Here is a 70,727-nt window from a genome sequence, read left to right as displayed (position 1 = left end):
GAATGTGGAGGCGGCCCAGGCTAAGGTTGCTAGTAACATGCCGCGCCGAACGCGGAAAACAAAGTCTTCGGCGACGACGGCGTCGACATCAGTTCCACCTCCCATCCCTTCAGTCCAGAAGGAGACGATGGTGATCGTTGACATTACCAATGGGGGAGACTCCGATGCGAAGGGATCTCCCCTTGTCCGTAAGAGGAAAGAGCCTGCTCCTGCCGCTAATGCTTCTGCTGCTACTGCTGATACTGCTGCCGGCAAGGAAATGCGTCCTCCGACCAAGAAGGCCAAGCATGGTACAGATCTATCATGTGGCTCAGACTTAGCTGATTCATTAGGCGTTCTTGATGACAGGCTCTCTGGTATGTCCATGTATGTTGACACGGATGCTTTAATTGAATTTTTTGTAGATCAACCGCTGCCGTCTACCGGTCACACTATTGAACGGCGTGCCGAGAAGAAAAGCTGCGCAGCAAGTGGTCAAGATGCCACCGTTGTCACCTCCTTCCCGAAGCCTACCCCCTCCAGTTAAGTCGGAGGGCCTAAGTTTGACCAGGTTCTTGGCGAAGTGGGCGATACGGCCGTGCTCTTATTGTGGAGCAAGAGAAGACCATTGCTTGACGCCGCCCCACGACTCGAGCGGCTAAGGCTTGAACTCGACGCAGCGAACAAGGAGGCTAAGAGGGCCAAGGCTGAGGCTGAAGAGGCAGTCCGTGCTGAGAGAAAACTCAGGGAGGACGTTGAAAAGGAGGTCCTTGCTGAGAGAGCCAAGACCGAGGCTGCGGCGGCTGAAGCCGCTAAGTCTTTGGAGGGGCGTGACCTTGTTCGAAGCATGCCGACCTTTATATTAAGCGAGGGGACGAATGGAGGGGCATGTTTCGGGCCCGGGGAAGGTGGTTCAGAACAAGGATGCTATCATCGCCCAAAGGGAGGAGGACATTGAGACGCTCCAAACCGTTATCCTCCCTAACATGTGCGCCAAATACCGGGACCTGGCCGAAGAAGCTGCCAGGGAAGTGATTAGGGAGCTCTTCCCTCTTGATGGCTCCTTTCCGTGGGACAAATTTGACGAGCTGTTTGATGACAAGCTCGAAGCTAAGGAGAAAGCCGCGGAGGAGAAGGCCAAGGAGGAGGTAAGGGTGAAGAAGGGGGAAGAGGCGGCCGCGGAGAAGGCGCCCTTCTTGAGAAGACTAAGGCGGCCAAGGAGGAAGCCGAGAGGATGAAGGCAAACAGGCCGCCTTGAGGCCGAGGCGCCAAGAAAGCCGAGGCCGAGGCTGCTGGCCGAGGAGGCCGCCAAGACAGCTTTTCCGGGTCGCCCATCAAAGATGATGCTTTACGCTAACGCTGCTGATGGCAAGCAGCAACAGGCATAGGGAGACGGGCGGTCGTCACCAGGCTCACCCGGCGTCTCGGATAGCTTCAGCTGTTCGGGAGCCAATTATTAAGCCTTTCCTCCCTGCCTTCTTTTGGCACTTCAAATGATATGTCTGTAACCTTTTTGCTTTCCTTTTCCTTGTATTTTGTACAACTTTGGTAGGTTGTGTTTTGGCTTATCCCTATGGGGACGGCCGTCATCTGTATTCTCCTCACTTGTAACCTGTTATCATTTTTAATAAGAGTTTGCTTATTTTGCCTCCGGCTTGGCCAAGGTCTTTTCTTGTCTTCGTCTGAGTTGTCTTCTTACGTTATTAATTGAGCGCTTCTTTTGTTTCTTTCTCGGCCTGGCCGAGGCAGTTTAGAGTGCGTATCTCAACTGTGTTTAACGTTTCTAAGGCATGTTGATCGCTTTCGCGAGTATCAACTGCGCTGGTAGTGACTGCCGTGACGTCTGCTTCCTGATAGTGACACCCGTGGCGTCTACTTCTTGATAGTGACTGCCGTGGTGTCTACCTCTTGGAGTGACTGCCGTGGCGTCTACCTCTTGGGGTGACTGCCGTGGCGTCTACTTCTTGATAGTGACTGTCGTGGCGTCTACCTCTTGGAGTGACTGCCGTGGCGTCTACCTCTTGGGGTGACTGCCGTGGTGTCTACTTCATGGGGTGACTGCCGTGGCGTCTACTTCTTGATAGTGACTGCTGTGGCGTCTACCTCTTGGAGTGACTGTCGTGGTGTCTACCTCTTGGGGTGACTGCCGTGGCGTCTACTTCTTGGGGTGACTGCCGTGGCGTCTATTTCTTGATGGTGACTATGGGGGGGGGGGGGGGGAAATGAACACTTTGATGGAAAACTTGGACGATTCTTCATTAGATATAAGCATGCGTCGGGGTGCCCACAGTTGTCTTGGGCACCTCCGCCGCTATACAAAGTATTTCCCGAGAATGTCAATGTTCCAATGGCTCATCAAAGGCACACCCTCAATGTCTGTCAGCCGGTATGTACCCGACCTCATTTCTTCAACCACTTTGTAGGGACCTTCCCAGTTAGCCGTCAGTTGCATCCATGAGGTCACCCTCCTGTTGTAAAGATGGGCTTTTCCCTTTCTCTGACTTCTTTGCCACTTTGAGGGATTGCATGTTGCACCCTCTGGCAGATATCTGGATGTTGACCACCTCGTATTTCTCGTCCTTGGAGACGAGCTTATGCGCTTCCCCCCGGTCCGAGACATACATCAGTGTCAGGGCCCGGATGGACATCACTGCGTCGGCCTCGCTCAGAGTGACTCGGCCTATGAGAACGTTGTAGGCGGACGAGCCGTCGATGACCACGAACTCAGCTAGGACATTCTTAGCCGCATCTCCCTCGCCGAACATCACCGGCAATCTGTCAACCCCGGGGGTACCAGGCCGGCCCGGAAAAATCGTACAACGGATTGGTGCGGGGCTCAAGTCTTCAACCTTCAGACCGAGGTTGAGAAAGCACTCCCTGAACATGATGTTCGTTTAGGCGCCTGTGTCAATCAGGCACCTCTTGACCAGGTGGTTGGATATGTCCAAGTGGACTACAAGTTGGTCGCTGTGAGGGGCGATGACTCCCTCGTAGTCCTTCTTCCCAATTGTCATGTCGGGGATGTTGGAAGCGGGGACCGCTGTTTTGGGCACAAAGTTGATGGCCTGATATAGCTCGTTCAGGTGCCGTTTGTGCCCATGAGCGGACCCACCATTCTCGTTGCCCCCGGCAGTTGTCAGTAAGGTGACCGGTGTGGCCGTGGTACTCACAATACTGGCTCGTGTCACCGTCACTCCTCGGCCTGGGAGGCCTTTCCCACTTCTGACCCTCGTTCTTGCTCAGGGCGAAGACCTCGGCGGCAGACACGACCAGGGGGGTGTGATCATTGTACCGCTTCTGGTAGTACGTTTCCGAACTCCTCCCGGCGCCCACCGAGTTCTGTTTCCTGGCGGACCTGTCAGACCGTGACCTATTATTGTCATGGCGTCTTTCATCCGGGTCGTCCTCCCGGCGGCTCTTACTCTCTGAGTGCCCGGCCTCGCCGGGGCCTACCCAGGTTTTGTGGTAGTCCTCCACCTTAATGGCTTGATCGGCCATCCTCCTGGCGGAGTCTAAATTCAGGCCGCCGCACTTAATGAGCTCATTTTTTAAGTCTCCTCTCGGGAGGCCTTTCATCAGTGCGAAGGCCGCCGGTTCATTGCTCACTCACGAATCTGCTGAACCTTGGCGTCGAACCTCTTCACATAACTTCGGAGAGACTCGCCTCCCTCCTTCCTGATAGTCAGGAGGTCCGATGTCTCGACGGCCCTCCTCTTGTTGCAAGAATATTGGGCTAAAAATATGTCCCTTAGGTCGGCGTAACAGTATACCGACCCATCGGGTAGCCCCTTGTACCAACTTTGTGCCATCCCATGCAGTGTCGTTGGGAAGACTCGGCACCAAACCTCATCGGGTTGTTCCCATACCGACATGTAAGACTCGAAAGCCTCGGCGTGGTCGGTTGGGTCGCCTTCTCCATTGTATGTTATGGGTGGCAACTTCAACTTAGTCGGCACCGGGGTCTCTAGGACGTAGGCGCTGAGGGGCTGTCTAACCACGTGTCGAACGACACGCGGCGATCGGCTCCTCGCATCCCTAGTCCGGCTCCTCTCCCCGTGGCGGGAAGGGCTTCTTCTCCGACTCTGGTGAGTCGGGCTTCTTCTCCAACTCTGGTGAGTCGGACTTCTTCTCCAACTCTGGTGAGTCGGGCTTCTTTCACTCCTCTGGGGTATGCCTCGTCGGTGCTGCGGCGACGCCGTCCTCCCGCGAGTGCGGGAAGGACTCAGGTCTACCACTAGCACTCTAGGCTCCCCCGGCGTCTTGACAGGGCCAGCTTCCTCCAGTGCTCCGTTCAAGTCTCTTGGAGTAACATTCTGGGCCCTGGTCTCCTGGACGGGTTCCGCTGCTCTTGTCGGTGTGACAGTGTGAGCCGGCGTACTACTAATTAGGTCCAGGAGTAGCTTTAGTTTTGCTGCATCGACCACATGTCCCATGATGGTGACCTGGTCGGCGGGCAGCGGCGTATCTGGTATTATTGGCATCCCGTACTCCGGTTGAATTACTCGGCGGTGGAGGGTCGCGCAACTCCGAGTGTGGACGGTATCATCTTGGTAGAATTCGGTTTCGTCAGTCACGAATACCTCTTGTTGTTTTGACATCTTCTTAGCTTTTTGGGTGGGTTTTTGTTTGGGAATGAATGTGACTAGCTTCTAGTATCTTTCCCCACAGACGGCGCCAATTGTTCCGGTGTAATTCCGGAGCGCTTATTTGTTACCACCCGTGCTTGTAGAATGACGTCCTTGGTTGAATCCTCCTCTCGGTCTCCTGAAACAATGAACAAACTGAGGGCTCGACTTTGGACCGAGCGAACTCACTCCGACGCTCAAGTCAGTAAACTTAAAGAGAGAAGTTGTTGTTACTTGGCGAAGTATATATTGTAGAGAGATAAGGAAGATATTACCAGATGAATAGTGATTCTTAGGTTAAATTGTGGATCCTCTCCTCAATGAGGGTTGAGGAGTATTTATAGACTTTCACCTTTTGTCACGTAGTGCCAAGTGGCTAAGCGGTGGAAAGACCGATCTACCCTCGGCCGAGGGACCCATGGCAGGCCGGCGGGTCCTGTTGACTCGCCGCCGAGGGGTCTTGGATATGAGTTCGCGGATATGTGCCCCGGCTGGCTAGTTGTCTCGGTAGAGGCACAAGAGACAGCCGACAGTCGCGTCGGCTAGTTTTGTCTAAGTCGTTGACTTGCTTGTGGATATCTTTGACCTTGCTCAGTATGTTGACTCGGTCAGCGGGTGCAGAATATGCCCCATCATAAGGGTTTAACATGATTAGATAATGGAAAATATTGTTTTCATATAGAAATTATACTTATTGATATGATTTCGATATAATAAATGTAATTGAGTACCAAATCTTACGTTATTTTATCAGTTTTAGTGGGGTCAAAATTCAGTAGGTCCCACTAATTTAGTGGGAGACATAATAAGGAAAAAATAAATTCAGTGGGTCTCTCACCCTATCATGTGAGAGGTCTCTCAATAACGCTATTGAGAGACCGTCTCTCTGGAGTTTTTGTGAATTTATTGTAGGTATTAAAATTTTATTTAAATGTCCAAAATACATAAATGAATTAATTTGAGTTAATAATAAATAAAGTACTCAGTTTAATTATTTGTGTCCCTTTTAAATCAGATTTGGGTCATTATGAGTTATTCGAGTCTAAACAGAAGTCAAATTGGGCTAAAATTACAAAAGGGCCGAGAAATGGGCCCGCAACCCTAAGCTGGAGAAAGCCCGACTTTTTCTCTATAAATAGAGAACTTCACTCATTTGTGCAAGATAGAAAAAACTGGAAGAAAGAAGAAGAAAAGAAAAGCTCTGTAATTCTCTTTGAAAAACTCATGAAATTCATCGTAAGCAGTTAACAAGCACAACAAATTCGTGCCGCCTGCGCAAGAAAACTCAAACATTCAAACTCGAATATTCAAACATTCAAACATTCAAGAGAGACTCAAGTCGTTCGACCCTCTCAAGAATACAAGTCAACGTCGCGCGTAGAGTGCATACACCCTCTACACGTGCACCCCCTACAAAACGCACGCGCACCCCCTACGTGGATCGTGCAGGCGTACCCTATTTGTTTAGTTAGAATCAGAGGATTATTAGAGATTGTACACGAACTTTTCTAATATTAACAAAAACTCATTTTTTTTCCTTGTTTTGCATTTCAGTTATCGCAATACAAAATTTGTCGTTACAATTATTATGGCCCAATAAATAGTTACCTAGCTTGCCATCCAAAGATGTGGCCCATTATCAAGTTTGTAACATTGGCGGGAAAACTATAAGAGTTTTTATTCTCTTAGTAGTAAGAGAGATATCATGAGTTACATCGTTAGAAATTACACAAGAAACAATCTCAGGAGGAAAATCATTTGACCAGACTTTCCCCCTCTAAACTTAGACTTAACTTAGCAAGAAGATGTGTAGTGTGCTACCTTATTGCCCTTGCGTTTCTCTGGAGTTTTTGTGAAATTATTATGGCCCAATAAATAGTTACCTAGCTTGTCTTCCAAAGATGTGGCCCATTATCAAGTTTGTAACATTGGCGGGAAAACTATTAGAATTTTTATTCTCTTAGTAGTAATATAAGGGAGATATCATGAGCTACATAGTTAGAAATTACACAAGAAACAATCTCAGGAGGAAAATCATTTAACCAGACACCCCCCCCGGTCTCTCAACTTAGACTTAGCTTAGCAAGAGGATGGGTAGTGTGCTACCTTATTGCCCTTGCGTCTAACATGAGAGCAAACAAAAAACTCCAACCTTAAAGATAAAGAGTAAATATCACATAAGACTATACCAAAATAAGACCTCTCAACACGCGTCTTTCTAGAATGGAAAGACACTTTAACATTATCCGATTCTAGGATAAATTGACGAACCCCACCGCTTCCACAAGCCATCTCCAGGGCTTATCGAGCAGCCAAAGCCTCGAAAATCTCAACGGAAAAACCCCTCTAAATTACCTTGCATGCCGCCATTGTCACCTGACCGCCATTGTCCCAGAAGGCAGTGTTCAAACCCCGACGTACGTCCGTCATTAGAAACTGCAACATTAATATTGACCTTAATAAAATCGCTCAAAGGGGGAGACACTTATCAAACCCAACGATATCATGCACAAAGGAATTGTCCAACATCATGGTAGAGTCAACATATTCCCAATACAACTGAGTTGCCTTACTTGCAACCCAAAAGGCTTATTGCATCTATACAATACTATTAAAAGGGGAACTTAAAATGCCACGTAGTAAATGCCACCTTACACTACCAAAAAGCCACGTCACTTACTTCACATGACATGGCAAATTTTAATATGACATGGCGAGTTAATGTGATATAAATCATCAACTTATTATTATATGACATTAATTTAAATATATTTTTTTTTCCAAAATTTATATATCCCTTTCAAATTTACATTAAAATTTCATAATTTATAATTAAAATTGACACCAAAGTTTACATCATTGTTTCTAATTTTAAAAGTAAAAAAGAAAAAAAAAAGAAATATTAAATGCAAATAGCATAACAAATATTAAACTTTGGACTTTTAAGTTTGTAGATAAATTAAACAACAATTAAAATCAAAATTCATATTAAATTTTAAATTTCGATGTTTATTGTTAGAATATTTTAAGCAACAAATAAATATCACATAATTCTAATTTACTCCGTTTATTAAAAAAAAATAGTTTGTAAATATTAAGAGTAAATAATAACATATTTAACATTAAACAAGGTGGCTTTTGTCAACAAAAAAAAATAAAAATAAAAATTAAAGCAAACCTTTAACATTTCATTTCTCCTTGCTCCATATTTATGTTTATATTAAATTATCTAATAATGAAAAAGAATGCTCAAAAGTCCTAAAATCTTACTACATAATTATTATATATATTAAATTTGATGATAATAATAAAAAGAAACCCAAAAGTCATAACATGCATCCTTAATTGGATATAAATGTTCGATGTAAGACAACATTTGTGAGCCAAATTTCACGCCAATATTTTTTTGCCCTCATCGCCAACAAAATCGTAGTTGTATATGTAAATAGTCTTTTTTAAATCTTATCATTATATCAACATCAAGGTAAGTGTATTAAGGTAAGGTAAATGTATTAAGGTTTTAAATTAATAATTTAATAATTTATTTTAAGTTCCATTGGTTATGAAATGCTCATCACTTTTTAAAACTTTCTTATGTAGGAACTATCAAGATTTGTGGTAGGTAAATCTATTAAGGTTTGGTAAATGTATTAAGGTTTTAAATTAATAATTCATTTATTTGTTTTTAAGTTCAATTGGTTGCTCATCACTTTTTAAAACTTTCTTATGTAGGAACTATCAAGATTTGTGGTATTGTGCTATTTGAAGGTAAATAAATATACTTACATCTTTATGACTCAATGCCCTTTTTGTATTATTATTTAAAGAAAAATTTAAATTAATAACGATAAGATTAATATCACGTAAATCAAATTTCACCATTTTATTTCTTATTAATTACTCGGTGGATTTTGTCCTTTTTTCTCCCTAGAGATGTTTCATTAGAGAAAAAATACTATATGGAAAAAGAAAATATTAGAATTGCTTAAACAACTACTCCATTCATTCCACTCAATACTATATTATAAACTAACTACAAGATTGACTATAAGTTTTTGACGGAAGACAACATTTGTGAGACAACATTTAAGTAAATATTTTTGTACCGCTATCGCGAAAAGAATTGTATATGTCACTAACTTTTTTTTTTATCATTGTATCAGCAACAAGGTAAATGTATTAAGGTTTTAAATTAAGAATTCATTTATTTATTTTATTTTCCATTGGTTATGAAGTACATCACATTTTTAAACCTCGCATATTTGTTGTTTATTTCTTATTTAGGGATATTGAGATTTGTGGTGTTGTGTTATTCAAAGGTAAATATACTTACATCTTTAGACTCAATGTCATCTTTCTTCCATTATTTAAGAGAAACTTAAATTAATAACAAAAATTAATGACTAAGTGATTTATTTTTTATGTAGGGATGGTTTATTGAAGAAAGAAGACTAAGAAGAGAAATATTAGAATTACTTAAACAAATACTCTATTCATTCGACTCAATACTATATTATAAACTAACTATAAGATTGACAACATGAATGTAAATGACTAATTGTTTTTAGGTTCATAAAAAAAATTAGTATTTCAAAAACTTTCAAATGTATGCTTTATTTTGATATGTGTTGTTTTTTTAATCATCATTTTTCCTTAAAAAAATAACACTCATAGAATGAAATTAAATTTGCGAGGATCTCAATCTTATTGACATGGATAATAGGTAGCATAAATAATGGAGTGAAAAGCCTAAAAATTATCATTTAAGAAAGGAGTTAGATGTTAAATTAGTGGGGTGAATTAATTATCAATTATTAATAACTATAAAGATGAGAGGAATCTAAAAAGTTTATTTACATCTACATTATTCTTTTGTACACGTTAAATTTAATTTTCATTTTCTTTAATTATACACATGAGACACATGCCTATTCAAAATGGCTTTTGATAGAAAACATGATTGAGTGGAATGCTTAGTTTACCTATTTTGAAGTATGCGGTTGAATCCCGAAGGTGGAAAATTTGGAGAAATGTCAAAGCACATTTTTGCTTAATATAGTTTAATGGATGAAGTATAGGGACTTAATGATCCAATTATTACGAGTTGCTCCTTTTAAATTCTTAGTTCCGCAATTTATTATAGTACTAGCTACAATATTATGGGTGCTGTGAAATGTTAGTTTTTGTCACAACAATTCTAATCGTGTGTTTTATATTAATTTTGGATTTGTTGATAAAATTTTAAAATCTAATTAGTGAGGGTGTTGCATGTTTGGCAATCTTTGTTTGATAATATTATGGTTTCATGTAATGTGATTATGCGAATACCTGTATTATTAATTGATTTTAATCAGCTTCCATTGAGTTACTTCGGTTTTCGATTATGCGAATACCTGTATTATTAATTGATTTTAATCAGCTTCCATTTGCGCATATTTGACCTATCACAAATCACGTAAAAGGATTTGAGTAACACCACTTACCGTTTAAAACCCTCATAAAAGAACGTCAAATAATGGCATGGTTTTGATAAAAGTATTTATTATATAACACTTTAATTTCTGATTTTACATAAAACTTTTGTACAAAAAAACTAATTTGTCTTGATTTTATAGAAGTCTTAAAACATGAAACCATATTGTAGAATGTTATGATTTGATTCACTAAAAATATCATAGTAAAAAACAAAAGATCCCGTGAATTTCACGGGTCACAAAACTAGTTTTTGTTCAAAACACCATAAATTCTTTGACCGCCAAATATTCCATGCAAAAATAGCAACAATCCCATGCACATCCTTCTCACGAGCACACAAGAACTTGTTAATCCAATCTTTCACACAAAAAACACCACGTTGGCTAGGGTTAGGGGGTAAAGGAGACAAAGCCCAAATCATACGAGCATGAAAATAGTCAAACAACATATGTTTTCCAGTCTCCTCATCCTCCCTACACCTTGGACATCTTGGATCTAAATAAATGCCTTTCCAACACAAGTTACTGCGTACAACAATGACATTAGAGCAAAGACGGGAAACAATTTTTTTTTTTACCTTGAGTGGAACGATCCAAATGAATGTTCACGAGTAATCGAGTATGTCTCTTGAGAGACCGCCTCATACTAAAAATGTGTTATTAACTATCTAGAAGCTAAAAAAAAATGTAATCACATCGATAAAGATAAAAATGTACTCCATGACTCCATGAGAGAAGAAATGGTGAAGAGTCTATCACACCCGAAATACTCAAGAGGGGAGGTGAATTGAGTATTTAAAAATTTATGCCTACTTTTTATTTTATAACAAAGTAATTAATTACTTAAAGTTTATTGATTAAACTTTAACTAATTAACTAGTTGATTATTAACGTAATGAAATGAACAAAAACGAAAATGCAAAGACACACGGTTTTGAAGTGGTTCAGTTTCACACGTCGAAGCCTACGTCCACTATTCTCGATTAATAATTTTAGTACCTTTCTTCGGATTACAAAATTATCAACCCAACTCGTATAGCTAACTCTAGCTATAACTCAATTTGAATATCACTAGATATTCGGTTTTGACTATCTTAAGTTACTAAGAAAGTGCTTGATTGTTCTTCTAGTGTTCAAAATATGAACGAGTAAGAAACAATATTTAAGCGCTATAATCTTATGACGATACTTAGAAATAATTGCAATATAAGATAACACACGACTTTTCAAAAACAATTTTAACTTGCAAACAGAATAATAAAATTAAAAACGTTTGCAAAGGATGTTTTGTTCGAATATTGAAAAGTGCTTTAAATGAATTATCATGTGTAGTATTTATAGTAGAGAGGAGATCTAGGTTTTCATCTAAGAAACCCTAGATGTCGTGTGGATTGATGCACAAGGAAGAAATTAGGTTAAATCTTATTTAATCATTTACAACTCATAAAATCTTGGAAGATAGGAAAGAATAAAATAAAAATAATATATGGAGATAAGAAATCTCTAACAAATATTATTTTGATTTACCATGAATCTTATCCAAGCAAGAAAAAGATCTTAATCCATTTATTTATTCTAATAATATCTTAGTAAAAGATATGGAATAAATATAAGGAGATAAAATATCTTTAACAAATATTTTATCTAAGATCTTTACCTAAACCCTAGATATGGAGAGGATCTCGTGTAGGTTAAGGAAGGAATAAGATATATATATCTTTTTCCTATTTTAATCCAACAATATTTTAGGTAAAAGATATAAAATAAATATAAGGAGATAAAATATCTCTAACAAATATTTATTTAAGATTTTTACCATAAACCCTAGATACTATATAGATCACGTGTGAAGTATATAGTAAGTACTTGCTCCCATCCAGACCAAAGGTTACAGTTGCTTTTTGGCACTATTCATGGTCGTATGGAATCTTTGATATTATTCTTAATCTATAAGACAAAATATAGTCATGTGAGATCTTGTTTGATTTATCGTCATGAATGCTATAACAATATCAAATTTTTATAACTTTTAATAATGTGTAACTAAAGATATACACGTTACAAAACGTGTCTCGGCAAGTGTGATAAAGCAACTGTAACCTTTGGTCTGGATGGGAGGAAGTAGGAGATCCAATCTTATTATTTAACCTAACAATATCTTAGTAGAAGATATGGAATAAATCTAAATAACCATAAAGATATAAAATATCTTTAATAATAATCTTATTTAGATTTACCCTAATCTTTACTTGCACAAGGAGTTTTACACGTATAGGAGACGGCCCATAAGCCTACTACATCCAACGTGAAACCCTAGTAAGATATTAGGTTAAACAAATTAGGGTTTAGATATGAGTTAGTACAAAACCCTAGTTAGCCACCAAGTAACAACCCATAAGTTGTCACACAAAGTCGGCCTAACTAAAGGGTGATTATCTATTCATAACCCAATTCAAGTGCAAACTTCAATCTACTACAAAATAGTTTTTTCATTTAAAGAATATAAAGATAAGATTTGAAAAACTATTTTCAAAACAATTTAAAAAACAAGTCGTGCGTTTTTAATATTGCAGCTCAATGTTATAGCTAAATCACCTATAACATTGAGTCTGGTAGGTAATGTTATAACCAAAACAGTTATAACTTTACTTACCAAAATCATTTCTTTAAATACCGTTATAAGACGATGACCTACGCTATCTAATCTTCCTGGAGATCTTCAATGTAGGATCATCTCTTTATCTTTATCATAAGCTCTTCATCTTGAGCTTGTTATAGACTTCATCTTGAGCTTGTTATAGACTTGATCGAGCCTTTTGCTTGAGTGATCATCATACTTGAAACTTGTTACAGTTACTATGACGCTTTAAGAATCTTCAATGTTATAGCTCAAGCCGCTATAACATTACTTGAACGATGCTTCACAAATCTTCAATGTTATAGCCAAGGATGCTATAACATTATTTGCTAAACTTGTAACCTAAGTCAATCTTATGAAGACTAAACAAACGATTACGAGCAAGAGTCACTACAAAAAGAATTAAAACAGGCGACTGATTTTGGCGACTGAAATCAGTCGCCAAAATCAATTTGGCGACTGAAATCAGTCGCCAAACGTCAGTCGCGGACCTTAGTCGCCTTTTCTAGCTTTGGCGACTAAAGTCGGTCGCCAAATTTGGCGACTGCCAAATCAGTCGCGAAATACAAAAAATGGCGACTGATTGGGTAGTCGCCAAATTGGCGACTGATTAAAGGTAGTCGCCAATTTGGCGACTGAATAGCAGTCGCCAAATTCACTACTCAGTCGCCTTTTTTGGGTGACGTAGCCAGTTTGGCTGACCAAATTTGGCGACTGAATTGGAATTTAGCGACTGCAATTCAGTCGCCATTTTGGCGACTACCTTACAAATCAGTCGCCAAAATGTACGAATCAGTCGCCAAAACCACTGTATGTTTTGGTGGTTTTTCTCGTTTTCATTGCTAGCCAAATATTTACGACCTGCATAAAAAACGATGTTCCACAACACCATACATCCCAAATTTCAACACACACAACACCATACATTTCAACCCAACACCTCCCATTTTCTCAAACTTCATTTCATATATTGAAAATGAAAGTTTTACAAGCTAAGTGATTCTAATGTTCAAGTCTAAAGTTCAAGTTCTACAAGCTTACATGCTAAAATCATCCTACTTGGAAGCCAACACCGGCTCCACTCCCCCCATGTGGACCATGCGGATAATTTGGATCGTAGTTGGGTCGAGTTCCGGGGTTACAACCTTGCCACCAAGTCTCAAACATTGCCATTCTTTCCTTCATTTGGCGCAATTCTTCATCACGTTTGACATCACGTTCATCACGCTCCTTTATTTGACCTTGAAGTTGACTAATAATTCCCGGTTGATACGTGTTGCTGGGAATTGTTGAAGTCGATCTCCTACGCGTTTTCTCATAGAAAGCCGGTGTTGAACTTCCGGTACCATACACGTGCCCTTTCTTGAAGCCATCCACCAACTTATACCATATGTCATTATCCGGAGTTTCTGGATTGGCGGCTTTTTCTTGTTCAAATGCTTCCTACAATATTAAACAAATTGTTGTAAGTTAATATGGTAACCACCTTATATACGACGTTTTAAAAGAGAGTAAATCAACAAAAATTAAATGTTACGGAAACTTACATATAATTGCTTGTCTTTTGGCTTAGTCCAAGTTCTAACCCCTTTGTGGTCAACCCTGGAATGCGTGTCCGTAAAACATTCCTGTACCGTCGCAATCGGGCCGTGACTTCTTCTTTCCTCTCTGAATGAAAAAAAAAACATACATGTTAGAAAATCAACAAAAAATCTAACATAAAATAAACATGTTGCATTGAAAACAAAAAAAAAAGTGTGAAATAATAGACAAACTTACCCCCAACATACGATTCCAGAACGATCGTGAACCCGCGTAATGAGTAGGCTCGTTCACGGCGTCTTCCTTTCCTCCTCTTTTGTTGAGGGATGCTTGCTTAGACTTCTTCTGAAAAGCGGGAGTTTTGGTATGCTTTATTAAGCCTTCATACTTGTCACCTGCAATTACACATATGAAATCATAACTAATAAGTTACTGATATTATTTATAATATAAGAGAGTATATACTAATTAATACAAATAACAAAACAAGTTAATTAAATACCTTTCATGTGGTCTGGTTCCTTTGGGCGCCTAACTACCTTCCAAATCACGTCCCGATATCGTCGAGTACCGACTTCCTCGTACCTGATACGGACATTCCGTTCTTGAGACGGTGACCAAGCATATGCTTGCTACAAAAAAAAAGCGACAAAATTTCATATTAGTATTTATAAAAGTATAACCTTGGTTATTAAAACAAAGAAATACGGAAAATATATACCCGAAAGTTATTGAACCACGCATCTCTTTGTGCAGGAGAAGCTTGTGTCCACGATGTAGGAATTGGACCCACGAAATTAGTCTTCGTGCTTTTCGTGACACCTCGTACCACGCAATCGTCCATAAACTTGCATTTATTTTGAACATGTAAAATTACAAACAATTATTATTTAAAAAAAAAAAAAAAAAAATAGTAGACTAATAAAGAATAAAACTTACCATAATCCCGCCGGCTCAAGAATCATCTTATGATCCGAAGTGTACCGTATCGGCACCCGTGGCTCGTCGGTAGCGTCACTCTCCTCACCGTCACCGTCTGTCTGCATCGGATCCTCCTGCACAAACTCCTCCTCCTGCTCCGGACGCGTACTCAAGGTTATTCTACCTCAATTCATCAATAACATGAATTATCAAACTAAATTTATCAAAATCAAGTCCTAAAGAAGGTTCTACTTAGCTAATAGATAATTTCTCTTAATCCAAAAGACGGTTCCACTTAGCTAATTCCATTAATGCAAAGGACGGTTTCACTTAGCTTAACATTAATAATAATAAGGCGGTTTAATTAGTAATAATAATAATAATAATAATAATAATAATAATAATAATAATAATAATAATAATAATAACAATAATAATAATAATACAAATACTAATAATAATACTAATACTAATAATAATAACAATAATTCCCTTCCCCCACCGCCACCACCCACGGCCACCCTTCCCCCACCGCCACCACCCACGGCCGACCTCCACCCCCACCCATAACCCTAAACCTAAACACAAACCCCCTTAATCATTCCCTTTTAATTCAAACACAAATTAAACTAAATCTAACTACAAATTAATCTAACATACTAACTACAAATAAATCTAACAAACTAACCACAAATTAATCAAACTAACTACAAATTAATCTAACAAATTAAACAAATTAAACTGAAATTAAACAAAAAAAAACTAACCTAATTAAAGAGAGTGATGGAGGCAATGAGAACGGTGGTCACGGTGGTGGAAGTGGTGGAAGTGGTGGTGTGGTTGTGTGGTTGTTGTCGTCACTTTGTTTCGCCCGCTTTCCTCTCTTTTTTTTTTTTTTTTTTTTTTTGTTTCGAAAGAGTAAAGCGGAGAGAGGTCTTCTTTTCTATAAAAAAATTTGGCGATCGAAAAGCAATTTGGCGATCGCTTTTCACGCCAAATTTGGCGACTACTCCTACATCGATCGCCAATTGTCAAAACACGGTCGCCAAATAGATTCCTTTTTAAAAAATGACAAATGGTTTCTACTAAGAAAATTGGCGATCGAAATTCATTTTGGCGATCGAATTTCGCGCCAATTTGGCGACTACACATAAATCGATCGCCATATTTTAATTCTCGGTCGCCAAGTTTTATTCCCTTTTAAAAAAAGACAGTCGCCAAATTGGCGACTGATTTCAGTCGCCAAATTGAAAATCAGTCGCCAATTTGGCGACTAAATATATCAGTCGCCAAATTTCGGTCGCCTGTTTTAGTTTTTCTTGTAGTGAGTATATATAATATAAAGCGCATACTTGTCATTATCAAAACTTAATCATATATCTATATGGTCCAACAAATGGTAATCGAGATAATCCACAATTATAATTCAAATTAGATAAGACAAGTAAAATACATAATATGGACGGCTAAGATGAATAATTATGAATATAAAATTGAATAATGTGTTTTAGTTAATCACAATCAATTATCCAGTGTCAAATCTCCCTTTTCCGCTGAGCAAATGACAATTTATCGTTAACTAGTGTAGATCCCGCGCAAATGCGCGGTAAATATAGGCATTTTAATTTTTACTATATTAGTTATAGATTTTAGATTTATATCTCACGAATTTTTATTAAAATTAATCAAAAGAATTGAATAATTCCACGAATTGTGTTTTTTTATGAAAATATTTTAACTACCTCATTTTAATACATTATTTTTTCGTCACGAAGTTAATATTAGGAGATACGAGTACAATTTATATGTATAGATTTTTTAAATTTAAATGGAAAATTAGTTTAATAAATGAAAATCTAATTTGTTTCCATATATAAGTGATGGGGCATATTCTGCACCTGCTGACCGAGTCAACATATTAAGCAAGGTCAAAGCTAAAAGACAACAAGTCAAAAGAAAAGCGACCTAACCGACGAAGCCTCGCACGGCTACTGTCACTGGGTCTCGGCTCGGAACTAGCCTGGCCGAGAGGCAAATCCGTGTACTCACATCCAAATTCCCCTCGATGGAGTCAACCAGCCTACCTACTGGCACACATGGGTCCCTCGGCCGAGGGTAAGACAGTCTTTCCACCTGCTATGCCACTTGGCCACTACGTGACAAAAGGTGAAAGTCTATAAATACTCATCATCTCTCATTGAGAAAACGATCCCAAACTAACTGGAAATCTGGTATAAACCCCCTTATCTCTCTACAATATACTTTGCCAAGTTAACATACAACTTATCTCTCTAAGTTTACTGACTTGAGCGTCGGAGTGAGTACGTTCGGCCCCAAGCCGAGCCCTCAGTTTGTTCATCTTGACAGGAAAGAGTGAAAGGAAGAGACGAGCAACGACATAATTCAACAAACTTAAGTGGTCATAATCCTGCTTCGGAATTACACCCGGAACAATAAGGTTGAACACTTTGGAGGGAAACTTTAGAGAAGTTTTCTCTTAGTATATATATGGGAGGATTTATACTTTTTAAATTTGCACCTCATTGATATTTATGAGTTCACTCCATTGTATTTTGATGTGAAACAAAAAAAAATTGAAAACAGAAAACTAATAATACAAAATTATTTAAGTTGTGATTTTTTTTAATGCATTTATTTTTTGTCACGAAGCTAATAATAAGAATGTGTCAAGTTATATATTCTCTACAATAATAATTATTGCATTACTGAAAAATTTAGCAACTTATAGTTTATAATTTAATTTCAATTTAATTTTATTTTAATGAAAAAAAATCATAATTATGAATTTATTTAAAAAATTAGAGTTTATTTATAAGAATATATTCAATGAAAAGATAATAATGTAATGAAAGAAAATTTTGCATATTACCTTATTTAGCTAGATGCTTTTTGGAAAGAAACTAAGAGTATTTTTATTCTCTTAATAGTAAAAGGGGATTAGGGCAATAATCATAACCCGTTTTATTAGAACGTAACCAATGTAACCCGTTTGACAAATCTAGCTAGAGTAAATTCACAAGTTACAAGAGTTAAGCCATAAACCTAGTTACATTTTACACAAAACCTTCCTCTTCTTCCATACGACGCTCCTCGGCCTCCTCCTTTCGCAACCCTCTCTTCCACTTGAGTCCCAATCCATCAAAATCCCCAAATTCCACCAAAACCCTAAAAAATTGATCCGAATATCTTCAAAATCACACATTTAACGTCTTCTCTTTATCCTGCTGATACATTACCTTTAATTTGAACTCCAGAAAGCTCAGAATTTCAGAATGTCAGGAAATAATACACCTTTGAGTTCAGTGAAGAGGAAATCAATGGAAGAAGGTGACCCAAGTACAACAATGGAGTCCAATTCACCTCCACAAAAAATTCACAGAGAAAACGATGATGAAAACAACAATATCAATATCAATGAAAATGATGCTAATAATATAGCTTGTTTTCATGATGTTTCTTACCCTGAGGGGTATACGCCTCCTTCGCCGTCGTCGTCATCGTCTTCTAATAATGGAATTGGACCAGCTAAGGAATTTCCGTTCACTCTTGACCCTTTTCAAGCTGAAGCGATTAAATGCCTTGAGCATGGAGAATCTGTCATGGTATTGTTTTTGAAAAATATTATGTTTTGTTATGATATTGTGTTATTGGAAGCTTATACTAGATTACTAGGCGTTGCTGATGCGGGGTTTTAATAATTTATTTCTCCGTCTCAATCATTTGTTTACCTTTGATTAAGATATCCTTTATAAAGAATTAAATGTAAACAAATGATCGAGACGGAGGGAGTATATGTGTTACTTTGAAAGCTCATGTCTTTTGTGATTATCAACGACATTACCTGCCGGAGCCTTAGTCCTATGTTGGCAATACAGAGTGACTGTTTCCGAATGACTTAAACTAACAATTGCACTGAGAATTGCATCAAGTAACTGTTACTCCCTCCGTCCCGGTCAATTGTTGTCCTTTGATTTTGGCACAAAGACCAAAGAAAGGGGAGGGGGGCAATTAATAAATGACAAGTGGAACAAATTGAGTGTGAATGATCAAATTGTTCATCAAGTTCATTCTTAAAATAGAATGTACAACAATTGACTGAGACACCACAAAATGGAATAGGACAACAAATGAACGGAACAGAGGGAGTATTTCACAATAAAAAAGAGATGCAGCTAATTTAGTGAGCCATTGGCTTTTGGCTCCATTGGAAAGTGAGCACTCGTGTCTTTTACGGAGTAGGGTAATGACATCTGCTGACCTGTTTCTGTTTATTTTGAGTAAAGGGATTCAGAACTTAGCTAAAGATTTGAATGAATTAATCCGACTACGTTTACTCGAGAAAGCTTGTTACTTGCTAATATATCATTTCCTCCCACTTTGTTAGAGGTTGTCTTTTTGTCTAACCCTTTCCAATTTTGAAGTTACTTAGTCTACAAATTGAAGAAATTAATGACCTACCAAATGGAATGATGGTCATTTTGTCTCAGATGGGGGGAGTAATTCATGTGAGGATTGAGAGCCGCTGCAGAATGTAAATAGTTTTATGCCGCGGTCGCGGCATATTTTTATTGGATGTTAGCTTCTGCTTGAACCATGGAGCAAGGTTTTGCTGTTGGAGTTGTCGTTTTTTGGGTTAAGCTACAAGGCTATTGTATTCTTGATTTCACGTGGCTTGTTTGTTAAATTTTAGAATGCCCCAACTTCATTTTAGTGTCCAGCTAATAATTTTTTGTTGTTCCGCTGCTCCGTGCCATTTTTTTGTCGAGGCCGGAGTCATGTGACCAAGCTTCAACATTCCTTTTGATGAGTTACATATTTTACTGTCTTACTTATTACAAAGTATGCATTTTGATTTGCATGGTGATAAAACAGAAGGTGGTTTGACGAGACATAAGATGGTTTGACAAAACCTTTGAATCGTAGCTAATTAATAAGATCTTGTTGCCAGGTATCTGCCCATACATCAGCTGGAAAGACAGTTGTTGCATCATATGCTATTGCTATGTCATTGCGCAACAAGCAAAGGGTGATATACACTTCACCTATCAAGGCACTAAGCAACCAGAAATATCGTGAATTTAAAGAAGAGTTTTCAGATGTTGGGTTGATGACGGGAGATGTTACCATTGATCCTAATGCTTCTTGCTTGGTAACTCTTGCTTGCTATTGTTATGTGTTTAAGGTGTACCCTTAGTTCAGCCTAACAGATTTGTAAATCATACTTGAATGTAGGTGATGACAACAGAAATTTGGCGGACTATGCAATATAAAGGGTCAGAAGTTACGAGAGAGGTGGCATGGGCAATATTTGATGAGGTTCATTATATGCGGGATAGGGAGCGTGGTGTGGTGTGGGAAGAAAGCATAGTAATGGCTCCAAAGAACTCTCGATTTGTCTTTCTTTCAGCCACTGTGCCTAATGCCAAGGAGTTTGCAGACTGGGTTGCAAAGGTACCTGTTTCCATTTCTTTTTCTATCCTTGTTACTTGTTAGTTCTGTTTTCATGTTACCGTGTAATGCATCGTTTTTGTTTGTTTCATGAAATGTCCGTGGATAGGAAGTATTGGAGTCTCGGATCTTAGTCTTTCTCTAGGAACTTTCATCTCTGTGACTTGAGTCATCATTTATTTGTGGCAGTCACGTTTGATAGTCACGTTTCTTGCACTTTCCAGCATTATTTTATTGTAATTTGCTTCATGTCATAATTTTCTTGTAAAACGAATAGGTTTCATTGATTTATGGTGTAATCCTGATGGTTGTGTGGCATATTTTAGCATCAAGATTTTTTTTTTTTGGTGAAATGTAAGAGTATATTAATAAAATAGCAGAAACTATACAAGGTTTAATCAAACCGTCACAAGACACTGTCCGTCAACCAGACAAAAGACAAAGGCCCAAGCCCAGCAAAGCATTCCTTAAAAACGGATCCAATCGAAACAAAAGAAGATAGAAACCCTATCTCTCTTACCACACTATCTGACAACAACAGAATAGGACAGGATTTCAATTTGTCATCAAGAATTTATGTTGCATCTTAATCTTCCGACAATATGATGATTTGATTTGTTACGTGTACGTCAGGTCCACCAGCAGCCATGCCATATTGTTTATACAGATTACCGGCCAACACCACTTCAGCATTATATTTTTCCATCTGGTGGTAAAGGCTTGTACTTGGTGGTTGATGAAAAGGCAAAATTCCGAGAAGACAGTTTCCAGAAAGCCTTGAATGCTCTTATCCCTGCTGCTGAAGTTGATAGAAAGAAAAAGTGGCAGAAGGGTGTAGTGGTGGGTAAAGTGGGAGAAGAAAGTGATATCTTCAAGCTGGTGAAAATGCTCATACAGCGTCAATATGACCCGATTATACTTTTTAGTTTCAGCAAAAGAGAGTGCGAATTTCTGGCCATGCAGGTAAAGATTTGCCATGCTTTCCTAGTGACACACTCTCTTGTCTTAATTATATTTTTATATTTTGTCTATATAATAATGAAACAGGAACTGTAGGGTTATGGCACTCTGTACATCAGATAATCATGCTTATGTTTACGTTAGAGCTGTTCAGAGGCAGGACAGCCTATCTGACCCCTTCTAAAACCACTAGCCTGCATTTTGTTTGGCCACACCGCCACAAAGGCCATGTTAGGCTGACCTACCTTCTACCCAAGCCTACTTCTTCTTTATGTATATGCCTCTAGATATCAGTTTGTTTCAAGGTCATTTGCAGAGTTACTTTGTTATACTGAGTATTGGATCAGTGATGACGTAATTGTCTCTTCTCAATATCTGTTACGGTTTTTATATAAAACACACCAAGGCGTTGTCCTTGGTGAAGTCTATCATTAGAATTACGTTATTGAATGTTAATTGTTCTTACTTGCTGACTTCTAGATGGCAAAGATGGATTTGAGTGGTGATGATGAGAAGGTGAATATAGAAACTATCTTCTGGAGTGCAATGGACATGCTTTCTGATGATGACAAGAAGCTACCTCAGGTAACCGTTCTTGTTTCAACTCTTGATAGTAGTCACTAGTCAGGCAGTTCTGGACTGTTTCTCTAAATTATAGTTCGTCGGCTTACCAGCTAAGCTGAATTTTTGTTTTTTCTTTGGGGCTCCATATTGGTTGTGGGACTTAAGGTTGCTTAATAGGTCTGTATGGTCCTGCTGCTTTTCGTTATATTCTGTACCACACTGCCACATCCTTGCAGGGTAACATTTTCTTTTGGGTTAGTAAAAAACATTGTATAAGTCGGGTCATATTTTGGTCAGGGGTTCATCTGTTTGGTCGTTTCTTGGATAAGATTGGGGCATCTATCTTAGGAAACTGATCATTCTGTTGTCCATGAAAGATGCAGTATTAAAATTTTCCGCCCAGAGTAGAGCCTGGCCAGGGATTGTTCATTTCAGTCAGGATCACGTGGATGTCACTTTACTATTAGTTACATATATGCACTACAAAATGGAACAATTTCTTGTTGAAAAGAAATGTATTAGATCCATGCCCATGAAATCAGAAGACTACATTGGATGAATCCTTATGAAGGAGATATATGGGAGGGTTCTGTTGTATTTAAAGTTAGGAGGTTACATAATGACACATTGTTCAGGAGATAGCTGGGATGGTTTGTTAATTATGAAGAGTCATCTAGAATGTTTGCCCATCATGGTTTGTGATAGTGTGAAACCTCATAATATAAATGGACATAACTGAGACAAAACGCGCTAGGTATAAGGAAAGGTGCCGTATCAGTGGTGTTTTTATGAAGAACTTCACTTTACGCCTAGTTGTCAAGTGAAAGGGGGACATTAGTAAAGAAAGCCCATTATTAACCAATATCCCATGCTTTATCATGTAACAAGCAATGGCCATTATTGACGTGACAAAATCTAAATGCCAGAAAGACTACACACTGCAACAAAGACCTGATTTTATGGCCATGCATCGGTTCATAATACTGGGCTGCCAGCTTTAACTCAACATTGAGGTATAATGTGGTAGGGTCCAGATGTTTAATATATAGATATCTATCCTTGCATGGTCATCAAATAATGGGCATCCACAGATATATGGTAACCTATTCAATGCACAATCATATTTTGTTGACCTGGGAATCACTTTCACTGAATCGCTGGTCCTGTGTCTCTGTATTGAAGTTTTCCACCACCCTTTGCTCTTTGGAACAGGTTTGGCCTTGTGGATTGAGCATAATGTGTGTGCTTTTGGTTATTTGTAGGTTTCCAATATGCTGCCTCTCTTAAAACGTGGAATTGGCGTTCATCATTCTGGCTTGCTTCCAATTCTGAAGGAAGTTATTGAAATTCTATTTCAAGAAGGTCTCATTAAGGTAATATATCAAACTGCTTATGTGATGATTTTGCCAATCAAGTCACTAGACATGACAACAACTACGGTATTAGTGATTTCATCAAGGTATTGAATGTGGGCAGCTATACCCCATCACGATCATGACGATCAAGATTCAGTATAGTATTAAATCTCATTTTCGGTCACAATTTGCGGTATCAGCTGTCGCAGCCTAATTTTCACAGACTGATATTGAATCAAGTTGTGGTGAATATGGTAATGATGATAGTCAAAATCTTTATAGGACTGTCACGTTTCGAGGTTGCTGCCTTGATTTAATTACATGCTCATCAGGCAACAACGTCTGAGGTTCAGTGATCAAGTCTGGTGATTAAATAACATGATAAGTATGCAGGGGTTACAATGTTACATCTATCTTTACCACCAATTTTGGCTTGATGGTGGAAGTATAGTTCCACATCTTTCAAAAGAAAAAAAATGGTTATGCGCAAGTGCCCTTGTAACTTGTGTAGTTTTATCAGTACACTTTAAGGTCTCTGTATCATTATGCTAGCTACAAACTATCTACGAGTACATTTTAAGGCCTATTTCTCTATGTACTCTCGTACAATGTTTAAGTTGTTTGATTTTTGGTGTTAAACGGTGCTAAATTTTAGCAAATTTTCCCAGTGTTTGTTTGCTACAGAGACCTTCAGCATAGGTTTGAACATGCCTGCAAAGACTGTTGTGTTTACAAATGTCCGTAAGTTTGATGGTGACAAGTTCAGATGGCTATCCAGTGGAGAATATATACAAATGAGTGGGCGTGCCGGCCGTCGAGGTATTGATGAGCGTGGTATATGTATTCTGATGGTAGATGAAAAGATTGAACCTTCGACTGCTAAAAGTATGCTAAAAGGAAATGCTGATAGTTTGAACAGGTATTGATTTTCTCGAGGCATGCACTCACAGCTAGATGTACTCATTGCATGCCATCCCTTACGTGACATCCTGTTCTTATGGACCTCCTTGTATCTGAATTACTTGCATGGTGTGTACAAAAGTCTATATTTTTTGGTTCTTCTAATTCTTTTATCCCGTCCTTCCCTTTGCCCCATTATTCCTATTTTACACGTAGGCTCTCTTTAAAATCCAGAAAAGTCGTATTTTATTGTAGAAACTCATTTCAAAAAAACAATGCGCCTCGGTGTGCTCCTTCACTTCACGCTTTGTGGTCTTATTACCTTAGTGTGTCCTGTACGAATTAAATTAAGCTTCGTTGACTCTACTTTTGTTGTATACCAGTGCGTTTCATCTCAGCTACAACATGCTTTTGAACCAAATACGATGTGAAGATGGTCACCCTGAAAATTTACTTCGTAATTCATTCTATCAATTTCAATCAGATCGGGCCATTCCTAATCTTGAGGTCAGTTTCAACTAAAAGTATGAGTTATCTGTCTGGATACACTTTTCTGATATTTCACATTCTTTTTTGCAGCGGCAAACTAAAAAACTTGAAGAAGAAAAAAACTCGATCATCATCGAAGAAGAAGATAGCTTGAAGAACTATTATTCTTTGATTGAGCAGTATAAAACATTGAAAAAAGATGTCCGTGATATCACTTTCTCCTCGAAGTACTGCTTGCCTTTCTTGCAGCCTGGAAGACTTGTATGCATTGAGCTCACAAGGACTGCTGAGGATCTGCCTTCTTTCTCCTTGGAAGATCATGTGACTTGGGGTGTCATTATCAATTTTCAGCGGGTGAAGAGTTCTGCACAGGGTGAGGGATTTATTATATTTGGTCAACAAAGTAATAGTAATCATTTTCTTTTCAACTGACGGGAATTTTCTTTTAGACGAAGAAAGTAAAAAGCCGGAGGACGCAAATTATACTATTGATGTTCTAACAAGATGTATGGTGAGCAAAGAAGGCGGGGCAAAGAGAACAACAAAAATTATTCCACTTAAGAACCGTGGGGAGCCTCTTGTGGTTTCTGTCCCTATTTCTCAGGCAAGGTTATCTTACTGTTCCTATTTTTTGTTATTGTAGATTTGTACATGTCATATTTCTAGTAAGTTATTAGATACGGAGTATAAAATTTCTGTAGACAATATCCAGGTCTTGCAGGAGAATGAAAATATGGCATTTAGGTGGCCAAAATTGACATCACCCTCCACTTCTGATGGAGTAAATGATCTATTGTTCTATTGCCTTCAACAGATTAAATCAAAATTACCCTCAATACCCTATGCGCCCTTTTAATTCATGTAGTAGTAAGGTTTAGCAAAAAAAGCTCTCTTGTTGCAAGGGAAAGACAATGTACAATGTATTTCCTACCCTTTAACTTGCTTGGGCCGGGAGCCTTTTTAGATGCATCGGGGTTAATGGTTTATGATGATATCACTGTAGGAATTTACAATATTTAAGTGGCTAGTGGTTTCACTGTTATATGTTGCCTTAGTACATGATAGTAAAATATCACTTGCAAGCCTGAGTTAGGGATGTAATGTACGGAGAATGATAGTGTCATCAAATAGGCATTAGATAGATTCTCAGCCTGTAGAGGGCTCGTGGTGCTTTCCACTGTATGAACCTCTATCTTGCAGTAATTCACCCATCTTGTCATTCCTCGTTTGAGCTGCAAAGGGAATGTGGCTTAATTCTTATGAATCTCACTTGCTATAGGTCTATAGCTTGAGTAGCATACGAGTTATCATATCCAAGGATCTTCTGCCATTGGAGGCTAGAGAAAACACATTGAAGAAGGTTTCAGAAGTTCTTTCCAGATTCTCTAAGGAAGGAGTTCCATTGCTAGATCCGGAAGAAGACATGAAGGTAAATTCATAGAAGTGTCCTCCTTTTCTCCCTCTCGTTGCAGGTTACAAATCTTACAATATTCATTTTTTCTCTTCAGGTTCAGAGTAGCTCTTATCGGAAGGCTGTGCGTAGAATTGAAGCTTTAGAGAGCTTATTTGACAAACATGAAGTTGCCAAGTCACCATTAATCGAGCAGAAATTGCAAATGCTACATAAGAAGCAAGAGCTAGCAGCAAAGATTAAATCTGTCAAAAGACAAATGCGTTCTTCTACGGCGTTGGCGTTCAAGGATGAGCTCAAAACCAGAAAACGAGTTTTGAGGAGACTTGGGTAACACATCTTACCTAGCTGACCTTACTTCAGATTTGTGTATAATCTGATTGTGTCCGGAGAATAAGTGAACCCACAGTCCTGAAATGTGCATCATTTTACTCATCACTATTTTTTTAACGCATACACTGATTTCTGTGATTTCATGCTATTGCAGTTACATTAGCAATGATGATGTTGTGGAGTTGAAGGGGAAGGTTGCCTGTGAAATTAGTAGTGCTGATGAGTTGACTTTGACTGAGCTTATGTTCAGTGGTGTCTTTAAAGACATAAAAGTGGAAGAAATGGTGGCCCTTTTGTCTTGTCTTGTATGGCAGGAAAAACTTAAAGAGGCCCAGAAGCCTCGGGAGGAGTTGGAGCTGCTTTTTGTACAATTACAGGAGGCAGCTAGAAGGGTTGCCAAGGTTCAACTTGACTGCAAGGTAGCTTTAATGTTATCTATCTGCAGTAGTGGAAATCTATGTTACTCCGACACTTCACTTAACTGCCGTGTCGCGTGTCACTGTGTCAGACACGTGTCGGTGTCCGACACGACACGACACTTCGACACTTCAATTTAGACCACAAAATAGGAAAATTCACCCCAAATAGCCGTGTCCGACACGCCGACACGTGTCGGACACCGACACGTGTCGGCGTGTCTGAGTAACACAGGTGGAAATATCTTCCTTCTTGCCTGAATACGAAAAAAAAAACCCTTTTTATACTTGTTAGAATTATGCTACATAACTTCATTGGAATGTGTTAGTGATTTTGCAGGATTGTTAATGCGATTTTATCTGATTTAGGGAAGGGTGAACATATAGAAAAGAAAGGCAACATGGCTCACTAAACCACATTTGCTTTTATCTTTTGAATTAGCCTGCGGAAGCAATTCTTATTAAGTTTTCACTATGTTTTATCTTGGAAACAACGTGTCTGTGTTTCAAATGGGCATGGCTAAACCCAGCAAATGTGTTATTTGGATTGTTTTCAGGTCGATCATTTACGCATGGTGTCATTTTAGGTCATTCATGCACGGTGTCAAATTGGGCATGGCTGCAATGTTATGGTGTCATTTTGGGTCCTATATGGTTGGCTTTTGAGTCTTTGTAGGTGGGGTGATTATGGGTGGGTCATTCTGGGATATTTCTTGTCATGATATTAAGGTTTCATTTCAAATCGATCATTTTGGGGATGGACGTTTCTGGTGCAGTGTTATTGTGTCAGGCTGGCTTTTTGGGTCTTCGGGCGAATATGATGTGTGGGTTGTTTTGTGACATTTTGGGTCATGACTGATGACTATCAAGATTTTTGTTCTAAATGTGTCGTTTTGAGCCATTCTGGTTCGTTTCCACGTTGAAGGCGGTTTTGTACTTTTCGAGTCTTGATTGGGTTTGGTTTGGTGGGAACATTTGAAACACAGGGATGTTGTTATCCTCTAGCTGCAAACAACTTATGAATTCTATCTGCAAGATCTGCATGCTAATTAATTGTTCAAAACTCACTGACTACGTGATCCGTTAATCCCAGAAAAGTGCTTCTTTTTCTTCTAGAACTTGTGTATCATCAGAAATATTGTCATGCTGTCCGACAAAATGCTTACCTTGCCTATGCTTATGATGTTGTAGGTAGAAATCGACGTCGAGAATTTCACAAGCTCATTCCGGCCAGATATCATGGAGGCGGTGTATGCTTGGGCCAAAGGATCCAAATTTTATGAGATAATGGAGATCACCCAAGTATTTGAGGGAAGCTTGATTAGGGCTATAAGGAGATTAGAAGAAGTCCTACAACAACTTATTCAAGCGGCTAAATCCATCGGAGAATCAGAGCTAGAATCCAAGTTTGAAGAAGCCGTCAATAAGATCAAGAGGGATATTGTTTTCGCCGCATCACTATACTTGTAGTGACTTCAGCTCGAAACAGGAAGGATAGGAACTGTCCTTCAGTTAGCATTTGGCCTTCACCTTGATCCTTCCCAACAATTTTGTACCATGAAATAGTCTGTTTAGGTTGTACCTTTCACATCATTTTTTATGATTTAATTTGTATCTTTAGTCTCCCTTGAGTCCCTTCTAATTTAATTATTTCAGTCATTCTTCTCTATTGATTTAATTTGTATCGTTTTAATCTTTATTCTCGATTTAAATTCTAAGTTTTTATAAAAGAAATCCGTACTTCGATTTTAAAACCTAGTATAAGTTTTCCTGACTTCGGTTCTAAAGGACAATTCATGTCAGCCGACTCCAAATCATTTTGGGATTAAGGCTTTGATGTTGTATTCTTCTCTATTGATTGGCATCAATTGCATTTGCTTTTAGTATATTCGAATAAATTACAAAAATATTTCTGCTTCGAAATGAATTTGTATTTATAGTACAGAGTATATAATTCAGATATTCATATTACATGCTGATAAAACCAGACAATATATTTTCTACTTTATCAAACAGTATACGCGATAGCCATACGTCCATACAATAACGGGATCAATTCCAAATCATAGTTTCGCTTCTGTTAGCATCAGACAATTTTCTTTCCTGGACCAGTATCAGGAAGAGCTTTAAGAGAGGCAACAGAGTATTGGAACGCGCCATGGTCAGACACGCGAAAGCAAGGAATGAAGCAACGGAACAAGAAAGCCCCAACTTCAACGACACAACCAAACGGATTCCCTGAAGGTTGCCGCCTTCCACTGACTAAAGCATCAACAGGAACATTCTCTTCTAAATTAGGACCCATATCTTGCTGCTTTAACACTAGTAAACCTTCTCCATTTGGCATTTCCTGTTCAGACTCAATACCAACACAATCCTCCTCACTAGAACCCGGATCAATCGACTCACGATGACCCGAATAACTCTCGTGGGTCGATTCAAGCCACGGTGAATGATCGGTGAAAGTGTCGTGGGATGACTCAACCCATGAGGCCCATGATGGTAATGGTGGTGCTGACGGCTCGGACGGTTCACAAAAATGGCATTGGCAAACCGGAGGCGGTGACGGTGGCGGTTGAGGTGGTCTCGGTGGCGGCGGGCGTGGCGGGGGTGGAGAAGGATTATAAGTAGGATGTGTGAAATTGTAATTGTATTGATCATGAGCTAATTTGTAGTATTGATGATGAATTTTATTTCTTTTATTTTTTTTGGACCAAAATTTGAGTTGCTTCATTGCCTTCATCAACTTCATTCTAGCTGAATTTAAGCTTACGTTACCAAATTTTTAAAAAGAAATAGTGAAATTTGTAAATGTGATACTAATTTGTGATTAATAATGGAGAGACGTGGTATTTGTTCAAGATTTGAAGAGTAGAAAAAAGCTTCAAACTTTTCAACAAGTGACCGTTGGGCTTGTTGAGTGAGTGATTTCAAGGCCCCACAACGCGCCCATTTTGCAAGCTCAAAACGTTAAAAAAGTTGGCAAAATCTCATTTCAGAAGGCTTATTCCGTCTTAACCGAAATAGGCTATCTGAAGTGAGACTTGCTGTAAAAAGTTGTATTAGTGTACCTGAACCTAACAAAACTGACACCAAACTGAATGAACCGAATTCTACCGACTCAACACCCGAACTGAGAACCGGGAGCATGACGTGTAATTTGAATTGATCCGACCCAAATATTTATCATTACAAAATGACCATCGGTCCGGTCCCGGACCAAACTCTTTTGACCGAAGACCAAATAAGGGTTAAAAGGTGGACCGAGGACCATATTAATATTGGTCCGGTCCGGTTTGGACCAGAAAAACGCGTGGACCGGACCAGACCAGACCGGACCAAATGGACCAAAGTGGACCAAATATGATTGTCATGTACATACCTATCATATAAAATTAGAACTTAAAAAGTTCGTAACGATCAAAATAAACAACATTTTATTTTTACTAGATTTAAGTACATAATTACACATCTTATAATATGTGTAAACACAGTTAGAAAATAAAATCAATAATATTCCAATTTTAAAGATTATTTTTTTATATAAGTTCGGTCCATGGTCCGGTCCGCGGTCCATTTGATTTGGTCCAGGACCGGACCGAAGACCAAAGTAGAGTAAATAGGTGGACCGTGGACCGGACCAAATAAAATTCGGTTCGGTCTGGTCCGGACCAAATGGTCCGGTCCGGTCTAGTCTTTGGTTCGGACCACTGAGTGAACATCCCTAACCATTATACATAAAGAACTTGATAATAATAGACCCGAGGATGATTTGAACTCAAAATGATCCGACTTGATAGAATTATTGCTAACCTGAAAAATGACCCGTTTATATCCATAATTTATTGATAATTATTAATTTTTGTGTCATTGTTTGAACATCTTTCTACAACTTATACAAGATTTTGATTTTACATTATTGGATAGCAGGATCGTATTATGATCATACCTCTAGGAATTTTCAAACCAATTGGGGGTTCGGTCAAGCGTTTTTAGATCGTAGAGTTATATTGTAATTATGCCAAGATATGTCCTCTGTATTTGATATTCTCCACTTTTATCTTAAGTTTTGTATGAACTGACTCCCTGATGATTTTTTTTTTTTTTTTTTTTTGGCAGTAATAAAAATAGTGTTCTTACACGGAAATTTGATCTTACTAGGGACATAATGGCTATTAATAGGGTTGGCATATAGGGTTCAGTCTGGTCCGGTCCGGTCCGCATCCACAATTTTGTCCGCTCAACATCACTATTATGGTTGAGTGGGCTACTGGGCTGTGGTTTAGCTCGGTAATGTGGCGCCTCAGCATCAAACTTTCAATATTGTTCATTAATAGTCAAGCTCATAACACCAGTTACTACAAGTTAATTAAAATATTCATACAAATAAGTTCAAAGCTTAAAAAGTATTTCATATTTGCTTATTACTCCTTAAAAATTACGTCGAAAATTACATGGGTCTAATATTAAATTAGCAACCCTTTCACGAGGATGATGAATTATAGGACGACAGAAGCGACATCCACCAAGCTCCACTCCCTTACCTGAACAAAAACCAGATTAACAGGTTGGGTTAATTTGAGAAGTTAAGCAATAAATAAGAAAGGCCGCCAAAGGGGGAGCAAAAAAAAATTAACCTACTTAAATGAAAGATGGAAATCGTAGAAATACGGAATTTTCAAGTACCCATTTAAACTAATTCTCACACATACGGGTACAACCAATAATTCATATTCCCTCCAATTCACTATATTCCTCCCTATTTCCTAAAATGGATTATCGAGGTTTTCTTCCCATTTCTATTTTTGATAACTTTTACTCTTATTTTATTCATATATCTCTCCTATCACCCACCTCACCCAACTCTTTTAATCCTATTTTATTTCTTACTTTAATATTTGTGTTTCACAATTCATTATTTAACCCTTAATTATTCATCTCACTCTCCTATCCCCAAACCCATCTAACTCTTTATCAATATAATACTTCCTTCCTTAATTGGAGGGAGTAAGAAATACAGAATTCTTAAGTCCCCATTTATTGACTTATTTTAAATTTCCATTTGTAGAAGTGTTGAGTGAATGCATATGCAGAATCCTGATCCCTAAACTGTCGGCAGAGGTGATAAAACCAATACTTTGACAACCAAACCATATCTATGATTTATTTAATTTTATAAAACAAATGATTAACAATGAATATGGAAAACTTACGCCGATGTGGTAAGTTGCGACTAGGCCCCAAACTTACGCAACAGTCGACCCTCATAAATGGGGCAATGGTCAATTGTGCAAAGAAAGTCTCTACCGGAGCGTCTAAACAATCTTCTTCCTTGGCCTTGAAGTTGACGTGATCTATCGTCCCAGTTGTCACATTAGGGCCATGAGCTACTAGAGCATACCTTTTACCCGGATTCTGTAAATTAACCAAAATACGCGAGACAATGCGAACAATTCTCATACATTAAACAAATTTAGAAATAAATATTCAAGTAATAGTGTTTACCTGTTTGTTATAGTGTTTTAAAGCAACTTTTGCTAGCATACGGAGAGCAATGATTGCAGTTTCACTTGCAAACCTGCAAATATAATTATAATTAATAAAATATTACTAATTTCTGAAACTATATTACCGTAATTCACATGAATAATAAAAATCATTAAAAAAGCATACACACCAAATTTCTTTTTCTTCCTCATCATCATCAACATCAACATCCCTACAAATTGAAAAAATGACCGTTAACGGGACTCCCAAACATTATTAAAAAAAAAAAAACAGTAAGTCTTGCTTACAACCGTACTAATAGTTAAGGAAAAAAAACGCACCCTATTTCCTTTTCATCTTTGTGTCCAGTTTCCATGATTGCTAATAAGGAAGGATGATGATCGTAATAAACATGGTGTTCAAGAGATTTAGAACCCGGGAAGGAGTCATTGCAAAATCGGCAAGGAATAAATGATTATTAGATTAAGAGATATGGATGGATATTGAAGATGATATTATGCCATATTCTCTGTTATTCCCTTTCCTATATTTGCTATAATATTGTTGTATAGTATTATCTTTTTCCTTATTTGTAGGATTGTGTTTAGGAGTAATATTTACCCTAGTTGTATATAAGATAGGTGTACCTCTGCATAACGTAATTGAATACGAGAACAATTCTTCTTCTTGTTCATCTACTAAAATTTATCATGGTATCGTGAGCACTAAACGATCCACAAAAAAAAAAAAAAACAAATCAAACAAAACAAAAGACAAACAAAACGAAGATCAACAAATCTGCAAATTTCATCATGACTGGTGGTGATAAACTTAAGGGTGGTGAAATGAGTGGTCCAAAGACCATACCCGTAACATCACCGTTCTATCTGCATCCCTCGGATGGACCACATCTCAATGTTACACAAATCATATTTGATGGCACCAATTACGACTTGTGGGCAGATGCCGTCAAAAATGGTTTGGATGCCAAAAATAAATTGGCATTCATTGAAGGAAGGGTGAAGAAACCGGTGGCTAATGAGGATGACGATGAAGAAAGTGTTGAATCGGTGGCATGGAGAACGTGTAATGCTACCTTGAGGGCATGGCTCCGTAATGTGATAGATCCAAAATTACACTCGAGTATTTCATTCAATTTGCCAATCCAAGAAGTCTGGGAAGAATTGCGAGGACGTTATTCGGCTGGAAACGCTCCTCGGGTTCACCAATTAAGGGGTGAACTAAGTGATTGCAAACAGGGAAGAGATTCGGTTGTTGAGTATTATACACGTCTCAAGACAATTTGGGACGAATTAACAAAGTACAGCAAGATTAAGGGCTGTACTTGTGGAGCAGCAGTAACAATAGCGAAGGAACAGGAGGAAGAACGTGTTCACAGTTTTTTGATGGGACTGGATTCAAAATTGTATGGAAACATACGAAGTAACTTATTAATGGAGGATCCAATTGCGCCTTTGAATCGAGTTTATGCTCTTGTTTTAAGGGAAGAAAGGCATGTTACCATGACCAAAGTCAAGGACGAGCAAGTGGAGACTGCCATGGCTGCCAAGTTCTATAATGGAAAGGGTAAGAGTAGCTATAACAAGGAGGAGAATGAAGAAGGAGAATCGTCACTGCCACCGTCCTGCACACATTGCGGAAAATACTACCACACTGAGGCCAACTGCTACGATAAACACGGTTACGAAAATGTCAAAGCACGAGAACGAGGTCGTGGTAGCAGAGGCAGGGGAAATTTTCGTGGCAGAGGAAGAGGTAGAGGCCGTGGACAAGGCAACTACCATGCAAATGCTGTCGGGAATAGTTCGAACTCCGGTGGTAAAGGAGATGATTCAGTGAAGTCCAACATACCCTTCACCAATGAAGAAATCGAAAAGATTAGGACCTTGTTGGGTGGAAGTCCAGAAGGTACAGAAACATTACAAGGTATGAAATCTACTATTAATATTGAGTGGATGATCGATAGCGGGGCTTCCCATCATATGACGGGAAGACGCGAATTATTAGAAAACTGTTGGTCTGAAGAATTGTCGACAGTCAGCTTGCCGGATGGGAGACGAGTAGAGGCTTATATTCATGGAGAAGTTCGATTAAGTCCTAATTTTATTTTGAAAGATGTTTTATTTGTGCCAACTCTTACTTGCGATCTTATTTCCGTCAAGCAGTTAATTAGTGAAAATGATTGTGTAATAACATTTTATTCGGACCATTGTGATATACAGGCCACGACTACGAAGATGATGATTGGACGGGGTGAGCATCGACAAGGTGTCTATTACTACAAGTCTAAGGAGAAGGAAGTTGTTGGCAGACTCACGGTTTCAAAGGAGGGACGATTGTGGCACAATCGACTTGGTCACCCATCGAAGAGTATTTTTTCTCGTTTTTCTACTTTAGTTGGATGCAATCTAAATTGGACTTCAGATGCTATTTGTGATTCTTGTTGTAGAGCAAAACAGACTCGTGCTCCTTTTCATTTGAATAATAAGCGATGTGGTGTTATTTTTGGTCTTATTCATGTTGATATTTGGGGAAAGTATAGTGTAGCTAGTTTGACACGGGCACATTATTTCCTGACCATAGTAGATGATCACAGTCGGGGAGTATGGGTATACCTTATGAAAGACAAGAGTGAGGCTGGTGATTTTATGAGAATATTTTGTCAAATGGTAAAAACCCAATTCGAAACCTGTGTTAAACAAATACAAAGTGATAATGGAACGGAATTATTATCCGGATCAATGCAACGTTATTATGAGGAAAACGGAATATTATTTCAAACTAGTAACACTGATACACCACAACAAAACGGACGGGTTGAAAGAAAACACCGTCATCTTCTTGAAAAGGCTAGGGCACTGAGATTTCAAGCGGGCTTACCTTTATATTTTTGGGGAGAATGTGTCATGACAGCCGCGTATTTGATAAATCGAACCCCCACTCCTTTGCTAGACGGAAAGACCCCTTATGAAATTTTATATCGGAAATTACCTATTTTCGATAATGTCAAAGTTTTTGGATGTTTATGTTATGTTCATAATAAGGACAAACCACGAGACAAATTTGGGGAACGGGGAAAACGGTGTGTTTTCATTGGGTACCCACATAGCAAAAAGGGGTGGAAAGTGTATGACTTAAAGGAAAAACGAGCCTTTGTGTCACGAGATGTTAATTTCTTTGAACACGTACATCCTTTTCTAATTACCAATGAAGAAATGGGAAAGGAATCTGGGAAAATTGGGAGTGAGCAACCTTTTGTCTATGATGAGCCTAATACAGAAGGAATTAATCCTCATATAGTAAGGGGGAGCAGTGAGGAGGAGAGTCACATGGAGCATGAAATAGGGGGAGTGTCACGTGATGATGCAAGCACGCATCAGGAGAGTGAAAATAAAGATTGTGATTCCAACAACAACAGGAGAAATATGGAAGACACAGTGCACAATGAGAACTCGACTGGAGAGAAACAAATGGGTAGAGGAGCGAGAGATAAGTTCGAACCCGCGTGGAAAAAGGACTATTACTGCACGTCCACAAGAATAGTCACACCTATGTCGAATGCTCATCACGGACAAGAACTATCTTCGTCGTCAGGTACGCGATATCCATTAGCGAATTATGTTGTTACTAATTGTTTTTCTAATTCTCACCAAGCTTTCTTAGCCAAAATTGATAAGAACAGGGAGCCTAAATATTATCATGAGGCAGCCAAGGAGGAAGAATGGAGGAAAGCTATGAAAAGGGAGATCGATGCTTTAGAGCAAAACGGTACTTGGAAGATTGTTACTTTGCCCAAAGGTAAGAAACCCATTGGATGTAAATGGGTCTATAAAATCAAGTATCATGCTAATGGTTCCATTGAGCGTTATAAGGCGAGATTGGTGGCGCAAGGATTTACCCAAGTCGAGGGAGTCGATTTCCATGAGACATACGCCCCTGTTGCGAAAATGACTAGCGTTCGGTGCATGTTAGCCATTGCTGTGATGAAAGGTTGGATTATCGAACAATTAGATGTGAATAACGCGTTTTTACATGGCGATCTTGACGAAGAAGTGTATATGAAGATTCCCCAAGGGTTTGAGAAAAGAGGAGAGAATAGAGTGTGTAAATTAATGAAGTCGATTTACGGACTGAAACAAGCTTCCCGGAATTGGTTTGCAAAGTTAACGGATGCCATGAAGAATTACGGCTTCACACAATCGCTAGCAGATTACTCATTGTTCACGCTTAATCAAGACGGAGTATTTATTGGAGTTCTCGTGTATGTGGATGACATGGTCTTGGTAAGTAACAATTCACAAGCCTGTGCAAGTTTTAAAACATTTTTGGATACAAAGTTTGGCGTCAAGGACTTGGGTAAGCTGAAGTTTTTCCTCGGGATTGAAGTAGCTCATGGACGGAACGGTTTATTTCTTAATCAACGTAAATATGCCATGGAAATAATTGAAGAGAGTGGAAGGGCAGGAGCTAAGACCGCTTGTACTCCAATTCAGCCGAGGCATAATTTGGCGTCAGCTAGGGGATATATTTTGAAGGATACAATGAAGTATCGTCGTTTGGTTGGGCGTTTGGTGTACTTGACGATAACACGCCCAGATCTTGTTTACGCCGTACATATATTGTCTCAATTTGTGAACGAGCCACGTAAAGAGCATTGGGATGCAGCTCTACGGGTAGTACGGTATATAAAACGATGTCCAAGCAAAGGACTCATGCTCAAGAAAGGAATGGATTTTCAATTAAGAGGCTATTGCGACTCGGATTATGCAAAATGTCCGATAACAAGACGATGTATAAGTGGGTATTTTGTATCGTTGGGTCAATCACCTATCTCTTGGAGAGCAAAGAAGCAAGTGACAGTTGCCAAATCGACCGCGGAAGCAGAATATAGGGCGATGGGAGCTGCCACTAGCGAGCTCATATGGCTCAAGTCGTTCTTAGCGTCGTTTGGCATTTTCCACGTCAAACCAATGGACTTATATTGTGATAATCAAGCTGCGCTACATATAGCTAAAAATCCCGTGTTTCACGATCGAACTAAACACATAGAGATAGATTGTCACTTTGTGAGGCAACATTTGGTTTCAAAAACGATCCGTACATTCCACGTCCGAAGCAAGGAACAAATTGCCGATTTATTTACAAAAGCGCTTGGAGGGGAATCGTATGATCATCTGCAGTTCAAGTTGGGACTTGGTTTACCAAGTGCTCCAACTTGAGGGGGAGTATTAGATTAAGAGATATGGATGGATATTGAAGATGATATTATGCCATATTCTCTGTTATTCCCTTTCCTATATTTGCTATAATATTGTTGTATAGTATTATCTTTTTCCTTATTTGTAGGATTGTGTTTAGGAGTAATATTTACCCTAGTTGTATATAAGATAGGTGTACCTCTGCATAACGTAATTGAATACGAGAACAATTCTTCTTCTTGTTCATCTACTAAAATTTATCAATGATTGATACCTATTAACAAAACAATATGGAAAATAAATAAACAATCATAGTACATCACAACAAAACAGCGTCTAACATAGCAAATAAAGATGAAGATCAACAAGGCATATATATATATAATTATACACACCCTTTTTCCTGGAATTTTTTATATTCTTCATCATCATCATCATCATCATCTGGCTGCCAAGTCGGCGACGACTGGCTTATTATCTGTGGCTGAATATTATGTGATTCACGCCTATGCTCAGTAAAGTCTTCAGGAGTCTGGAAGTCCAGCTCGCAAATAGAGCATTCAAAACTGATCAGACTCAGCCTGTTCAATTGAAAACCAGTAAAAAAAAACTAAGAATATATTTATTTATTTAGCAACAAAAGAGCGAGCATCTAATGCTAACATTAAATTGAGCGTGATTAAGAAGCAAGGGCATACACACAGTTTTTTAAGATCTTCATCCTCAATTTTTTTAGCAGCTGCTTCCATCTCTCTAATTTTGTTCATTGATTTTGATTTCAAATTCTAGGTCTCTCTCTATCCTCGAATCATGTTTATATATATGTGTGTTCGCGGTTTTTTGGTAAAAAAAATTCCAACTTCTACTCGGTTTTGGTAACTTTCTTATTTTTAGGTCCTCCTTATAATTTTTGAAAAAAAGGACACCCACAACGTAGAGCTGACCCGGTCTGAATCCGAGCAAACCCGACCCGACCCCAAAATATTGCAACCCGAACTCGAAATCGGCCCGACAATCACCCATAACCCGACATGACCGATAACTAGTGACTCGAAACCGACCCGACCCGGTGACGACCTGTAACCCAACCCGATGATCAGTGACCCGAACCCGAACCCAGACCCGGCCCGATAGTGACCCGATTAAATTGATGAACCGATAATAATTAAGTTTAATATTGATCAAAATGAAAGTGATTTTGTAATTAGATTGTTATGTTTGACTTAATAATGAAGTAATTAAACCGAATAATGCTTAAAAACTAAATTTAATGGTCAAAAATTGAAGTAATGTTATAAAGTAACCGGACTTGGTAATGACCCAACCCAAACTCGACCCGAACCGATACATCATTTGACCCGAAATGACCCGACCCGATAATAACCCGACCCAAACCCGACTCGGCCCGAATTAGACATGCAAAAACGGGTCAACGGGTCGGGTCAGTTCGGGTTTCTCATTGATTTCGGGTTAACTCGGGTCATGATAGGTCATTTCGGGTTTCGGGTTTGTTGGTCGAGTCAGTTCCGAGTTAAGCGGGTCGGGTTGTTTCAGGTCAGGTCATTTTCGGGTCAATGAATAATAGAGAAATTGTCATTTCAAGTCTTTTCGGTTCAATTAGAGTTATATTTTATCGGGTGATTTTCGGGTTTGATGGTTTGGGATCGGGTCATTTTCGGGTCAAGCTAGTTCGGGTCGGGTCAATTAAGGTTTTCGAGTCACATTCGGGTGATGTAGTTCGGGTCACTTCGGATCTCGGGAGTCGGGTCAGCCTTTTCAGGTCGGGTCAATCGGGCAGGGTTGCTTTTGCCAGGTCTAGGCCCGTTACATCATTTGACCCGAAATGACCCGATCCGATAATGACCCGACCTAAACCCGGCCCGATACATCATTTGACTCGAAATGACCCAACTCCGACACGATCCGAAAGTGGTGGCTGACCCGATATGACCCGACCGACTTAACCAGACCCAACAGAGCCGATTGCCGACTCTACCCACAAGTCACGTCATATTATAAGATTACATATGTATTAATTTATTTTGAGAGTAAATTATCAATTATACCCACTTTTTTACACTTACACCCACGTCAATTTTTTTTTTTTTTTTTTACACCCAAATTATTATCTCAGGTTCTAATTTGCACCCAACCCCATTTTCAGGCGAAAAAAGTTACGGAATGAAAATTTTGCCCTCGAGTATTAGTGTGAGTTTTGTGTGAGTTTTGAGTTATTTCCCCTATTTCATCCCCTCAACTTAATTATCATATAAATATTCCCCCAAATCTGCATCATAATCCCTAAAGAGCTCCTTTATTTGAAAGATTATTTATCCATCCTCAATTTTATGTAAGTTCTCCTTCTTTTTCTCCCTCTCGGTAATGTGGTTTTAGCTCGGTAATGTGGAGCCTCAGCATCAAACTTTTCGATATTGTTCATTAATGTCAAGCTCATAACACTTACTACAAGTTAATTAAAATAGGATGGCGATACAGCGCCACCCGGTGATATCGAATCTCAATATCACCATAATTAAAGAAGATACAAAATAAAAAATAAATTATTAGTTTTCGGTTTTACGCCAAAGTTTCGTTGGCGTTAATGGCGATAGAGCGTCACCCGGTGATATCGAATCTCGACGCCACCCTAATTAAAGAAGATACAAAAATAAAAAAATAAATTATTAGTTTTCGGTTTTCGGTTTTACGCCAAAGTTGTAAGGGTAACTATATAATTTTATAATTATTCAACTATTCAAATAAAATAAAACTCAAAACTAAATTAAAATTTATTTATCTATATATTTTACATCAAAACAGCTTAGTTGATTTTAACCTAATTTACACTAAATTATCATAATCAAATTACGTTTCTTCATCACCAATGTATTGTGTTTTTTCATCTAGTGGATAATTCATCTACAACCCAAAAATGCATAATTTATTGAGTTTGATACCAAATTGAAATCAATTCTTGTGATCTATATATCTGAGAGGGAATTGAAAATACTTATGTAATATACTATAATGTCACCGGTGACGGTCAATTTGAGTGCCACCCGGTGATGCTATCTCATTTTTCATTAAAATATTCATATAAATAAGTTCAAAGCTTAAAAAGTATTTCATATTTGCTTATTAGTCTTTAAAAATTACGTCGAGAACTACGTGGGTCTAATATTAAATTAGCAACCCTTTCACTTTCACGAGGATGATGAATAAAAGGACGACAGAAGCGACATCCACCAAGCTCCACTCCCTTACCTGAACAAAAACCAGATCAACAGGTTGGGTTAATTTGAGAAGTTAAGCAATAAGAAAGGCCGCCAAAGGGGAAGCAAAAGAAATTACCCTACTTTAATGAAAGATGGAAATCGAAGAAATACGGAATTCTTAAGTCCCCATTTAATGACTTATTTTAATTTTAATTGGCCTTTATTTATATATTTTAACCTAAACCATATATAATTTGGATATAAAATTTTAAAAACACCAAATAAAAGAAAGTAATAATCAATACTTTAGTTAAGTACTATGACTTTAACCGAGTTTGTTTTAAATTTCCATTTGTAGAAGTGTTGAATGAATGCATATGCGGAACCCTGACCCCTAAATTGTCAACAAATGATTAACAATGAATATGGAAAACTTACGCCAATGTGGTAGGTTGCGACTAGGCCCTAAACATACACAGCAGTCGACCCTCATAAATGGGGCAATAGGGGCAATAGTTAACTGTGCAAAGAAAGTCTCTACTGGAGCGTCTAAACAATCTTCTTCCTTGGCCTTGAAGTTTAAATGATTTATCGTCTCGGCTAACCCATTATGGCCATGAGCTACCAGAGCATACCTTTTACCCGGATTCTGTAAATTAACCAAAATACGCGAGACAATCAATAATTGTTTTTAAGCTATAATAATCAACAGACAATGGGAACAATTCTTATACATTTATCAAATTTAGGAATAAATATAAATTCAACTAATAGTGTTTACCTGGTTGTTATAGTGCTCTAAAGCAACTTTTGCTAGCATACGGAGAGTATAGATTGCAGTTTCACTTGCTAACCTGCAAATATAATTATAATTAATAAAATATTACTAATTTCTGAAACTATATTACCGTAAATAATTCACATCAATAAAAATCATTTAAAAAGCGTACACACCAATTTTCTTTTTCTTCCTCATCATCAACAACATCAACATCCCTACAAATTGAGAAAAATGAGCGTTAAATAAAAACAGTAAGTCTAGCTTACAACCGTACTAAGAGTTAGAGAAAAAAAAACGAAGATTAACAAGGTATACACAGTACACACCCTATTTCCTTTTTGTAAAGTATGTATATTATTGATGAATGTCGAGTATACAGTACATGAGAATATATAGTACAAGAGGTAGAGAACAACCTAAAGACTATGAGTAAAAGTAGGTAACTAATTACACAAATTAAGGAAGAAAAGATATGCACAAAGACTAATCTAAACAACCAAGATCACTGTGATTTCGGTTGAGCATTTGTAGCTGCAATATCGTTAATACTCCCGCTCAAGATGGACGGTCGGAGACGAAGGCCAATCTTGGATGACAGCTCAAGAAATCGTGGTTTATGTAATGGCTTGGTAAGTGTATCGGCTAATTGATCGCTGCCATTAATGTGTTGCACGCGAATGTGACCAAGACGAACTTGCTCTTTGACAAAGTGAAACGCGAGTGCCAAGTGCTTCATTCGGGAGTGAAAAACAGGATTGGCGGAGTAATGAGTAGCAGACAAATTGTCACAATAGATGACGGGGGACTGAGGAACACGAATGCCAAGTTCCTGTAGAAGAGAAGTGAGCCATAAAAGTTCGGAGGTCGTGGCAGCTACTGCTCTGAACTCGGCTTCAGTAGAGGACAGGGAAAGGGCTCGCTGCTTGCGAGAGGACCAGCTTATGGGATTTGAGCCAAGGTAAACAAGGTAGCCCGAAGTAGATATATAATCCGAGGTGTCACCACCCCAATCTGCGTCACAGTAAGCATGAAGACGAAGAGGGGTCGAATTGGTAAGATGAATGCCAAGGTGAAGGGTACCACGAAGGTAGCGTAAGAGCCGCTTTAAGGCTGTCCAATGAAGAACGGTGGGGTGGGTTAAGAACTGGGCAAGCTTATTGACGGAGTATGCAATGTCAGGACGAGTTAATGAGAGGTACTGAAGACTACCGATGATTGCGCGATAGTCAGTCTGCTCATGAATAGGTTGGGATGGTTCGGCAGTGAGAGGTGGATGTGGTAACATAGGAGTGGAAGCAGGGTTGCACTCTTGAAAATTATATTTGTGAAGTAAGTCAGAGAGGTATTTAGTTTGGTTGAGATGAAGTCCCGATTTGGTGGGAGTGACTTCAACACCGAGGAAGAATGATAGCGGGCCTAGGTCTTTGAGCGAAAATTTCGTGGCTATATGGTTGATGAAGGTTTGAACGTGATGTTTGTTTGGTCCGGTGACGATAATATCGTCAACATAAACAAGAACTAAGATAGTGGTGGTGGTCGTTTGAAAAATAAAAAGGGAAGGGTCAGATATTGAGTTTGTGAAACCATAGGTAATTAAATAGGATTTGAGCTCGGTATACCAGGCTCTCGGGGCTTGTTTAAGACCATAGAGGGCTTTTTGCAACTTACAGACATAGTCGGGCTTATCCGGGTCGACGAAACCTGAGGGTTGTGTCATGAACACGGTGTCAGTAAGCGTTCCTTGAAGAAACGCGTTGTTGACATCAATTTGGTGAAGATGCCAATGTTGAGTGACGGCAATGGTGAGAACGAGGCGTATGGTGGTAGGTTTGATTACCGGACTGAAGGTTTCCGAGTAATCAATACCGGGTCGCTGAAGAAATCCTTTTGCAACCAAACGAGCCTTATGTTGTTTGAGGCTCCCATCCGGGTTGTACTTGACACGAAAAACCCATTTGCAACCAATAACATTGTGGGCTTGAGAGCTAGGAACTAGGGTCCAGGTTTGATTTCGACAAAGGGCTTGGTATTCATCTATCATGGCGGCTCTCCAGCGAGGATCGATGAGAGCTTGTTTGGTGGTAGTGGGGGTTGTATGGGTTATGGGTGAGACGGCAGTTTTGGCGTAGCGTGGATTAGGTTTGATAATGTTGTGGGAAAGGCGAGTAGCAACACGGTGGGAAGGTGGAGGAGGTGGTGGGGGTGGTGGAGGTGGTGAGGGTGATGGTGACGGGGATGGTGAGGGAGAGATGGTAATGGGAGTAGGAGGATTCGGTGAAGGAGGTGAAGGAGGGGGTTGCGGAGGTGATGAGGGTGGCTGTTCTGGGTCAGAGGGAGTGGGCGTGGTGTGAGGTAGGGTGAGGTCAAGGATGGGGAGGGATAGGGTGCACCAGTGGTCAGTCGTGGGAGTGGTTGATGGGGTGGTTTTAGAGAGGGTAGGGTATGGGAACTCGGATTCGACGAATCGAACATGGCGAGACGTGAATAATTTTGAAGATGATGGGTCGTAGCAGAGATAAGCGCTTTGGGTCGTGGAATAACCCACAAAAACGCAGGGTTTGGAGCGATGCTCCATTTTGTGAGCTGTGTAAGGTCGTAACCATGGAAAACAAAGGCAGCCGAAGGGACGGAGTTTATGATAATTTGGTGGTCGATGATGGAGAATTTCATAGGGCGATTTGTTTTGAAGAGTTGGTGTAGGGAGTCGATTTATTAAGTAGGCAGCGGTCGAAAAAGCATATGGCCAAAAGGAGGTAGGCAGCCGAGCTTGAGTAAGAAGAGCAAGGCCGGTTTCGACAATGTGTCGGTGACGGCGTTCGGCAAAACCATTGTGTTCGGGTGTATGTGGTGGGGAGGTTAAATGAGTAATGCCATCATTAAGGAGCTCGGGATTTAATTTCTTATATTCTCCGCCATTGTCGGAGTAAAATTGTTTAATAGGTTTATTAAAGAATTTTTCGACGATGGATTTAAACTGATGAAATATGGTGCGGGTGTCGGATTTATTTTTAATCGGATATAACCAAAAGTAATGACTAAAATGGTCGACAAAGATGATGTAGTATTTGAACTTGTCATGAGAAATGATTGGTGCGGTCCAAACATCCGAATAGACGATGTCAAGAGGCGCGGTTGAGGTTAAAGTCGAAACAGAAAAAGGGAGCTTTTGGCTTTTATTCATTAAGCACGAAGTACAATAAGAAAAATCAGAAATGCGGAAATTAAATTTAGAATTTAATAATTTGAGGGTTGCATTTGATGGGTGGCCGAGACGGTGATGCCAAGAGCTGGAGGTTGCGGAATAGGCGTGGGTTGATGAAGACGATGGTTGCCATTCGTAGGTTCCGTCACGGAAGTGTCCCTGAAGGAGTATTTGTCCCGTCGATATGGCCTTGAAACAAAAAGAGCTAGGTGAGAACAAGGCATAGGCATTATTGTCTGTGCAAAATTGAGAGACGGAAAGCAATTTACGAGAAATATTAGGGACAACTAAAACGTTATTGAAAAGAAGAGAGTTAATAGAAAAAGAACCATGATGGGTAATTTGAAGAGAGGAGCCATCCCCGATTACGAGATCATCAGGTCCGTCGTAAGGGGCATGGAGTGAGAGGTTGGTGAGGTCATCAACAACATGGTGAGAAGCACCACTGTCAATGAGATAGGAAGAGGAAGGGGTGGAGGAGGCAGTGGCGGTATGGGCATATGGGCGGGTTTGCCGTGGGTTGGGAGGAGGGAATGTTACATTAGGGTAGTCTCGTTTAAAATCGGGACAATCGCTAATGACATGACCTTTTCCGCGACAGTATTGACAACGGCCTAGGAAGGGTTTTGGGGCCTGAGATTGGGTTGGATTCTGGGATTGATAACGAGGTGACGAGTTCGTGGTTGGGTTGGGTGTATGGTACATGGGTCGAGACTGGTTTTGATGGGTTGAGTAACGTGGTGTGGAAGAGGTGTAGGGACGGCTGGAAGCAGCGTGTGCCGAGGGTGTAAATGGTGTAGGATTGGGTTGTTTACTGATGATAAGTTCATGGTTAATAAGCTTCTCATGGAGAGCTTCAAAGGTGATGGGTACGTCACGAGCACGAACGGCGTCGATGACGGGTTTGTAAAGATTTTGATCGAGTCCATCAAGGATTTGGGTGGTGATGTCCTCACTGTCAACGGGTTTACCAAGTTGGGCAAGGTTTGCGGCACATGTTTTGATGGCGAGCATATAGTCGGTAATGGATTTGTCACCGAGGGTGATGTTTTTTAGGCGGTCTTTTAATTGTAATATGTGACCACGGGAAGGGTTAGCGTAGGTCGATGCTAGGAGGTTCCAGGCATCGTGGGATGTGGTGCAATCAAGGATTATTGGTGCAACCGAGTCATGAAGTGTCCCAGCGAGTGCACCAAGAATCAATTGATCTTGTTTGAACCACGTATTGTATGCCGGATTTGGTACGGGGTCTGGGTTCGGTTTGGTTTCAGTGGCGGCAGGGGTTGTTGTTTTTGGTGGAGGTGTGGTGGTTCCATCAAGGAAACAGAAGAGACCGAATCCTTGGAGGAGACGGGTGATTTGAAAACGCCATGAACGGTAGGTTGTCGGGGTGAGTTTGGTGCAAGTAGGAAACGAGATGGAGAGGAGGGGTTTGTTGGGTTCGTCATTGTTGGGAATGAGGGTGTTGGAGTTGGTTGCCATGGTTGATCGAAAGCCAAGTACAGCGAGAATGAGAGAAGTGGTTAGGATCGATATCGGAGTTGATACCATGTAAAGTATGTATATTATTGATGAATGTCGAGTATACAGTACATGAGAATATATAGTACAAGAGGTAGAGAACAACCTAAAGACTATGAGTAAAAGTAGGTAACTAATTACACAAATTAAGGAAGAAAAGATATGCACAAAGACTAATCTAAACAACCAAGATCACTGTGATTTCGGTTGAGCATTTGTAGCTGCAATATCGTTAATACTTTTCATCTTTGTGTCCAGTTTTCATGATTTCTAATAAGGAAGGATGATGATCGTAATAAACATGGTGTTCAAGAGATTTAGAACTCGAGAAGGAGCCATTGCAAAATCAGCAACGAATAAATGATTGATACCTATTAATCAAAACAATATCGAAAATAAATAATCAATCATAATACATCATAACAAAATCAACAAGGCATTTTCCTATATATAATTATACACACCCTTTTTCCTGGAACTTTTTACATTCTTCATCATCATCATCTGGCTGCCAAGTCGGCGACGACTGGCTTATTATCTCTGGCTGAATATTATGTGATTCACGCATATGCTCAGGATAGTCTTCAAGAGTGAAGTCCAGCTTGCAAATATAGCATTCAATACTGACCCGACTCAGCCTGTTCAGTTCAAAATCAGTCCAAAATAACTAAGAATTTATATTTATTTATTTATTTATTTAGATAGCAAAGATAAGGATTAACAAGCAAGGGAGGGCATGCACACCATTTTTTCCGCCGTTCTTCTTCTTTAATTTTTTTATCTTCATCTTCCGACGACATGCTTGCCTTTGTGATCCTGTTTAATTGAAAAAGAGACTCCGTATTTACTTAGCAACAAAAAATAGAGCAAATAAGTAGTCGGATGCACGCACGTAGCCTTATAAACAAGTATTTACTTGGGAGAGACGGTTTTTCAATATAAACAAGTAAATATAAAGAACAAACGTATGTACCTGGATGCATCAAGTTTGGAATTTGCTGCTTCCATCTGTAACTCTAATTTTGGTTTATCAAATTTTTGATTTCAAATTCTAGGTCTCTCTCTATATTCTCTAATCGTGTTTATATATAGAGTATATGTGTGTGCGCGCGGTTTTTTTGGTAAATATTTTCCAACTGCTACTTAGTTTTGGTAATTTGCGAAATTGAAATTAGGGTTTTTCTAGGTGCTATTCTTATGTTTTTTCGATTTCTGGGTGGTATTTTATGTTTTTTTCAAAAACATTAGTGGTATACTTAACATTAGTAAAATGTTCCTAAAATACCTAAATTATTAAAAATTACGTTTTTAATTAGTTCAATTTTATAATGAAAATATGTTTACGATTGGCTAAATCAAGTTATGTTAATGGCATGACAAATTATTGTCGAAAAATCAATCAAAAATGTATAAACTAATAAAAGAAAAATCAATCAAAAATGTATAAACTAAACATTTAAAAGAGGAGAATTAGAGAAGTTTAGACATTTTAAGATGTTTTCATTAAATTTAGGAGTACCCTTATATTTTTGAGCGCAGAATGCCACACAATTCGAAAAAGTACAAAGACAACCGGTAGAAAATACTTTGAAATTAAGAGATGCCCTCTCTTCTAACACAAATTCTCATTTGTGACGGCACATATCCGTCACTCTGGAGTGACGGATACCATTTTACCTCACAAAGTACCCACTTTTTCTCTCTCTGCAATACTATTCATGTGGTCCCCTTTCTCCACTAACCCATTTTGTTACCATTTTAACTCACAAAATATCCGCCACAAATGGTGACCCGTCACAAGGGAGACCAATTGCTCTTCTAAATTAGGAGCCATATCTGCTTTTAACACTAGTACTAGTATACCTAGGGTCGTTGACCTGATAAAATGGGATAACGGGTTGGGTTTGGGTCCGGCTAATTCGGGTTGGGTCAATTGGGTTTTTCATTGATTTCGGATTAATTCGGGTTGGGTTGGATTAATTTGGGTACGGATTTGTTGGCCGGGTCTATTTTGGGTCAAGCGGGTCGGGTTGTTTCGGATCGGGTCATTTTTCAGGTCAATGAATAATAGAGATATAATCATTTCAAATCTTTTCGGTTCAATTAGAGTTATATTTTGCCGGGTCATTTTTGGGTTTGGTGGTTTCAGATTGGGTCATTTTCGGGTCGGGTCAGTTACAAGTCAAGAAAGCTCGGGTCATGTTCGGCTAATCTAGTTCGGGTCACTTCGAGTCTCAGACGGGGTTAATCGGATCGGGTTGCTTTTGCCAAGTCTACCTAGGGGTGAGCAAAACGGTATTATCTGATACGGTTTATCGTATCGGATATCCGGTTTTTACATCTCCTTTTTCGATATCCTTATCCTTTGTCCGTATATATGGAAACGTATATCCAGTTTTAAATCCCACTTATATAATTTAAAGTTATTTTTATTTTATAACAAATTTAGTATTTATAGAAACACTCACACTCTATTTATTATTTTATTTTGTTCTAGATTATAACAGGAGCTCTCTCATTTCCTATTGAAGATGGATTCTCATAACACATTTAAACAGGGCGATAAAAGCTTTATTAGAATGTTCTTCTATGTGTAGGTTCGAACCGATGCCTCACAAACTGAAGGTGGAGTTCATGATTTGGTTTCTTAAGAGAAACTTCTTTCTGAAAATCTGTATATAATTACTGAAGGTTTCTACTCATCACATATGGACACTTAATCATGAGATCTGTATATAATATTATAATATTATATATACAAATGACTGCAAGCCCTATAAAAGCCAGGATACAACAACAAATATGAAGCTTGTATATAAATCTACAAAAAAAAAAAAATGTGCAGAATTGCAGCCTGTTATGCATCCAAGCCCTTCATCTTACAAATTGGACATTCGTTCTTTATCGCGAGCCACGTCCTGATGCAATGTGTGTGGAACTCGTGATTACAATCTAATGTCCCGATTGATTCTCCGGCAGCATATACTTCCTGCCACAGTAATGTCTTAGGTTATTTGAGACCAGTACCACGGTCAAAAGGAGACTATATAAATTTGCAAAGAAGGCAGACTGATACTTACCCTGCATATAGGACATGTTTCAGGAGAAGCGGAAGGCTCACTGGTACCACATTCGTAATTTCTCTGCCTCAAATGCGTCATGATGGTTTCCTCACTTAATCCGGTTCTGACCCTTCCAATCTCATCTCCAAGAGCTAACAGCTCCTGCAATCATATCAACCATCTTTTTTATAAGAAGAGAACGCAAGTCGGCCTAATTTATAATTTGATAATGAATAAGCCATTGTTACCTCATATGACATTTGATCAACATCAGCAGCTTCATGTCTCGGAATTAAGTGAGGGAACATTGCCAGTGGATGCGGGCTTGGATTGGTATTCAAGAGATCCATAAGATTTGCCTGTTTGTTACATATGTAGAAAAATAATCATCGACATGATTTTATTTTTCCAGGAAAAACAAATGTAGTTCAATTCGTACAAGCCTTCCTGGCTGTGATATGTTTCAGTCCATATGAAGTAACCCAGAATAGGAAAGACCGAGAATACACAAAAAAAGATCTACTGCATAAAAACTGCCTTGTGACTCCATTCACACCGAAAAAAATAATCTACTGCATAACTTCGAGTATGTATACATAAAAAGAACGTTTGAGATGCTCCAAGTTACAAGATCTAGTCTTTATGTTTCACAATTTAAGCCGATTTGTGAACTGCTTACATCAATCGAGCACAAGCATCACAATCTAACCATCTAAATCCAAGTGTATGAAATTAACAGCACCGATCAAAGAGTAAACTATTAATCATGAACAAGCCACATTTTTGGCAGGAATAAGCCTAAACAAGGATGGATTGAACTGTCAAAGTCGGTCAATTAACTGGTCACAACTACCCAGATCTCTGTTTAGCACACTGTTTAGTACAGGTTTTACTGTTTTTATGTCTAACATGAGTACATGACGGACACACCACACACAACAACAACAACAACAACATTACCCCAATGCCTCAATGGCTCCCGCAAATTGCGGGGTAAGGGGGGGTCGGATGTACGCAGCCTTACCCTTGTGTTAGCAACACAAAGAGGCCGTTTCCGAATGACCCAAGATGAAAATTGCGCCGAGAACTCCATCGAAGGACCGCTACTTCACAAAAGAAAGAAGCGCAATCCCTTTAGTGAGCCATTTTGATTTATTCCATTATAATCCATAACCAAAGAGTAATGAATCTTTGGCTCCATTGGAAATATGGAAAAACTGACACACCACACACAACAACAAAAAAAGTCTTGCCTATCAAATCTAACATTCAACTTTAACCGCGATCACCATTCACCATAGAAAGACCATCAGAATCCCTTTCATCAAGAGAAATGTCATCAATTCTTCCAGATAGTAGACATGAAACTCTATTGTAAGTTTTCCAAATGTTATCGTAAGTTTTCTCGCAAGTCCAGACCAACTATATTATTAGAGTCTAAACTATCAATTTCTAAGTCCACTAAAAATTTGAAAAATAGAACTACATAAGAAAATTGGTTAGTGATCAAAAGAAGGTATCTTGAATCATTGAATCCCCCCAATCAAGAGATGATGCCCAAACAATCAAGAGATGATGCCCAAACATGTACAGCCTTATTAAGTCGGGAACAAATTTTCGACAGCAGCTGACTCACTACGGGTAGTGAGAATTTTACAGCCATATGCAATGTGCTGAAAATATCAAAAGGAACACGTAGAGATTATAAGATATGTCTAGTATTACCTGAGCTTCCCGGTGAAAGTTCATCATTTCATCAGAGTCACCATGCTGCTGCACAAGGAAGAGAAAAATATGTTAGCAAAGAAGATATCCAACGTGATGACCAGCCGATTAAAGGAGTACTTTTCCCCTTCTTAAGCGACAACAGAAACAAACAATCTTGGCATTTAATCAAAATATGTCTTCTAACTTGGCAATTATAACCATGGAAACATCGGCAACATTACGGCTCCTTCTATCTCTTGACGGTCAACCACTACTATGATCAATATACTGTAGGACTTCACAAAATGTAGAGAATTAAATTTTCTAAAAAAAATTGATTTATCCTTCCCCTTCCTCTTCCTCTTCCCCATTATTGGTTGGTCTTACATTTTAATGTACGACAGTTTTTTGGGAGACATACTTATTCATCGGTTTTCAGTTGATGGTTTTGTGCCATATTTTCAAGATATTTACGCAGTTTGTATGACTTTCTAATTAACTCTTGAAAAGGAAAAAGGGTAATGAAACCCCAAAAAAGGGAAGTGGACATGCAAAAAGGGTAATGTATAAGTGTAAAACTCCGATTTTGTTAATTTTCATAAATTCATTCAAACTAAAAGCCAACATCAAACAGAGCAATCATCAATTCATTAACATTTTGCACATATGCAGGCTAGTGCCAAATTAGTGTCTTCTTCTAGCACATGAACCTCCAAATAATCAATGCCACAATTTCGCCTAGAAAATCGTTGAGGCGGAGTCATTACTTCAACCTCAATCGTCATTTTAATCATCTCCCACGTTTATAGCTCAAAAAGCTGTAAGTTACGACAATAACACAAGTACCGGAACTAGGAAATGACTATTATAAACTATAAATATGAATTTCATAGGAAGCTTAGTTCTAAAAGGTGTGAAGTTCATTCAAGCAACAAGGTTCCATGGCAAGGAGGCACAATGCAAATGCGCACGCCCTATGCACAGGAGACACATATTAATTGCAAGGAAAATATACTTTTGCCTTTTATAGACAAATTCTAGGGATAATGAGCCAAATATAGGGATTTGATCAAAGAACTAAAAGAAAATTAAAGAATATGTCGTATGATTTGCTAGTTGCACCTCAAAAGGAAACTAGTGCCTTACTTAGCATGAACATACACTCATTTTTTTTAAAAATTCAAATTGATAGTATGACTCAGAACAACCATTAAATCGAAAACTTCGACTACTATGAAATTGGAAACTTGAATTTCATGCATTAAGAACTTTATGAATCTTATTCACATTACTATAACGCACAAAAGCGTCACGGACTTAACACTACGAAAAAACAAGGGGAAAGTGACGCAAGTTTTTCTGACGGGCAATCCATCATAAACCGTCACATAAAAAAGGCGCTTTGACCAGAGTCAATGGCGGCATTTTTATGTGACGGTTTCTGTCGGATTGCCCGTTAGGAAAGACTTATTGACTATTTCTGACGGCACGGCGGATACCCGTCAGATAAATTTTTTTCCCTTCGTGGTCAAGGGAAAGTCAGGATATCTCCACGGATAATTTTCTTCCCTTCCCTTCCGGGTTAAGGGGAAGTCAGGATTATCCATCGAAAATGTTGACTTTTAGAAATGGTCAACATTTCAAGCGGATAACCCGTCAAATATGTTGACTTTTGATGACATATCTGACGGTCAATCCGTCGAAAAAGTCAATATTTATGATGGATTATTCGTAGAAACATTAAGGTTTCGTTTGGCAAGGCATTTTAGGTACCTGATTTCAAAGTAGCTTATTTGACCAAATTTCAGGTACCTTATTTTTTTTGTACGCGTTTGGCAAGTATCTTATTTAACCAAATAAGGTACCAGAAATGAAATGCTATCTAGACTAGCATTTGAGATTTCAGGTACGTGATTTGATTTAATTTTCCTTTTTTACCCCTTAAATTTATACTGTTAAATAATTATCATAACCTTTTACGTTATTTCAGTTACCTTTTCAGTTAGTTTGTCACACACTTTTTTATATAATCAGTTACTTTATCAGTTCCAAATTTTCAGCTACCTTATCAGTTACCTTTTTAGGTTTCAGTTACCTATTCGGTTTTCAGCTACTTTTTCAGGTTTCAGCTACCTTTTCTGTTTGGTAAAACAGAGCCTAGCTTTTGTTGACTTTTTGTTTGACCCGGAAGATTTTGTCTAACGGGTAATCCGGGAGAGACAAATTTTTTCTGACGAATTATCCCATCAAAAATCCGCTTTTTGTGACCATATATATGTCAAAAAAACGAATTTTTGGTTAGAAAACCGGTTTTCTGACGGGAGAAGCGAATTTCTCAAGGATTTATCTATCACTTTCCCCTTGTTTTTTTTAGTGTAACGTGGAGGAACTACATAGGCATTCGACAATGCATGTAGAGTTTGAGCTATCTCTTATTTGAAAAAAGAATCCATTTTTGGTAAATATCTTTTGAAAATTGACACTGATACACTCGCCCGGACTAAAAAACAATCTTGTGTCCACCTTGCCTTGCCTAAGGGGGTAAGTACTTGCTAACTCTATATACCTTTCCTCGCATCGAAGCGAATCTCTCTCGTATACAATGATGAGTTGCGTGGGGTTCTATATTACGATGTGAATCTTGTTCGTTACTTTACTAACAAATATAGTTGAAAAAAAACAACTCCGGCATGCTTAAGCCCAATTTATAACGAGCCGAAGAGAGCCAAGCACAAGCTCGACCATTCCCAACTTATGCTCATAAAGAAAAACTTGACCAAGTTGAGCTCGCTATCAAGAGTTGTGAGCTTAAACCCGAACTCAAGTTGAATTGAGCTTTACTTGATAATTGTTAAACTTTTGTTTTTTTTTTCTTCGTTGTTTTCAATAACCTGGGATTCAAAGGTTATATGTAAAAATATTGGGCAAAGCAAGGAGAACATTTAATATGGTGAAACAAAGATATAATCATGACAAATATTTTACTAAATAAGAACAAGATATTATCTAGACGAAAAACTTTGAGCCGCTCGAGCCAACATTAACTCGGTCTTGACTCGTTAAGTTCTCGAGCCGAACCCGAACTCCAATCGTGCACTCACGAGCCAAGTTTTGACCGGTTTGTCAAAGCCGAGCTCGTTTGTTTTTGAGTTGTCTCGTCTCATCATTACTCCTAAGCCTAAGGCTTAACAAGGCAATAGCCAAAACGTCTTGGTGCACCTTTAGAGCCCCTAAGACACCTAGTTCTTTTACTATTCCATTATTTTTGCCACATCTTTTACATTGATCCCTTTTTACATAAACAATGTATTATTGTACATTTTCTTTTAAATGCACATTGATTATGAAAACAACTTACATCGTATGATCGTATCTACAAGGAGTGACCGCTCGCCTTACACTTTGCACATTATCGCGGTAGGCCCTTGTCACTTCAGCGTGTCTTTATGTTTTTTTAAAATTAAGTAAACAAATAAACATGGGTGCTTTCTATATTATCCCCACATCTTGAATATAATTTCTTGAGGTACAATCCAATATCATATGCAAATATGGAAGCTCATCATCAACCATCGCAATAGGCAACAATTGTGCACCATTGTGCTTTCATTCATGAGGTATGGAAGTTAAACACCATCGTAGCCATGCTGAATTAAATTGAAGAAATTGAGTTCAATCTTTTACATATAGACCTTACTTAATGGTTAAAATCTCCATATTTGAGTTGAGCATGTTGTGTCCAATTTTCCCCGTCTTTCTTTAAAAACTTATTACGAGAAGCAAAGACATGCAATCTCGTACTTCCTCCCTCGAGAATCTTATCGAAAAGTAATAAATTAGGATAAAGATTTTCTTTCGAGGTAAACCCTCTTTTGCGCCGACCCAAATCATTTTGGGATTCAGGCTCTGACGTTGTTATCCTTCTTTCTTTTTGGACTATAATGAAGTAAAATAATTCACTAAATTGGTTGTGTTTCATGACTATGAAATAGGCATCATACGATACATTTTTACAGCACAATGTTTATGATGTGTCATTAATTTAAAATAACCTCTTTGTGTTATACAAATCATAACGCTTTGTACATCCAATCCGTTCGCCCAATCATTTGGGGAAGCCTTTGGTAATGATTTTATTGTTGTACACTCCAATGATTATCATTCGATTTCAAGTACTTCTAACTCTTAATTGCTAATACATCACCATCATGCTTTCATAACCGGCGAATTAATTATCGTTATTAATCCAAGTCTTGCCATTGGTAGTTGGAAAGATAAATCTTGTCTCAATGGATATGGTGAATTGAATTGAAGATTTAGGCTAGATTTTCCAAAGTGTTTAATCATCCAACGTGGAGGTAAGCGTACTAATTGCAAATCACAAATACTTTTAGACATTTTATATCGGAAACTTTCTTAACTTTCTTATCTTGAGTACCATTACTTGAAATTATATTGTCTTCGAGAAGAGACCATTTGATATCGGAAACTCTCTTGTCCTGAGAGGCCGAGATATTTAACATCGGAAGCTCTCTTATCCTGAGTATCATTATCTTGAAATTATATTGTCTCCGAAAAGAGACCAAATATCCTTGTCATGTCATACATTTGCATATGAAGAAATTCACTTAATTTCTTTATGTCCAAAATGCATAATGGATATCATATTGTTGACCTTTGGAGTTGATAAAAGTGAATTTTCTTGAGAACAAAGTCCTTTTAACTAAATGGTCCTACTTGTAAACTTGAATTTCTTTATCAAGTCTATGTTACTTGGACCCTTCACTTTTCACGCTGTACCCTGTCAACACAACACAACATGGATATGGATGGGTATGGATTTCGTACTTCACGCTTGTTACTTCGACACTTCTCCTAAGAGAGTTGAACTAGCAAGATTCGCACCTCAAAAGTAGAGAAAGAGAGGTTTATAAGACATTTAGTACTATACTTAATGATTTTTAAGTCTTATTTGTCAAACTTCTTCCATTGTACTCGAAAAAAAATTGGAATATTGCAAATTTAGAAGTGTATTTTGGCTTTCAAGACGTGTCCCCGCACTTTTAGGGTCCCGTAAGTCTCGAGATTTTAGTCATGTCGAATCCGACGCTTGGATATGTACACGTGTTAGAGTAACATAGGTTAGGTAGGGCTGTAAATGATTTGAGCCCGCTCGTAGAGCCCTCGGAATCAGCTCTGATCGAAATCGGTCAAAACGGATTCTGAGCTGATTCCGAGCCTAGGTGGAGCAAATTTGAGCCGATTTTGAGCTTAATAAAGCCCGAAATCGGAAGCTCGTTTAAGCTCATTTTATTTTTTATTATTAAATAATTATGCATTTTACAATTATTTTGTTCTTAATAAAATGATATTTTGATCAATTAGAATTATATTTTTGTTATATTTGATAAGTATTTTATATTAGCATTTTTCTTAAAATATATTTACTCTTTGATTTAAAAGTTAAAGAAATTAAAGAAAATAATGATTGAGCTCAGCTAGAGCCTAATCCGAGTTGATTCCGAGCTTTAATTTATTAAGCTTGGAAAATTCTGAGTCGAATAATTCCGAGCTCGAGCTAAAGTTTCCGAGTCAATTCCAAGCTCACCCGAGGTCGAGCTCAAATCGGCTCGGTTACACCCCTAAACATAGGTCAAGATTGGTGAACGACACTTAGACCTGCAGCAGGACGAACGCTCGAGGGTGTAGCACGGTGTAGCACATTTGGCCTCATCTCCGATGATGCGACAACCCGTCATCATCGTTTTTGATTTTATTACTTGCTTTTGCACATTTTGAGTACAAGTAATGGCAACTCCGCAAGGCATGAGGTAGTGTTTCCTTTTAAATGAGCATAACATTCCTTCTTAGCTTCTCGTTATTATAGGTTTGGCCTTCTAATGGTATTACCATTTTATTGCCTTCATTTCACATACTATTTGTGTGAGGGGAACTTGCCCTAACATCTTGCTTGTGCTTTAGAGAAACACATTAAATATTGCAAGGAATTTACCTCCCCTCCAAAAAAAATCTACATTTTTAGCTACTTATAGGAGCTCACACACGAGAGTTTATTACTAAATTTTATTTGTAGTATTTCCTTATTGCGATCATATCACACATTGTGCTACATAAACTCGAGAGTAAACTATATGTGCAAGAGAATGCAACTATAAGTGCAAAAGAATGCTAATTTTACATCATTAAAGGAATAAAATTATATGCATGAACAGGAAAAATGAGCCGGCAAGACGATACCTAAACAGAAATCACAGATCAACCGCTTACCATACTGGTATGTCATAAAAGATATTCCCATTTGAGTAAGTCAATTTTCAGTGAAGGAAATGCAACAAAAAAAAAAGGTCAGCAAGAGCAGCATGGGTCGGGAAGCGTAGTAGAGAATATCTTGAAATATTTATGTATTAAAACAGTCAAGTGACCATGAAATATATATGGCTTTGAATAATATGAAAAGGGACAAGAAGCATATCTAGAAAAGAGTATACTCTGGATCACGAACCTCAGATGTTTGGTGACTGCTGTTTATTTCAGCTGCCATCATCTCCAGTATATGTGGTGGAGGCACTGCAAGTCTCCCATGTTGGCGACCGGACTGAGAGTTTGATGGGCCTGGAGCACGGTGTCTAGGGCCTACATTGCTTGGCCCAGCTTGCGCTTGCTGCAATGTATCGGTAATGTACCCGAATAGCGTGGGAACAGGGGGGCCTCCTGATCCCTGCCCCTGGGCATTTCGGGGAGACAAGCGTGGTCTCTCAGATGCTCGGGTTGACTGAGCCCCGAGATTAGTGGGTCTTGGTTCGCCCCCAAGACGTTCAAACAGAGAATCAAGACCTCCAGCAGCTGGCGCTTGTCCTCTCCCTGGTGGTACTCCAGCTCCTAAGTTCATACTCGCAAGTGAGTCGAACAGTGTCACATGCTGCCGCGTTCCAGTCCTTCTGGAATGACCAATGGGGCTTGGAAGAGGACGGTTAGCTCTAGCCCTCACTTGGTCATGGACACCCATGCCAACTGGGCTCTCAGGCTGAGTCGACAGTCTTCCAGTCTCAGGTATTATCGGTCTCATGGTTGCACTGCTGGCAGAACCAGAGCAACCATCATCCATTGCCCTAGAAGTGACAGCAACCTTCCCTGAAGGATCCGCGTCAACTTCTGTTGGCTCAATGGATCCTTGATTTTGAGTCTCATCGTCAGAGACTACATCCTCCTCAATTGGATTGAGGTTTAAAGTGGACGCACTTAAATCATCTAGATTTAAGTGCGAAATAGATTCATTAAGGCTCCTTACGGAACCTTGTTCAGCTGCATTGACAAAAGCCATATCAGGAAAATAAGCGACTGGGTGGCAACCGAGAAATTAAGAAGTCAGAATGCACACCGTTATGAGAAAGAGAGTTTTGGCTGGTTTCGTTCATCGCATTGGTTGATTCAATATCGTTGCTTTGATTCATCTTTGATGCCATATCAGACTCTCTAACCTGCATTTTTAGCAAATTCCAAGTGAGACGACTCAATGCGACTGGATGCAAGAACAGTATCATGGAATAGGAGACTAAAGCTGCAGAACCTCCACAATGTGAGACAACTTAATGTGACTGGATGCAAATTACCATAAAACAGTACAATTTGATCAAATGCAGTAAACCAGAAAAGCCCAATGAATTACACAAAAAATTGGAGAAATTAAATTCAAACATCATACCATAAAACAAGTATGCATGCATTAAATGATTAAAGGGTTCACAATTTCACATAAATCATCACATTGATCATTTCACAATCTAATGGAATAAGCATTGGCGGAGCCAGGATTTATTTACAGTTACAGGGCGGAAAACATTTCAAATTTTCATTGTCAGCAAGCGAGCGCCCCTGCTAAGCCCCCCTTAACTCCGCCGATAAACAAACATAAACACAATTAACAACAACAAATTCATCAAAATTTGCAAACACCATTCACATTGCCAATTCACCCACTAAACAATGTTCCAACATAAATTGAAAATTGAAGCACTAAACAAACAAAGGAACAAACTTTAACAAAAACCCATTAGAAAGAACTCAACTTTAATTCAATTACAACAAATTTAATCCAAAAAAAAAAAAAAAAAAAACTGAACACCCAACAAAATTTGTGAATTGCAATTAAAAAAAGTAGAACAAATATGAAGAGAGTATTACCTGCTGAAAGGAATGAAGAAGAATGGTGAATTAAAGAGAGAATTGAAAATGAAAGCAGTGATTTTATTGAGAATTAAGTTTGAAAATTTTGGTGCTCTCTTACAAATGTACAATGCAACTTATGAAGGAAGAATAGTAGGGAAGTTGGAGTGAACTACTGACTAGAGTGAGGGAAGGTATGCTCATTTGAGTAATTTTTTGATTTTTTTCCTTTTTTTTTCCCTGATTTTTTTTCTATTTTTCCTGAATTTTTTCTATTTTCCTGATTTTGTTCTTAATTTTTGTATTTATTTCTTAATTTTTTTTGATATATTTCTATTTCTATATTTCTGAATTGTATTTTTTGCAAATTTATTTCTTTTTTTTTATTATTTTTTTATTTATTTCTTCTTTTGTTTTTTTAGTGGTCCATTTGTTTAAATAATTGGTCTCCCTTGTGACGGGTTACCATTTGTGGCGGATATTTTGTGAGTTAAAATGGTAACAAAATGGGTTAGTGGAGAAAGGGGACCACATGAATAGTGTTGCAGAGAGAGAAAAAGTGGGTACTTTGTGAGGTAAAATGGTATCCGTCACTCAAGAGTGACGGATATGTGCCGTCACGAACAAGAATTTGTGTTGTTTAAAATGTCTCTTTTATTTGGTACATGTTTAATCAAACAATAGGTCTTGGTATAGACGGGTGAGGCGAACAGACGGGTAAAGACCTCTAATAAAATGGGTAGGGGGACAAGGTGGGGTATCCCCCATGTGCTTCCCACTTTATGACAAATGGGTATTTTGTGAGAGAAAATGGTATCCGTCTATACGTATAGACGGATAGTGTCCGTCTATAATGAGAATTTGTGTTAATCAAAAGTGTAGCATTTTATAGTAAATTGTGACAATTTTTATTATTAAATTTTTGGAATATTCTCTCGTGTACCCCTCAACTTTTTCGTTTTCTAAGGTGTACCCCTCGTTTTTCACAAAAAAACTTTGACCGACAATAATTCTCTGTTACGAGTTCAGAAAATGGTAATTTTTTTTTTCAAACAAATTATCTCGTCAAGGCCTTGAATTTGAAAAAAAAAATTCACCGCGTTTTGAACTCGTAGCCGGTAGTTATGTTTGGTCAAACATTTGTTAACGAATAAACTTTGACCGACCATAATTCCCGGCTACGAGTTGAGACGTCGGTGAATTTTTTCTCAAACTGAAGACCTCTTAAAGACGGTCAATGTGGAAACAAAATTTATCGTATTCTGAACTTGTAGCCAGGAGTTATTGACGGTCAAAGTTTTTTCGCATGAAAAGAGGGGTATATCGTAGAAAATGAAAAAGTTAAGGGGTACACGAGATAATATCCCTAAATTTTTTATAGCACACATACTCTTTTTTTTTATAATAATACTTTTAGTGTCATTTTACCTCAAGTTGTAAAATGATGACGTCACAATAAATTTATTGTGAAACTTACCGCTGATCAAGTTAGGGCCTAGGTAGCACCAAAACGGACACGGACACGGAAACGGACACTGACACGACACGGACACGCGACACGACATCCCATTAAATTTAGGACACGGGACACGTCATTTAAATTTAATAAAATATACTCAATCTTATTCAGCCTATTGTTCCCCTTTCTCCAATATATGTGAGAAGTATTATAATAAAAAGGGAAGTATAGGCTGAATAGGAGGGAGTATATTTTATAGTTATTTATGTGTGATTTTATTTTTGAACAAGTATTGAATATTAAATTTAAATAAATAAAGGTAAAACTTGACGTTAATTATAACTCATTCTCATTTCCAAAGCCAAAAATGAACTTATAATCAATCTATTTCGACATCTTATTACTAGTCTAAAGAACATCATTTGCCCTCAATTCAACTTATTTCCACACCAAATTCAACCATATAACAATTCACGCCATTTACCTTAAATTCAACTTGATTCCGTTTGAAGGTGTGTCCAAATACTATGGACACGGCTCAAAATACCATGGACACGTGTCAGACACGTGCCCAAATAAAAGATGAAAGTTAGACACGGCTTTACAGGTGTCTGACACGTTTTGACGTGTGTCCGACGAGTGTCGTGTCCGACACGAGTGTCCGACACGGGAAGGCCGATTAAGAGGAGTGTCCGTGCTACCTAAGTTATGTGAGTTTGAAGGTTTCTAGTATTCGAGTAGAACTACAAGGTCATCACTCATCATGGTCTAAGACCATGGGATAAGATTCCTTAAACTAAAACCTTAAGTTTATAATAGGTTTCACCTAGAATCCATGTATATAACAGTTTATCTTACCATACATTATCATTTTCTGCGGTTATTTACTCGACCATATTACCAAAGAAAATGAAGCTAGATTATCTCTAAAAAGGTTGACAATTATTCTGTATAAATCTTCGTTTAGGGAATGTGTGTGTTTTTTACCCTTACGAAAAGCATACCTTATACTCTTTGAGTCTTTGTATGATCGAGTTGAAATTCGAGTAGGTTGGCATTAGATTTTTCAGAAGTCATCCACTTCATTAAACCCGTCTCATTTCGCCCGCCAATTCAGCGGGTAGGACAAAACATTTTAAGAAAACTATAAAGGCCCATTCCACTTACCCGTTCCAAACCCACTAACCCACCTATCTTTTGCGAAAAATTCAAAGTGAGCTTAGCTCATCATGTCCTGTCTAAGCCCACATTTAATCACCTCTAATATTTTACTATTATTCATTGTTCAAGCCTAAAAAGGCATTTGCGTGAAAGGTGATAAGCCCAAACCCAAATATGTGTCACATACTCACATGTAAAAGTCTTACACGAGAGAAATAAAAGCAAGTGATCTAGTTTATAAATCAATGAATTACTCTACCCATTGTCAATATTTTTATAGAATACCCTTCAATAATAATTGTATCAAAAAATACATTGAACAGCCTCTCACACTCAAACTTTGACGTTACATTTTCACCAAGTCACGTTATTTTATTGTAATTGTGAGGTTGTATGATGATTTTAAAAGAAACTCACTCCATCATTTTTAAGTACCTCCTATCAAGCAAATTCCATGTAGTCCCTCCTATTCAGGGTTTTCTTCCCTATTTTCTTATTCGGTTATTCGGATTTTCTTCTCTATTGCCTTTTTTGGGTTGATTTGTGTGGTCCAAATTAAATGGTATGTGGGGTAGTGTATTTTATTTGGTTCAAATTCACTTTCTTATTTCTTGAGTAAAAAGTCAAGAGGGAGAATATAATGAATAGGAGGGAGTACTAGTTAAAATCTCACACAACATTGACATTGATCACCGTTATTTGAATTAATTTAAACTAATTAAACCACATTAATATTTATAATAATCCACTTAATTAGTGAATTGTTATCTTTGTGATAAGACGACAAAAAATAGTTTAATTTGCCTACCTGGTTTGACCCTTTAAGATTTTCAAATGACGCACACAATTAAAAAGTGACTGATTTAACAGAACAAACAATAATGTGGAAATCTGACATATAACTAAATATGGAACAGTTAAAATATTGACTTTTAAGCCTTAAAGTTACAACAAAATGGTGAAATTTCAATAAATCTCTATCTCCATATCAATGGAGATTCACACTTGCGTTTATCAAAACACAAATTCTCATTTAAGACGGATAGATATATTTATTTTAAAGAAAAAAACGGATAAAATAGATGAATGTTACAAAAAACATAATGGTATAAAGAATATGGTATAAAGAATAGTAAATTTTTATCTCTTTTTTATATATGGATTATTATTTGACTCGGTTTACAGTTGAGATGAATATAGCCGTTTTAGGAAAAACCGACAATTGTCCAAATACACTGCTTTTTCTTTTCTTTTTTCCCGTAAGAGCCGGTTCATTCCATAGCCATTCACAGTGCATTCTTCCTTGTCACTTCTCCACGTCTCCATGACACCATTTCCCTTCCCTAATTTCCTCCAAAGCTGTGTATGTTTGACTTGTTTTTGACTTAGTTTAGGTGAACAAAATGGAATTAAATGACGGCACTTGGTAGTAGTGGAGCGTGAAAAGCAGGAGGGTCTACTCGTTCGGTTTCGATCATTTATTTATCTATTTCATTTTTGGATGTTTCATTTACAAATTACACAAAATCTCATTTGTGACAGCAGATATCCGTCACTTTGAGTGACGGATACTATTTTCCCTTATAAATGACCCAAATAGAGGAGAGAGGGAAGCACATGGGGTGCCCCCACCTTGTTCCCCATATTCGTTTTGTGAGTGGCATTATCCATCACTTGCTCCGACCCGTTTTCAGCAAGACTAATTATACAAATTATTGTTCTTTCCTCTCGTCTTAATTTTTGTATCAAAAACAAAGGTAAACAAATGATGGAATGAAGGAAGTAGTTTATAGGGTTCCATGTTATGCCCCGGTTGTATAAGAGTTGAATTGAAGCGAGCTTAACATGTATGTCGAATATCTAGACAAGTTGATTCATTATGGCCCTATTCTTTTGGACTTAAAGTCACTTAATTTAAGGTCACTTCAGATCCTATAAGCTCGATTCGATTCGAGATCGATCCTATAAGTTCGATTCGAGATCGATTCTATAAGTTCGATTCGAGATCCTATAAGTTCGATTCGATTCGAGATCTTATAAGTTCGATTCGATTCGATTCGAATCTTATAAGTTGATTCGATTCGATTCGAGATCCTATAAGTTCGATTCGATTCGATTCTATAAGTTCGATTCGATTCGAGATCTTATAAGTTCAGTTCATATCCTATAAATTAAGTTCAGAAAAGTTATATACATATATTATTTTTAAAACCGACGCAAAAATATTTGACATTATTAATTATTCGATACATATATACATTATTATTTTTAAAACAAAACTAGTTTTATTGCCCGTGAAATTCACGGGTCTAGCTATGTTGGGGTGTTAGATTGTTAATGTGTTATGCAAACCCAATACTGAGGACAAAAAGGCCTTGTAAAAAAAAAAAATCTATTAATCAATACGTATATTTGTATAATGCCACTAATATTGCTATGTTTATTAGTGTTTTACCACGATTATTGTTATTATTGTTGTTGTTGTTGTCTTTGATTTTTTTTTAAGTCTTTTTTTATTAAACTCCCTCCAATCCAGTCATTTATTTTATTTTACTAGTTTTCTTGCCCGTGCGTTGCACGGATATTAAAATAATGTGTGATAAATTTCACAATAAAATGGAATATAGACATATAGTACATAGTTCATGTCTAAGATTTTATGTATGCCGCATGACCAACAAATAATTTCCGTTAACATAATATTGACATAAGAATAAAAGAGTGTTTGATTAATAAAATACTTTTTTTTAGGAAAATAAAAGCAATATGAAGTTTATATATATGATACTTGGACTGATAGTTTTTAGAATTTGTTCATTTATACCTGTTTTTTTTTCAATTGGTCAAGGAAAACAATAATATCTACTCTGTATAATCAACTCAATGATACCAAAGATGTCTTAGTCGAGTGGTTAAGACGTATGTATTGTGGACAATAGGTCCCAGGTTCGAATCCCCCCTCCCCTCTATTGTAATGCGACTAAGTGCGCTTCGATTAACAAAAAAAAATCAACTCAATGATGCAACAAATCTCCTTCTTTCGAATAACAACCATAATTTAACCATTGCTGGATCAAATTGTAATTATCTAAAAACATTTAGAGGTAGTTAGAATGTTATATCTCCCAGTCAAACTATAGAAGTGCGTTTGAATGTGAACCAAATTCCGACACAATATTACATGGCTAGGGCTGCTTATGACCCTTTCTCTCTCTCTCTCTCTCTCTAGCAATAGTTTTGGCCCCAATCTTCCCATTTGAAACAAAATCTTTCACGGACCCCTATTTTTCTTCCATATTCACACACATGATCTTACACAATCTCATCCTTTCAAAGATCGATCCTTGTCTCCGAAACTTATCTCAAATTTATCCAACCAAGGGAAAAACTAAACCCCTACTTCTAGAAAAATCCATCATCCAATGGAAACTAACCCTTGCTCTCGACAATGTTGTTTTTTTAGGAAAATAAAACCAATATGAAGTTTATATACTGTATATGATACTTGGGACTGAGAGTTTTTAGATTTTGTTCATTAATACCTGTTTGTTTTTCAATTGGTCAAGGAAAACAATAATATGTATTTTGCATAATCAACTCAATGATGCAACAAATCTCCTTTTTTAGAATAACAACCATAATTTAATCATTGTTGGGTCAAATTGCAGTTACGTAAAAACATTTACATGTAGTTAAATGTTATATATCCCGGTCAAACTATAGACGTACCTTTGAATGTGAACCAAATTCCAACGCAATACTACATGGCTGAGGCTACTTATGACACCCCCTATAATAATAGTCTTGCCCCCCCCCCCCCCCCATCATCTCATTTGAAACAAAATCTTTCGCGCAGACCCCTATTTTTCTTCCGTATTCACACAAATGATATAAAACAATCTCATTCCTTGAAAGATCGATCCTTGTCTTCGAAACCTCTCTCAAATTTATCCAACCAAGTGAAAAACTAAACCCATACTTCTAGAAAAATCCACAATCCAATGGAAACTAACCCTTGCTCTCGACAATGTTGTTAGAATTAAGATTTTACTTTAATTTGGATTGATGGGGTCAAGATTAAGTTTATCAGTATGATTTTTTGAGGTTTCGTGTTATTATTCATGTTACCTATATGTTTTAATGCAAGCGATATTTTACTGATAAATAACCTTATTTATTATCACTATCCTCATTATACTCATCACCCTCCACAAATGCACCCTCCCTCCATCCCACTAATTTACCCACAAAATAAAACAGCAGCCACTGTGATTAGTTCTTACTACTTGAAACAACCTTCAATCCACTACCACTATCACTACCTTTCTGCCACATTTTACATCTAAGAAGTCACAAATCACATTCACCTCCAAGAAACACCAATCTTTAATCTAGATGATATGGATCATCGTCTCCCTTATCGAAAACAATTTATTTCTCCTTCAACAAAGAAAATTTTAAGAAGCAATCTTCCCTTTTATCTCTCTCCCTTTCCCTTCCTAGTCTTTTTCTCGTCCCCTCTCCTACCTCCATTCCAGACACTCAAACAAAGTGTTTAGGTACTATGTTTGTAAACTGAATAAGTTTGAATATTATATATATATATACACGAACTTTGCTGTTTATTTTATTTTGCATAAATAAATCTTACTACCTCCATCTCATTTTTATTGTCCTTTTTTCTTCAAATTTTATTATCTCATAATTATTATCCCCTTTCTAGATATAGTAACGAAAAACTTTAGTCAACCAACTCGTCGCAATCAACCTCATTCCCACTCAAAACAACCTTTAGCCCACTACTTAATCCCTTCGGTTCACACATAAAACGGTCTAAAATGCAAAGCTTTAATCTCTCTCTTGAAAAGTCCATCTAACTAACAGAAAACTAACCGCTACTTTCTGAACTTCATCATTTTTACATCCCGTAAAGATTAAGCTGAACATGACAAAAAAAAAATGCAGAAACTTAGGTTTTGCTTTGATAACGACAAATTGAACATTTTTTTAGCATTTTGAGAGTTTTTACACTATTTAAATAACAAATGTGCTATTTTGAGTGTTCATCATTGACATAATGAAATAGTAGATTGTGGTGTAATTTCCTGTTTTACATTATGACTTTTAATTAGTATATTATAAGAAAATAAAAATTGAGTTTTTTTTTTATCTATGATGAAATTAAAGACCAAACTTTATCTTTATCATATTTATAATTAATATTCTTCACTTTAAATATATAAATTTAAGCAAGTTCAAATAAGTTAGCTAAAAGTTATAAATCACAAATTGTATGAAGCAGTATAATGATTTTTTTTATTAATATGAAATAAATGTCATAAACTTCATGAGAATATTAATGCGGTAGAAAACTATAGAAGAGTTGGCAAGTACGTGACCTCCTTTTAGGTTTAAATTTTTTCATTAATTTTTATATTTTTTCCGTAAAGGTGGTTAAAGCATCGTATTATGCATGACGAATATGTCTCACCCTTCCCCAATTCGTATCTCTCCCTAAATTATAGTGATGATGTGCTCAATTTACACAAAAAAAAAATTTTAGCATCAACAATAATTAGTTTGCTCCATATAATTGAATAGTACCATTTTTTATGCATGTAAATTTGTCAGAATAAAAGCTTGAGAGAGACGGTCTTCACTATGTTAGGAAAAGACTTCTCTTGCCCTTTTATGTGTTTTTCATGACTTTTTTTTTAATGTTGATCGTTGCTTGAATTGAATCTTAACCTTATACATGATTCTATAATAAGTGTATCTAATTTACCTTCAAGTCTCATTCAAATCTATTTTATTACTCGTGGTACCATTTTTACTTTAAATTGTAAAACAATCGCAGAATAAAGTTTTTCAAAACATTTACTCATTTGTCATAATATGATATTTCGATTCGCAAATTAGCAGCAACTTTCTTTATCTTTTAATACTCCTTGAAAAATAGATATCAAACTTTATGCTTATCAATAATTTGTGAATATTTTATTTTAAATTTTGATTAGTATACTTTTATATAATGACAAATGAATGTAAATAATATAATGTAATAAATTATCAATAGAAGTTGAAGTGTATTGTGAGGGAAATAACTTTAAAATTAGTAGGAGAAATAAATTAATATGACATTTGAAAAATAAACTTCGTATTATGTATAATTAAATATGACATTAGCAATAACAAAAGACATAGGGGCATATTTCAGCGTTTATTTTACTCTTTACATGAGTAAATTTCATGTAGTACGTATTATGCATGCACATTTGTCACAACCCAGTTCGGCCTAGGGCCTCTTAGCCTCATAATACCTCATTTTTTTTAATCGGAAGTTATTATAAAATTGGATATTATAAATATATCAAATGTTTTTTTCCTTCTAATTTAATAAAAAGTGAACAAATACTAATGAATAATTTTTTAATATTAATAAATTGTAGATAATTAATTTATTTCTTGTTTCTAATAATAAAATTGTAAAATAATTAATTAATTCTCATTTCTAAAAGGAAAGTCATATTCCTAATTATAATAGAAAATTTTAAATAAATATTATCTCCTAATTCTAATAGTATAATTAGGAAAAAAAGCCTTAATAAATTGTTAATTTATTTCCTATTATAAGTAGGAAAAAAAGCCTTAATAAATTGTTAATTTATTTCCTATTTCTAATAGGAAAATTGAAAAATAATTAATTAATTCTCATTTCTAATAGGAAAATTATATTCCTAATTATAATAGAAAACTTGTAAATAATTTTTTATCTCCTAATTCTAATGCTAATAGTATAATTAAAAAAAAAAGCCTCCTTTAGTTATATATATTGATTGATTGATTGTTCTTTCATTAAAAACAGTTGAGCTACTTATTTAATTCAACCAAAAATAATTTTTCAAAATAGAAATTTTTATATTTTTATTTGCCAACTACTCCCTCATATTCTCTAACATCTTCCACATTTTCTACAACGACCAATTTACTAAGATCTTCCAATTTTCTTATTAGTCTATAATTTGTGATTATTAGGACTTATGACCCATATTTTCTCTCTTACCTTCCATTTCCTCCATTTTGCACCACAAATCTCAATTCTCTTAAAAACTACTCAAAAAACAATGGGAAACATAATAGTGAATAGGAGGGAGTATAATTCAAGGTAGATTAATCGGTCAACATTGTGTTGAAAGAATATGGTGCAGATTATAAACGTTGAAAGAATAAATATTATTTTATCCGTAAAATTTATTCTAACAAAAAAAATTCAAAATTTATTTAGTATTTATTTTGATGTTTAACGATTGTTTAATTAGTTTGAAAATGAAAAGTCAATTTTAATGATTGTGTTTAATCCTATAAACTCTTACAACAATTTATCTTTTTTTGCTAAAATAAAATAAAATAAATGCATAACGATGTGGTTTGCAAAAATTCTGTCAAATGGAATGTGATGCTTTATCATGTCTTTTTTTAGTATATATTAGTTTAATTTCTCGTGAAAATCACGTAAATTATTTTTTACTACTTCTGTAATAGTTTGATATTCACATAATTATGTTGAGTTTTTTGTGTGTGTGTGTTATTGTAACTTATTATTCTTTTATTCTTATTTTGGCTTTTGTTACGGAATTATATAAATTTTGCTCGATGACTGAATTATATTTTTCTTAGTCCAACTCTATCAAAATGATAATAAGAAGTGTTAATCATAGGTATATACTTATTTTTATTTTTTTCTGTACGTTTGGAAATAACAATGATATTTTATAAAGTTAATTATTATTTTCCCTCATTTTCTATTAACCGTTGTAACGTTTAATCAAGTAAAAACAATTTAAATGAGAAGGGTGTAATAGACAAAGCAACATCAATACTCATGCAACCTTCTTACATTAAAATTAAAAGGTATACTATTTCTACAAAGAAAGTATAAATTTATTTTTAAGTCACTTGATAAAAAACATAAAGAATACTATATTTACACTAAATTTGCTTTGGTTGATGCATTGTAACATGTTGTTAATATCAGTCTCAATAAATTAAATACACATTAACAGTTACGAATATATTAAAAATATCCCAAAATATTCCATTGCTATTAAAAATGTGAGACTAAAAAAATTTATACAATTTGATCAAGTTAAGGTTTTATTCAACAAAGTTGGACCTTCATTCGGCATAATGGATAATTATATTTGATTATCGACAATCTTAAGTATCTTCAACAACATTCGATAATGGCAATAGCGAATTATACAATACGAATACGTGTCATGTTGTTCTCTTTTTTATTCTAATTCCCTTTTATCTCTTAATTTCTCATCCATTAATTTGATTCCAACTCACCACAAAGGAAAAATATGATTTTTTTTTTTGAAAAATCAAACCAAAATAAAAATATATAGGTGAAAATAGACAACCTTTTATGTTCTTTTTTTTCTAGGAATGTGTTAGAGTTCTTATCAATTGATCATCTTTTTAGGCAAAATTTTATCGAATTGATCTCATAATTATAGAATATGAAAAGTTTGGCATTAAGTAGAGATATTGTGGTTATGAAATGAAGTAATGCGTTGAAGATGATGGTTTACATAATGTGCAAAATCAGTATATTAATTGCTACTTTGCCTTTTTATGTTTTTTTTTT

General features: G+C 37.4%; 3 protein-coding genes and 1 long non-coding RNA gene across 5 annotated transcripts; 1 reads left to right on the top strand and 3 right to left on the bottom strand.

Moving 5' to 3' along the window:
- Positions 1–14,408: 14,408 nt before the first annotated feature.
- On the bottom strand, positions 14,409–15,094 carry LOC141631755 (uncharacterized). The gene is made up of 3 exons (XR_012537703.1): positions 14,980–15,094; positions 14,761–14,890; positions 14,409–14,653 (listed from the first exon to the last, which is right to left on the bottom strand). It is a non-coding gene; the product is annotated as an uncharacterized LOC141631755 (long non-coding RNA).
- Positions 15,095–18,209: 3,115 nt separating this feature from the next.
- Positions 18,210–28,743, top strand: LOC141643834 (DExH-box ATP-dependent RNA helicase DExH9). The gene is made up of 14 exons (XM_074453154.1): positions 18,210–18,802; positions 20,149–20,349; positions 20,433–20,651; positions 21,282–21,611; positions 22,089–22,193; positions 23,435–23,545; positions 24,196–24,446; positions 24,811–24,934; positions 25,007–25,289; positions 25,366–25,520; positions 26,196–26,345; positions 26,425–26,657; positions 26,815–27,079; positions 28,268–28,743. Exons 1-14 carry the CDS (start codon positions 18,473–18,475, stop codon positions 28,544–28,546), a joined length of 3,036 nt encoding a protein of 1,011 aa, XP_074309255.1. The 5' UTR covers positions 18,210–18,472; the 3' UTR covers positions 28,547–28,743.
- Positions 28,744–31,415: 2,672 nt separating this feature from the next.
- LOC141631749 (uncharacterized) lies at positions 31,416–33,234 on the bottom strand. The gene is made up of 5 exons (XM_074444377.1): positions 32,905–33,234; positions 32,754–32,795; positions 32,582–32,654; positions 32,290–32,491; positions 31,416–31,620 (listed from the first exon to the last, which is right to left on the bottom strand). Exons 1-5 carry the CDS (start codon positions 32,937–32,939, stop codon positions 31,508–31,510), a joined length of 465 nt encoding a protein of 154 aa, XP_074300478.1. The 5' UTR covers positions 32,940–33,234; the 3' UTR covers positions 31,416–31,507.
- Positions 33,235–49,198: 15,964 nt separating this feature from the next.
- On the bottom strand, positions 49,199–59,667 carry LOC141631737 (uncharacterized). Of its 2 annotated transcripts, none has more exons than XM_074444365.1 (7): positions 59,473–59,667; positions 58,670–58,769; positions 57,794–58,593; positions 51,289–51,336; positions 49,812–49,922; positions 49,582–49,725; positions 49,199–49,490 (listed from the first exon to the last, which is right to left on the bottom strand). In XM_074444365.1, the coding sequence occupies exons 2-7, from the start codon at positions 58,752–58,754 to the stop codon at positions 49,359–49,361; spliced, it is 1,320 nt and encodes a 439-aa protein (XP_074300466.1). In that variant the 5' UTR covers positions 58,755–58,769; positions 59,473–59,667; the 3' UTR covers positions 49,199–49,358. The 2 variants fall into 2 exon arrangements, with proteins under 2 accessions (XP_074300466.1, XP_074300470.1); XM_074444369.1 differs by having other exon boundaries at positions 51,289–51,333.
- Positions 59,668–70,727: the final 11,060 nt, after the last annotated feature.

This window comes from Silene latifolia, chromosome 2 (assembly GCF_048544455.1).
Source record: "Silene latifolia isolate original U9 population chromosome 2, ASM4854445v1, whole genome shotgun sequence".
In the NCBI taxonomy this organism is placed as follows: Eukaryota; Viridiplantae; Streptophyta; class Magnoliopsida; order Caryophyllales; family Caryophyllaceae; genus Silene; species Silene latifolia.
This window is presented reverse-complemented; position numbering and strand designations above follow the sequence as displayed.

Coding starts and splice junctions, on each gene's coding strand:
- LOC141643834 (XM_074453154.1), top strand. CDS start 18,473: ATGTCAGGAAATAATACACCTTTGAGTTCAGTGAAGAGGAAATCAATG. Junction 21,612..22,088: donor GCGAATTTCTGGCCATGCAG/GTAAAGATTTGC, acceptor GCTGACTTCTAG/ATGGCAAAGATGGATTTGAG. Junction 25,290..25,365: donor GGTGAAGAGTTCTGCACAGG/GTGAGGGATTTA, acceptor ATTTTCTTTTAG/ACGAAGAAAGTAAAAAGCCG.
- LOC141631749 (XM_074444377.1), bottom strand. CDS start 32,939: ATGGAAACTGGACACAAAGATGAAAAGGAAATAGG. Junction 32,796..32,904: donor AAAGATGAAAAGGAAATAGG/GTGCGTTTTTTT, acceptor TTCAATTTGTAG/GGATGTTGATGTTGATGATG. Junction 32,655..32,753: donor GAGGAAGAAAAAGAAATTTG/GTGTGTATGCTT, acceptor TTATATTTGCAG/GTTTGCAAGTGAAACTGCAA.
- LOC141631737 (XM_074444365.1), bottom strand. CDS start 58,754: ATGGCATCAAAGATGAATCAAAGCAACGATATTGAATCAACCAATGCG. Junction 58,594..58,669: donor AAACTCTCTTTCTCATAACG/GTGTGCATTCTG, acceptor TTGTCAATGCAG/CTGAACAAGGTTCCGTAAGG. Junction 49,726..49,811: donor TTGATCAAATGTCATATGAG/GTAACAATGGCT, acceptor ATATGATTGCAG/GAGCTGTTAGCTCTTGGAGA.